We start from the raw sequence: 72,089 nt of genomic DNA on the forward strand, positions 1-72,089 counted from the left end.
CTCATTTCCCGAATATCCCGTCATGATTATATACTATCTCAAATTCAAAACCTTATTCATTCGCTTGTTCCGAACCGACAATCATCCTAGAATAATGGAAGAAGTCAACGAGCTTCACGCTCGAGTAATCAATTTAGAGAATATGGTGCAAAACTTACCAGCTTCATCAACATCATCGGCACTAACAGTACCACCAACATCAATACCAGCAACACCAATAAACCCAGTTTCAACATCATATGCCTTAATAGCACATTCTGTACCTCGAATATAATCTTCGTTCTACGTATCGTTCTACATCAATTATCTTCGTGCTTCATGGCGATTATGTGATCTCTAATGTTATAGAGATTATGTATTCTAGTTTTGACGGTAAACCAAACGAGTTTAATACTATATTAACTCATTAAGTCCATGATTACATCTGAAGAAAATATATGTGTAAGTATATTTTCACTAAGATTGTAATTAAAAATTCTTTCGTACACACTGTTAATGGTGAAAATATTTTAACGGGTAGGTAATACCCGAGGAATATTTAGATTTCACATTAATAAGTTACATTGTACATTCTTCGAATCTGATTCAACAGTCATTTACTATCCTCATTACAATCACCGATATACGTATCCGTTCACTGCAAAATAACTATTTTCATTCAATTTCATATTTGGATTTTGACTTATCAGAATCCAACAAGTGGCATAATGAAGAAAACATTTGACAAAATAAAATTTGTTAGAAACAAACAAATTAACTATGAGAAATTTTGTTAAGAATCCACTCTAACTGTTTCTAACTAATTGTTCCTAGCTAACTGATTACATTTTATTTATCGCAATTTAATTATCGCAATTTACATTCTCGCAATTTTATTTATCGTCATTTAATTTCTGTTATTTACTTTACACACTTTATTTATCGTCATTTAATTTCTGTTATTTATTTTACGCACTTTAAATATCGGGACACGTATACAAAGTTTTGACATATCATATCGATGCATTTATATATATTATTTGGAATAACCATAGACACTCTATATGCAGTAATGATCAAGTTCTCTATACAGGATTGGGGTTGATTCTATAATAATATATATAATTTGAGTTGTGATCGAGTCTGAGACGAATACGGGTCACGATACGTATTAATTAATTCTAATATTATATATATAATTATATATGAATTATTGAATTGCTAACTGTGGACTATCAACTAAGGACTATCAACATTGGACAATTAAAACGAATTAAAATATTAATTATAACATATAAAACTAAACAATTCTTCAAGTTGCCACTTGATTTCATCTTAAACCTCATTTGTATCTTGACGATTACAATCTACGATCAAACCTTTCATGATTCTTGAAAACACCTCAATCGATAGGATGAATCAACCGCACTTCATCTACGGAAGGAAAGATTTATGCATATAGTTATGCACCTGAGAAACTCTCTACAACTGAGTAAAAGTTTAACACGTAGCCGCGTCAGATCCTTTGGCATTTATTAGCAAAAATAACTTTGCGATCCCTTTTCAAAGTAGCCAATTTTGTCACAGCTCCAACAAGTCCGCTTCGACTTTTCATTCGAAGTAACCTTACTATAATCCTGATATATACAATTAGCCTTTTAATACCAGAGAATTCTTTTATATTCCACCATATTACCAGCAGACGTACCAGCAACCTCATTGTTTTTTGGCTTAAATCTCTCTGACATATCATTATATTTATTCATTAAAACCCTATCATATACCCATCCGCATCTTGTAAAGAGAACTGCCATAACAATTACCAGGAATCTGCAATCAGTACTTTGAAAACTCACAGCATATCTACATCAACAGTTATATGTATGACATTTATCTCTTAGAATTATGATCTCTCATTCTGAAATTCTGAAAAGCACTCAGTCACAAATCAACACTCTAAATGTTGAAAAAGTTGAATGAAGCAGCAAAAACCATAAACAATCGTAAACGACCTTAATCATCGAAAATTTGATGATAAACAATAGTATGTTGGAAAAGCTCAGAAAAATTGGAACCGGAAAACAGATTGAGCTAACCACGAAGGAGATCAAGAACAAATACAAGGACCATACCATATATTCAAAGAATCCAGGTAATTCTGGATCCAATGAAACCTTCAACGAATATCTTGCTCCGTACTTATGTTAAAATCTTGCGGAAAATCTTCCTCATCAACCATCGAACTAAGAAATTTCAAAATATCATCATAAATATCTTCTATATTTCTGAAGATATTTTCATAAATATTCTCGTCCGAAATTATTTATCTCTTCGTGCTATCAGTATTACATCATATAGAAACTGTTAGTTTCTATATTCTGTAAACTTTCGAGCTTAAAAAATATATGAATGTTATTGAAGTAATGATTGGGAACTGATGCATGAGTTAGTATAATATAATGACACTTGATCAACGTGATTATATTACAGTAAGTCATGCAGAGTTTCTAATGGAACGTGATGATTCACAGATCATAACTTCATCATGTGCCATGTTACACGACTCGTTCATTCTACTTCACCTCCGAACATATCAAGAAAATATATTCTTGATAGTTCTATTCTCAGTGATTCTGGTAATTTGACAAATTAAATCGCGCTATTACGTTCTTTCCTTTTTAGAACATTAAACTCATTCGAAACTCCACACCTATGAATTCTGGACCGTTACTTGCGAAAAGAAAACAAAAGCATGAAGCTCCGAAATAGAAAGGGGGTATAAATCGCAGCAAATAGGAGAGAGCATTAACTGTAGATGACAATGATTATAGGAGACAGAAGCAAGGATATCGAAATATAAGGGAAAACATAAAACTCAACAACCACCCAGAAGTTTCAAACTGTGGATATTAATACGAATAGCAATATAAAGACACAGTAGAATTAAGAATAGAATCACCCCAAAGTAATAATAAAAGGAAACAAAATTTTCTGGTAGAAGATTGAAAAGAAGGATGATAGAAATGATCATTAGGAAAATATCAAGGATCGAAACGGGATTAAGCATTTTAGCAATCGTTTGGAGGAAAGAATTAAGAAAGAAAGTATAGGAATGATGAGGATAATGGAACAAAAGAGCTTAATTTATAATGAAAATATCAGACAGAGTAATCGAGGCAGATCACGGTATTTAATTATAGAGATCTTAATTTCCTTATTCGCCGCAGAATCAAATCTTTTAGATTTCGAAGATTTTCTTTTAAATCCCTTGAATTCCGGAATTCTACCAAAACAACGTCAAAAGTTAAGACGCATCATATTTTCTAAATTCAACCATGACTAGTCAAAAGTTATGATGAAACATGTCTTTCTCCTTTCACTATTTAGTGATAGCTTCATTCGTACACTTCGAGTAATTGAATTATCTTATCTATATTATTCAACAGTAATAAAACTCTATTTATCAGCTCATATGAGTCATGAAGACATTCTTATTGTTATTCATGACCATCCCACTCAAATTTCGGGACAAAATTTCTTTAACGGGTAGGTACTGTGACGACCCGGGAATTTCCGATCAAATTTAAACTTAATCTTTATATAGTTTTGACATAATAAGCAAAGTCTGTAATGTTGAGTCTCCGAATTTTTAGAACTATGTTCACATAATCAATTACCCTTTGACTAATCCCGACGATTCACGAACAATTGTGTATAACAAATATGTAGAAATATAAATATAAGTATATATATATATACATAATACTGTGAATTGATAAAATACCTCTAGTAAATTACAGTTAATCATATAATATAATAAATGGAATGATTAAGTTATAAATATACATATGATAGTATTATTTATATATATAGGCGATTGCTATCAATAATTATTATATTGTAATTAAATATTCAATAAATGTTATTATATAACATATGATATAATTATTAAATATTACATAATTAATAAAAATGTAATATCAATATATAAAATTATTAAAAGATAAAATATAATTGCTATATTCATAATATCTGTATTTTTGTTAAAATAAAGATTTATATTAATATCAGTATCGATAGTATTATTAATATTATTATATAGATATGAAATTTGATACATTAAAAATTGTTATAGTTGTTACTAACATCAGTGTCACTATTATTAATATAATTATTATTATATATAGTGGTAAATTATGATGTTTTTTTTAAAAAAAAAAACTAATAGTTAATATTAATAATGGTATAATTAATATTATTATTATGTTTCATTATATATTTGAATTACAAGTAAATATATAGTTATACAGATAAAGATATATATATATATATATATACATACACAAATTACAGTTCTAAATATATATAAAAACATATGCAGATATAATTAGAGTTATATATAATCAAGATATAAATATATATATATATATATATATATATATATATATATATATATATATACACACACACACACGAATTAATACATACAGAAATTTTAGGAGATATGCATTCTCATATAGATTACTTTCCAGCTAAGCAATATTGTTTTTGTCTCCAAAATCGAATCAAAACAAGAGAAGACTCCAAAAATCTGTTGAGTGTCTCGATCACTTTTCCATATTTATTTTTATATATATTTTCTATATTATCTGTGATAAATTGTCGATTCTCAGAGACTTTCATATATATCAAATAATCTGATAACACATGGAACCTTTTATTATCAAATATCAGTTACAAATACCAAGTACAGCCTTCATATTACTGAATTAAAACAAGAACTGAAGCAAAACCAGTCGTATCCCCTCTGTTCTTGCTTATTTTTCAAACCAATCGGTTTCTTGACAAATTTCGAATTGTGTAAGTGCAGTTATATTAGAAAACACTCGTTTAAATTATCTGCAAATCCTCAAGGTTCGATTGTATCTATCGAGCCTTAATTCTTGAGTCAAAGACGATTTTTAAAAAAGTCAACCTTTTTGTTCTTCATGAAATTTGAGTTAGTTATTATGTTTCTGTTTCAATTGAGGATGGAGAAAGATTATAGACATGTTTTAAAATGTATTTCATTCAGGAACTTTAGTCTAAAACAATCGAGATTTTGAAATTGATGTTTGAGTTGTTAAAATCATTCGCGAGCTGTTCTTCAAATTTTTTTTAATTAATTCTGTTAATCTCAGTCGTCTGTACAAGTCGTTCCAGTTTCAAATAAGAATTCTAAATCATAGGAAAATATTTACTTTGATTACTAAATGTTCCAGTCGTGTTTTATGAAGAAGATGAATCAGACTTTAAGAAATACGGGTTTAATATAAATGGGAGTCGAAATAAAACAGAAAGTATGCATCAGCGTAATGGTTAAGGGGAATGGCGTGCGAGCGAGGGGTCACGGGTTCGAGCCCGGGTGTGGGCAGCAACCTTTTTTTTTTTAAAGTTTGTGAGGTAGATTTATTATTATTATTATTATTATTATTATTATTATTATTATTATTATTATTATTATTATTATTATTATTATTATTATTATTATTATTAATTATTATTGTTGTTATTATTATTATTATTAATATTATTGTTATTAGAATTATAATGATTACTATTATCATGTTATAAGTAATATAATCATTATTATCATTATTATTATTGTTATATTTATTATGATTATTATTGTTAAGTATTATTAGTTATTGTTATTAATTCAAGTATTATTGTTATTAGCAGTATTATTTAGAAATTATTAGTATTATAACAAATATTATTATTATAAGTATTACTAGTGTTGGTATTATTATTATCATATAGGATTTCTAATGTTGTTGCTAATGTAAATGCTATCATTTAAAAATGTAACTTTATTATTTTAACTACTAGTATAAATATTATTATAATTAGGATTATCATTATTATCATTACTATAAAAATAACGCAAACTTGTTTATTTATCATTAATAGTAGTATTAGTACCCTTTTATAATTATTAGTATTATTATGAATACGGCCACTAATAATTACTATTAAAACCATAATTATTATTAAAATTACTAATATCGTTACAAATATTATTATTTTTTTATCCTTTTACCAACTGTGTTAAAATTATCATTACTAAATGTATTATTAGTATTATTATTTATATTATAAGTATTACTAAAATTATCATGATATTAAAACTACCCTTCTATTAAAAATTATTTTATTATCATTGTTAATTTTATAACAAGTGAATAATATACATGTGAGAATATATTTATATTACATATAAGTATGTATTAATAATATTATCAAATTTTATATAAGTATTCATATATAATAAATTAGGTGTTCTTAACATAATATTAATCAGATAAATATATACATAATATATAATTTAAGGATATAATATATATATTTGTTCGATTACGAATATACATTTTAATATATATACAAATAATATAGGTTCGTGAATCCGAGGCCAACCCTGCATTGTTTAATATTGTCATATGTATTTTTACTACAAAATACATTAGGTGAGTTTCATTTGCTCCCTTTTTACTCTTTATATTTTTGGGCTGAGAATACATGCAAATGCTTTATTAACTGTTTTACAATATTTATATGTGTGAGTTTAATTTGCCTTTTTACCCTTTTATATTTTTGGGCTGAGAATACATGTGCTGTTTTTATAACTGTTTTACGAAATAGACACAAGTAATTGAAACTATATTATATGGTTGAATGATCAAAATCTAATATGCCCCTTTTAGTCTGGTAATCTAAGAATTAGGGAACAGAGACCCTAATTGACGCGAATCCTAAAGATAGATCTATCGGGCCCAACAAGCCCCATCCAAAGTACCGGATGCTTTAGTACTTCGAAATTTATATCATGTCCGAAGGAGGATCGCGGAATGATAGGGATATTCTTATATACAAAATTGTGAATGTCGATTACCAGGTGCTCAATCCATATGAATGATATTTTTGTCTCTATGCATGGGACGTATGTTTATGAGAAATGGAAATATGAAATCTTGTGGTCTATTAAAATTATGAAATGATTATTTATGTTAAACTAATGAACTCACCAACCTTTTGGTTAACACTTTAAAGCATGTTTATTCTCAGGTACGAAAGAAATCTTCCGCTGTGCATTAGCTCATTTTAAAGATATTACTTGGAATCATTCATGGCATATTTCAAAAAACGTTGCATTCAAGTCATTGAGTTCAGTATAGATTATGACTAAGTAAATGTCAGATTAGATCATTTATAGATAGATATTATGAAATGGTATGCATGTCTGTCAATTTACGATGAAATGAAAGTTGTCTTTTAAAAACGAATGCAATGTTTGTAAAATGTATCATATAGAGGTCAAGTACCTCGCGATGTAATCAACTGTTGTGAATCGTTTATAATCGACGTGGACTTCGTCCGGATGGATTAGGACGGGTCTTCACAATTATTACGAAAGTGTATCTTGACACCAAGCATGACATGACAAGTACCGAACGGAGGAAACGTGGCATGGTTGGGGTAGAACGGGACGAATTAGGAATCTTATTGGTTCCTAGAATATAGTGGTCTCGAGTGATGTGCTTGTTGTCACATCGAGTTCTTTACGAGTCAGGAAGTGTACGATGGATTCGATTATTTAAGTGAGCGAGCCAACTCACGAGTTTGGTGCGTGCTTAGTCACCCTAAGTAGTGGGTGCACTGTTGAGATTATTATTGGTTTTAGTTACCCATCGTAACTAGGATGACCGATTTACGTGTGCGTGTGTGCGGTGAAGACTTGAATTCCGTAATGGAATGCAATAAGTCTAATGATTGTAGTTTTGAGTTACACTCGGTAGAGTGTGTGGTTAGAGAATCGTGTTAGGATTCTAGTTGTGAGTCTCTTTGGAATTGGCGAATCGAGGAGTCTCCGGGTCGTTGAACTCATGGGAGTGGTACCCGTATGACGATGATTGTGTTAGTGTGTTGTGGGTTATAGGGTAACATTCCTAATGAAATATCCCTTGTGGTAGGGGTTTATTGAGGTGTGGAAGGATGTAAGACTTCGTGTTGCCAAGCATCTCTTTAGTGTTAGATGAAGGGTTTCGTGAGTCTATATCGTTTGGCCTTGTGGAAATTGCGGGTAGCGTGTGATCGCTAGGAACTTTCGATAAGACGATAAACCGTAAGGTTTGTCGGGTAGGTATGACTTCGGGTCATTATTATAGAGAGATAGGTGACATCGGGTGTATGGAACCTAAAGATCGAGTTTCAAAAAAATTCGGTTGATTGTGGTGGGAGTCAGCATGACACGGCGTCAGGTGCCCTCTTATACCTGCTAGTGTAATGTTCAACTCCGGTGATGGTGTGATCACTTTGTGCTTAGGGTGCCTGTGAGATACCCTTTGGAAGCATCGAAGATTTTAAATAGTGATCGACGGGTGATAGTAATTCGACGGTTGCGAAAGTCGAAGTTTAGGAGCATTGCAGTAAATACTTCTTATGAAGTGGCGGATGAGCGAATCTTGTTGCTCTTATGTGATGGACGAGTAAGGATGACCGGTGTGCCGGTGATGGACTTAATGGTCGATTAGGTCAAAGGTTATGATGAAGCGTTGATATTGCGGTCGATGCAATTATTGTGTCGGATTGGTCACTCTTCCCCATAAGAGTGAGCAATTGTTGATAATGGTTCGTTGCGTAGAAGGTCGGGTGATCTCGACTGTGATGCACGACTGATTAAGCAGAGTGGCATATGCCTAGTCATAGAGGCGTGTTTGGGACTTTGGTGGAGTTCGCTTTGCGAACGATGAAGAGCTGTAAATTATGATTTGTGGTATGACGGTGCGATGTCGTCGCGTGTACGACGTCTCAAGTGATTGTACATGTCGGCTCTAAGAGCCTAAAGTGAATTTGCGGTGATTTGATGTTTATGACCAACGGTGAGAATGGTCAGGTGTGACGTGGAATTACAATTCTGAGGGATGTTATCATCTTGGTGGTGAGAATGGAGAGATAAATCCTAAGTGGGGGAGTTTTTACTGCCGCCCGAGGAATCTCCGGTGGTGTTAGATCAAGTGAATCGTAAGTCTTCTTGTATAAGGTGGTTGTGCAGTACCAAGTGCGGTATGAGACCAAGTGTGAAGTTTGAGATCACGGACGTGAGAGAATGTAATTGTCGTTGCAGGTGCTCTCGTGATGTAAAATGGGGTTGGTGCGAAACCCGGATAGTGCTGTTGAGTAGGTACGAGTTCGATTTCGGTATGGATACTGTATTTTCCCTTTCGGGAAACGTGATTGTGGATATTGTCAGTGGATTATTCCACTTTATGGATGATTGTGAGGCGGAGAGTTCTATTTCCGATTGTCTCACATAGAGACACGCGGGTTTTGTTTGTTTGCGAGGGTGCATTCCCTAGTGATGCGACCCGTTAGCCGCATTGAAATGTCGAAACCATCCTTAACGGACGGTCTAGGTTGGAGGATTCACCTGACATTGGTGAATACTTTTGAAGGTCGCGTGACGAATTGCGAATTGTTGGGATGATAATTCGCTATTGACAGGATTCTAGTACACAATTAGTTTCCATGCTAGTGCTAGGAAGCCGTATTGTATGGATGTGTTGTTGGGTTTAGGGGAGAAACCATGTGTCGAGTGTTGATGTTTTGTCTAACTTGTGGTGTATTATTGTGACGATCGCTCCAAATCCATATGGACAATACGTCATTCATCGATTTTATTGCAAGGTATTTGACCTCTATATGATACGTTTTGTAAACATTGCATTCTTTTGAAAAGGCACACCATTAATGAATATTTAAATCAAAGGTTTTCGACATCTGATGATTTCTACATATAGACAATCATCGTAATATAATAGTTTACAATGATACTTCCGTTGACAATGCAGTCAAAATAAGATACATGGTGATGATTTGGTGAATGCAACGTTTCCTTGAAAAGTATGTCATGTAAGACTCCATGCACATAGCTTGTCTAACATATAAGCAAACAGCGAAAGACTTCTAGGAAACCTGAGAATAAACATGCTAACAAGTGTCAACACAAAGGTTGGTGAGTTCATAGTTTTATTGTTTCGTATAATCTGTATATAAAAGTGGATCACAAGATTTCAGTTGTTTCATCCAGAAACGTTTATCAATAGATTATATAAAAGTGGATCACAAGATTTCAGTTGTTTCATCCAGAAACGTTTATCAATAGATTCTACGTAACAGAGCACCCTGGTAACTAAGCTTTAACGTTATAATGATAAATACCCCATTCGTTTTAATACACGCAAACCAACGTGTCCTAAACTCAAATAACACATGCCCGTTAAAAGGCTAGCGCTCTAGCTCGGACGGGGATGTCAAGCCCTATGGATCCATATACTGTTATTCGCGCCCACCAATCCATATCCTATGTACTGGCAGTTACTAGTTACCAAAGCTAAGGGATTTTCGGTTCAAACTCAGTGTAGAATTAAGTATGTACTTGTATCCATTGCGTTTAAAATAAATTGCATGTATTCTCAGCCCAAAAATATATATTGCAAAAGCAATTAAAAAGGGAGCAATGAAACTCACCTTAGCAGCACATAAAGTTGTTCATCGTAATGCGACCGAAACTCAGAATATCAAATAATCGTAGATCTCAACCTAGAGAACATATGTTGGTGAATGAATGTCTATTAAGCTAGGTCAGGTCATAGTGTATCACAATCCTAATGCTCGAGATCGACATACAAAAGTTATCCAAAGTCGTTTCAAAAAGTCAATTTTGACAATAGTTCAACAAACGGGACGTACCTTATATAAGGATTCATTTACTCGGTTGGTAATAGTTAAAAGTTCACTTTATCAATCTCGTAAACAAGTTGTTTAAATCTTAATTGCAGATTCAAAAGCAATTTTAATTAACGTCAATCATAATTCAGTTGATCATATCTTTTAATCCGTTCATCGAAACTATTCGATATCTAAATGAAAAGTTATTGATTTTTCGCCAGCTTTCCAAAAACATGTATATTATATACCTTTTACCAATAGTATATGTATTTAATTAGTGATTCATTATAAACTGTTTAACGACAAAATTTAGTATACAAGCATGCATAAACATATATACTCGAGCACTAGACATGGATACACTATTAATTTATAAAAGATAAAATATAAATGCTTACGTATCAATATTGTGATTCAATATTTCAGAAAAGTACGTAGACGCAACGAAGATGAAAAACACTAGTTTGACTTACGAGCAATACCCTCGAACAATACCCATAACCTCCTTAGTAGTAACCCATAGTTTCCTTAGCTCTATCCCGCTGGAAAACCCATTTTGAAAGTGACACGCTCATGACCTCGTCGTAGTATTTTAAGTGATATAATTAATAATAATAATAATACTATTAATAATAATAATAATAATAATAATAATAATAATAATAATAATAATAATAATAATAATAATAATAATAATTTAAATAAATAAATAACTTATGGAGTAATATATGTGTAAATAAACTCGAGCAGAAACCTGGTATTTATAGGCATAATTCCTGATTCTGATGCCCATGCGAGTGCATGGGATTTTAGTGCAAATCTCATGCACTTGCATGAGCTCATGCACTCGCATGGGTTTTATGCCTATTTCCCATGCGATCGCATGGCCGTCAGATCCAGCTCACATATTTTTTGTTTTCTTGTTTGTCGACATAATTAAATATAATATATATAATATATTTAATTTAAATAATTAATTATGTATTATATTAAATTCATGTGCATAGTTGACTTGTAATTTTCGTTCTGATGACTCGTACATTGTCACTCGACTTATGTCCCCGTTCTGGTTTCTCGAACGCTTTTTCGTACGCTTAGAAAACTCGCAATTTACGTTTTGTGACTCGTACCTTTGTCAAAATATAGTCTTAAATTATCAATAAACTATATCATTCAAAGTGTATCTTAAACTTTCGAGTGTTTTGGTCATTTACTTCTATAAATCATTGTCTCGCTATTTGTTGATATATAACAAATCGTTTTATGACCAAGTTAATATATATTTTCAACATTCATAAACACGTTTTAAATATTCGTCGCAAGTTATTCATACAATTAATATTCCAACTTATCATATATATTCAAATAAATATTTAAAACAATAAGTTTAATGTAAGGTATCAAACAATTAATAAATTGTTACGTTTTCAAATTATAGTATATATATATATATATATATATATATATATATATATATATATATATATATATATATATATATATATATATATATATATATATATATGTATCTATATACATATAATTGTTCTCGAATCGTCAAGAACAACCGAAAGGTATTTGAATATATGAAAGTAGTTCAAAAATTTTGAGATTCAGTTTTACAGACTTTGCTTATCGTGTCGGAAACGTTAAAGATTAAGTTTAAATTTGGCCCGAAATTTGAGTGAGGTCGTCATGGCTAACAATAAAAATGTTTTCATGACGAATATGTGTTGATAAATAGAATTTTTATCACCGTTGAATAATATGGATAAAACAATCCAATTACTCGAAGTGTATGAGGGAAGTTATCGTAATAGAGTGAAATAGAGAATAGAGATGCGTCTTATCTCTTGACGTAGTAACGATTGATTTCCGGAATTTAAAGAATAGAAAATCTTAATTATCTAAATAAAATTTGATTCTTCGGAATTTGCGGAAATTAGGATTTTCTTTGATTAAATGCGTAATCTGCCTCGATTGCTATGTCTGATATTTCGCTATAAATTGACCTCTTCCGTTTCATTTATTTTCACCACTCCTATAATCTTCTTCCTTATTTAATACTTCTTAATAGATTGTGAAAATGCTTCATCCAGTTCTAATTCTTGATATACTCCTAACTTTCATATCTATCATTCTTCTTTTTCATCTGTCGCCGGAGGAATCTATTCACTTTTACTATACTCTTGGCTTTATAGTGTTTTTAGTTCTCCCGTGTCTTTACGTTGCAGTACTTATTGATATACATGGTTTGTAATTTATGTGTTTTTTTATCGGGCTTTATATTCTCCATTATATTTCGAAGCTTCATGCTTTCGTTCTCTCTTCCCGCCTTTAAGTCAAGCGAATAATGGTCCAGAATTCGTAGGTATGAAGTTTCAGATGAACATAAGTAATGTTCTAAGAAAGAAATGGCAATAGCACAATCTTGATTTGTCAAATTACCAGAACATCCGAAAAAGAACGAATCATCAAGAAATATATTTTCTTAATATATTTAGAGATTATATAGAATGAAAGAGTTATGCAATATGGTTCATGATGATGGTGGGATCTGTGAACCTTTATCACGTTCCATTATAAACTCAGCATGACTTACTGTAATATAATCACGTTGATCAAGTGTCATTATATTATATTTATTCATGCTTCAGTTCCCAACACTACTTCAAAAACATTCATATTTTCGAATTTTTCAGATTTTTGAAACTAAAATAGTTTCTTTTATGATGTAACACAGATAGCGCGAAGAGATGAATGATTTCAGATAAGAATAGTTATGAAAATATCTTCAGAAATATCGAGGGTATTTATAATGAAGGATACGATAATATCTTAGAATTTCTAATATTAACGGATGGTGAAGAAGATTTGTCTGTGAAGGTTTAGAGTCAGGAGCAAGGTATTCGTTAATGACTTCAGCAGACACTGAATCATTTGGATTCTTTGAATATAGAGTTTGGTCCTTGTATTTGTCCTTTGTCTCCTTCACGGTCTGTTAAATCCGTTTTCCAGTTCCAAACCTTCTCTTTTTCTCAGCTTTACCACCATACCATTCTTTATCATCAAACTTTTGACTGTTAACGTCGTTTACAGTTTTTGCTGCTTCATCAGCATTTTTTCAAAATTCGGAGGACTAGTTTCACAGTTTGGGGTGTTTTTCAGAAACTTCACATTCGAAATATGTAAGTCTAGAAGATAGACGTTATCTTTATATAACTGTTGTCATAGAAAATGCTGCAAGATTCAAAATACTGATTGCTAATTCCCGATAGTTGGTATGGCAATTACCGTTACAAGATGTGGATGAGTACATGATAGGGTTTCAATGAGTATAATGATTTTTCGGAAGGTCAAGGATAAATGAAGTTGTTGATAAATTTATTGCTAATGTGGTGCAACATGAAAGGTTCCCCAGTAACAAAAACGTATATATCAAGGTTATAATAAGGCTAATCTGAAAAGTCGAAGTTGACTGGTTGGATGGTTGATAATACTGGATACTTTGAAAAGGAATTGCAAGATTATTTTCGGTAATAACAATGCTAAAGGATCTTGCATAGTTTTGAAGTCAAAATATAACTTTGAAAGATGTAGAGATCTAAGAATGATGTCACTGGTTCAGAGTTATGACTTGGATTCTGATTCGTCAATATCAGAATATGTAATTGAATTTGTATGAAAACGATTGTATATCGTTGTGAGCATTGTTAATAATTTTTGAATCAAAGTTGGAGAATGTACAGTATAACATATTAATTGTGAACTTATATATTTCCTGAGTATTACCTATCCGTTAAAGATTTCACAATTAATATTTTGTACAAAAGAATTTTTATTACCGTCTTTATGAAAATATATGTATGTATATTTTTCTTCAGATGTAATACAGATTTAATGAGTTAATATCATATTAAGCTCATTTGATTTTTGGCTTGAATTAGAAATGAATAATCTCTAAAACATTAAAGATTACATAATCTTTGGGAAGTATTTCGCTAATGTAATCGACACTTCATTATTTATTCTTATTGATATTCCTCGGTGAAGGGTGTGGTGCTCGTGGAAAATTTGTGTGAACCTTACAAGGCACAGATGATGTTTTCTGGAAAGTTTTGAGTACATCGAAAATGAAAATGTAAAATCAATTATGTAATTGAATAATACACTTAGTTTATTATGAAATGGAATTCATCGAGTTGAAACAGAGATTGTAGTTAACGAAGGTTAAGTTGTTATCGAAGGATGTACATCATAGCACATTAATAATATGAATTTAACCGAGTAATATTTACCCTTTTTCAATTCATACATAATAGCTTAGTACGAAAAGATATATTATGATTTCCAAAATCTATATAATATATAAATTCTTTGGAAATAGTGAGTTAATACTTCATAACTCATTATTACAATATACTCATTGGTGATTGTGGTGTCGATATCGTCGGTGGTTATGGAGCTGGTGGTGCTACAGGTGTGGTTGGTGTTGGTGATACTCCTTGGTATCTACGGTGCGTATGACGTTGATGTTCGAGGTACAGATCGTGATGTTGAGGCGTGTGATGGTGGTGTTGATGTTGCTGTTGGTACTGCTTGTGGTACATGTGTAGTAGATGTTAGCCTTGCTTCCAAATCGAACACCGTCACCTCCAGGGTTTCTACTTTACGCTCGAGTCTATGAATTAGTTCTACCCATTCTTCCGTAAGGGTTGTCAATTCTTGATATTTAGTTCGAAGTCTCCTAACTTCTTCCAATAATCCTATCTGATTAGAATTCGGGAGTAGAGGACGAATACTATCTTTAAATACATCGAGTTAACCTTCGAGGCGGAAAATCCTTGCGAAAAGAGTGAAAACGGTGTTGCGAACAGGTTCGCCGGTAAGCGGATCGAGTACTCCGACGTTATGCGGTAAATTCGGCTCGTGGTATGGAGTACCTTCTTCATTTCTCCATAGGGTAAGTATTTCGCGAACCCATCCCCATTTTCTAAAGAAATCACGGTAGTTAATCGGTCGGTGCGCTCCCGTTACGCTGTCTTCGGAGCTGGAGGAACTTGGTCTATTCGAAGAGGCCATCTTACGTGATCACAGAAAGTTATGAAATGATTCTCGATATGAATTGAGGGTTGAATACTGGATGATATCTCCGTCTTCTCGCATACGTATATATAGTAAAAAGATTCTGTAATTTACGGAGGGAAATTCGAAAAGCGCCAAATAAGACCCACTGTAGTAGATATGATAGGATATGATTTGTCTATACACCGTGTATGCAATAAATGCAAAAACACGTGTCAAGACTTAAGTTTGATAAACAGGTAATTTCCAACAAGAAATGATAAGCAAAACTTTTGACATGCAGACACAGTTGAAGTCCAGACTTACTAATGCATCCTAACAACTATCAGTTAGACACACTCATGCAAGACCTGGTTCACTAGGACCAATGCTCTGATACCAACTGTAAATACAGTGGGGACAACCACCGTCCCACCCAGTGCCTTCCCAGCTAACCGCCTGGTGACCACTGAGTGTACCTCAGATACTGATTTTAGGGCCTGCCTCTCGGCTACTGCCAACCCTCGTAAGGGATCGCAAGGAGTAAGAGCCAATGCTTCGTTACAGGTAACACTGTGAGAACCTCCTTTATGACTAACCCGCCACACATGGACGGCGTTATACCAGCTCTGATACCAACTGTGACGATCGCTCCAAATCCATATGGACAATACGTCATTCATCGATTTTATTGCGAGGTATTTGACCTCTATATGATACGTTTTGTAAACATTGCATTCTTTTGAAAAGGCACACCATTAATGAATATTTAAATCAAAGGTTTTCGACATCTGATGATTTCTACATATAGACGATCATCGTAATATAATAGTTTACAATGATACTTCCGTTGACAATGCAGTCAAAATAAGATACATGGTGATGATTTGGTGAATGCAACATTTCCTTGAAAAGTATGTCATGTAAGACTCCATGCACATAGCTTGTCTAACATATAAGCAAACAGCGGAAGACTTCTAGGAAACCTGAGAATAAACATGCTAACAAGTGTCAACACAAAGGTTGGTGAGTTCATAGTTTTATTGTTTCGTATAATCTGTATATAAAAGTGGATCACAAGATTTCAGTTGTTTCATCCAGAAACGTTTATCAATAGATTATATAAAAGTGGATCACAAGATTTCAGTTGTTTCATCCAGAAACGTTTATCAATAGATTCTACGTAACAGAGCACCCTGGTAACTAAGCTTTAACGTTATAATGATAAATACCCCATTCGTTTTAATACACGCAAACCAACGTGTCCTAAACTCAAATAACACATGTTCGTTAAAAGGCTAGCGCTCTAGCTCGGACGGGGATGTCAAGCCCTATGGATCCATATACTGTTATTCGCGCCCACCAGTCCATATCCTATGTACTGGCAGTTACTAGTTACCAAAGCTAAGGGATTTTCGGTTAAAACTCAGTGTAGAATTAAGTATGTACTTGTATCCATTGCGTTTAAAATAAATTGCATGTATTCTCAGCCCAAAAATATATATTGCAAAAGCAATTAAAAAGGGAGCAATGAAACTCACCTTAGCAGCACATAAAGTTGTTCATCGTAATGTGACCGAAACTCGAAATATCAAATAATCGTAGATCTCAACCTAGAGAACATATGTTGGTGAATGAATGTCTATCAAGCTAGGTCAGGTCATAGTGTATCACAATCCTAATGCTCGAGATCGACATACAAAAGTTATCCAAATTCATTTCAAAAAGTCAATTTTGACAATAGTTCAACAAACGAGACGTACCTTATATAAGGATTCATTTACTCGGTTGGTAATAGTTAAAAGTTCACTTTATCAATCTCGTAAACAAGTTGTTTAAATCTTAATTGCAGATTCCAAAGCAATTTCAATTAACGTCAATCATAATTCAGTTGATCATATCTTTTAATCCGTTCATCGAAACTATTCGATATATAAATGAAAAGTTATTGATTTTTCGCCAGCTTTCCAAAAACATGTATAGCATATACCTTTTACCAGTAGTATATGTATTTAATTAGTGATTCATTATAAACTGTTTAACGATGAAATTTAGTATACAAGCATGCATAAACATATATACTCGAGCACTAGACATGGATACACTATTAATTTATAAAAGATAAAATATAAATGCTTACGTATCAATATTGTGATTCAATATTTCAGAAAAGTACGTAGACGCAACGAAGATGAAAAACACTATTTGACTTACGAGCAATACCCTCGAACAATACCCATAACCTCCTTAGTAGTAACCCATAGTTTCCTTAGCTCTATCCCGCTTGAAAACCCATTTTGAAAGTGACACGCTCATGACCTCGTCGTAGTATTTTAAGTGATATAATTAATAATAATAATAATACTATTAATAATAATAATAATAATAATAATAATAATAATAATAATAATAATAATAATAATAATAATAATAATAATAATAATAATAATAATAATAATAATAATAATAATAATAATAATAAATAAATAACTTATGGAGTAATATATGTTTAAATAAACTCGAGCAGAAACCTGGTATTTATAGGCATAATTCGTGATTCTGATGCCCATGCGAGTGCATGGGATTTTAGTGCAAATCTCATGCACTTGCATGAGCTCATGCACTCACATGGGTTTTATGCCTATTTCCCATGCGATCGCATGGCCGTCAGATCCAGCTCACATATTTTTTATTTTCTTGTTTGTCGACATAATTAAATATAATATATGTAATATATTTAATTTAAATAATTAATTATATATTATATTAAATTCATGTGCATAGTTGACTTGTAATTTTCGTTCCGATGACTCGTACGTTGTCACTCGACTTATGTCCCGGTTTCGGTTTCTCGAACGCATTTTCGTACGCTTAGAAAACTCGCAATTTACGTTTTGTGTCTCGTACCTTTGTCAAAATATAGTCTTAAATTATCAATAAACTATATCATTCAAAGTGTATCTTAAACTTTCGAGTGTTTTGGTCATTTACTTCTATAAATCATTGTCTCGCTATTTGTTGATATATAACAAATCGTTTTATGACCAAGTTAATATATATTTTCAACATTCATAAACACGTTTTAAATATTCGTCGCAAGTTATTCATACAATTAATATTCCAACTTATCATATATATTCAAATAAATATTTAAACCAATAAGTTTAATATAAGGTATCAAACAATTAATACATTGTTACGTTTTCAAATTATAGTATATATATATATATATATATATATATATATATATATATATATATATATATATATATATATATATATATGTATCTATATACATATAATTGTTCGCGAATCGTCAAGAACAACCGAAAGGTATTTGAATATATGAAAGTAGTTCAAAAATTTTGAGATTCAGTTTTACAGACTTTGCTTATCGTGTCAGAAACGTTAAAGATTAAGTTTAAATTTGGTCAGAAATTTCCGGGTCATCACAATTATCGTCATCCTGGATTAATCCAGAGACTGGTGGTCGTGTGCGGATCGATTGATGGGAAAGTTTGTGTTTTTAGGGTGATTATTTGGCGTTACCAAAATTTCTTCGTCGAAGGAATGACCCGGTGGTGGAGACAGAGGAAGTTAGTTCTTGATTCAAAGAACATTCTTGATTGGTTGGTTTACGAGTCGTTGAAGTCCAGAGGTTTGGCGTGACATAAATCCTTCTCGATTTGGATGAATGCAAGACTTGGATCACGGCGTAGTGGACCTAGTAGATCGCGTTGGGTGATTTAGTTAAGGATGTAGCTTGTTGCGAGTTATAGTCGAGAGAATTTGAAGAGATGTTAAGTGGTAAGTGTTATCCGTAAGGATTTACTTTTACTCGGTCTTCGTCGTTTTGGATGTTGACCTTATTGTAGGACGTGGTTACTCTTAGCATTGTACTTGTGAAGGGTACACCAAAGGGGTGATATCTCGGTACGAGATTGGTTGAGTTCTTCCCGATGTGAGGGATTGAGCAAGTTTCTAGTGCTCGGATTCGTGGATTTGGTAAATCGCGGATGGAGATTTAAGTTGAAAGGGGGTGATTCATCGGAAGGGTCGCTTAAGTACGGTGTAAGATCTTCGCGTTGCGGGAAATTTCGTAGATTTCGAGTTCGAAAGTACGTCGAAGGACCATAGGATGTAGGTCCGGATGGGTTAAGTGACGAAGATCACGAGGACGTGATCGAGTTTAAGTGGGGGAGAGTTGTAAGACCCAAATATTTATTGTACATAATGTATTTATGGTGTACAATGCGTGTATGAAGTGTACGAAGCATGTACGTGTTGCTTCCTCGAACGTCGAAGGAAACTGGACGTTGTCTGAAGTGACAATGTGTGTACGCATCTTTTCAACCCCAAATAAAGTTTGTGTTGATGTTTCAAAGCCTTACCATTGGAAAGAAAATCTTATTACATTTCCAACGATATTTGATTCATCGAAAACGGAGCTACGGTCAAAACGTTATGGCCAAAACAAGTTGCTGAAAACTGACCTGAAGGTTGGAGCGGCGCTCCACTCTTTGGCGCGGCGCTCCGATCCCGTCTGATGCAATTTTCAGCCTTTTTTAAAGGGTAAATGAAGGGTACTTTGGTCCTTTCACTTATGGACGGATTTGTGGCTTTAATATCAGTTTTAGATCCACTTTTGTATCATTTTGACATCCACACAACACTCCCATCTTATCTTAGAGAGAGAGAGAGAGAGTGAGTTCTAGAGAGAGGAAGCTTGAATGGATGATGAAGATGGTGATTTTCGCCCAAATTGGAAGCGGGTTTTGGTTCTCCTTGGTGTTTCTAGCTACTAGAGCTCGTGTTGGTGCTTGAGGTAAACCCTAATCCGAATTTCATTGTTAAGATTATTGTTTGAGTTAGGGTTTGTGTTAGTTAGTGTTATAAACCCATTTTATTGTGAAATTTGGGGGTTTTGGGTAAGATTCAAGTAAGTAAGCCTAAATGGGTGACTTAGGGTTTCGAGTGATGAAATTATGAGTTTGGGTCTTGCGTGTGTTGGTTAAACGTTAGAACACTTGTGTTGACTTAGTTTTTGGGTGTAAACCCTAATTTAGGTCAAAACGGGTCAAATGGGTATTTCGGGACAAGTAAGCTTGATTCGGTGTCAAATTAAGTTTTAAGTCAAGTTTTGTTAAATCAAGTAGGTAAATACTTGATTTAAGTGTTAGTGGTTGTCTTGGAAATATAATCACAAGTCGTTGGTGATTTTGGGGCGTTTTATGACTTTGGTCAAAATGAACAATTTGAATTGGGTCAAAATTGAGGATGACACTAATTTGGATTAATTGAATGTTAAACGCTTTTGTTAAGTGTTAAATGATGCTTTTGATGTAATTACTCACGAGAAGTGATTTTAGGTTAAAATTTGGTGTTTTAGCAATAAAGTCAAACTTGATCAACCATGGAATGAGTTTTGTGTAAAATACGAGCTAGTATGCGTTTAAAGGTTAAAGTTGACATAATTGGGTATTTCAAGAACGCGGGAACTAGTCTCGTTAGTTTTGGACCTTCGGGTAGCGTTAAAAGTGCAAAAGGGTATATTTTGCACTTGTTGTTCATTCGGGCGGGTCGAGAGTCCAAATGAGGTTGTATGTTGATTATGTGTATACCTATATGCGTATTATAGGTAAAATCTTGCTCGGTCACGTGTGGTGGGGATTTCGCGCATGGTTTGTAATGCTCGAGTTCACGAGGTGAGTGGAATGATTATACATGTGTGTATATAATGTATGTACTTGTACGAGGTTCGATGTGGGTTTAAGTTCGGGCGATCGATACCACATCGGGTCAATATATGATATGGGTTTAAAGTTCGGGCGTTCGATACCATGTCATATAGGTGTGTGTGTGGGCGTGTAGTGTGGGTTAAAGTTCGGGCGTTCGATACCACATTACACGCGACGGGTGGGTTTTAAGTTCGGGCGATCGATACCACCCAGGGGTTAGTGATATATTTCGTTGTACACTAACGGTTGTTGGGAACACCGATGGGAAATTCGAAGTACCATTCCCTTGTACTTGGTTAACCATGGTTATGTGTTGTAGTGTAGCATATTATATTGTTCGAGTTATATATGCTATTGTTTGTGCTAGCTTGTGGTCTTGGAGATTTAGCGTTATACTTTGCGATGGTATGCCATGTAAATTGCTAGCGTGTATGAGGTATTTGTGTAAGTGTTTGCAAGTAGGTATATTATATATGTATATGTATAATTATTGCATTCACTAAGCTTTCATAGCTTACCCTCTCGTTGTTTACATTTTTATAGATTCGCGTGGAGGTGATGGCTCGGGTAAGCGTGAGAACTATTGGATTGTGTAGGTTGCTTTAGAGGACGTGCTTTGGATTGATTAGGATTGGGTAGCGTATCCCCAATCGCCATGCTCGGTCTAAGTTTTGTATTAAACTAAAATGGGTCGAAATGGTCACTTGTTGTAAATTGGGTCGATGCGGGCCCGGTGTTGTAAAACTTGTTTTATTATGAAAACGTGTTAGTTTTACTTACTTTATCGTGTTGTGAAAACCGTTTCGTCTAAAAGTGCCCGGTAGTGGACGATCTTTTTGTCAAAAAAGAAAAGAGTGGACAGACCACTTTGGAGCGCCGCTCCACAGTGGGGCGCGCCGCGCCGAATGCTGAACTGGCCAGATTTGATATAAAAAAAAAAATTTAAGCGTTGTCGGTTGGATAACGGGTTGGGTTGTTACACGGATCACCGAGGTCTGCCGGATTTCAACAAAAAACGCGATCCAACTAAACCCAACCAAATCAAAACTATTATCACCAAAACCAAAGCCCTACCTAGTGTATTGTATAGAGTTCCATGTGGAACTCGTCGCCTACAACCCAATCAAAGCAGAGAAACAGTAAAGGAGACATAGACAAGAAATGGAAAGGCAAACCTACCTCCGCCGGATTCGACACCAAAGAAACACCCCAAACCCTATCGGTTTCCAGAATCTGAGTAAGAAACACCTAGATTCGTCGCCTGAAAACCAAAGAAGAAAACGGAGTAGCAGATCGGAGCAAAACCACCGGAGAAGGAGAGACGAGGGACCATTATTCAGACGGAAAGCAAGTAAAACCGAACCACCGGCGAGATGCCGGTGGTCGGAGAGGACGTCAACGCCGCACTTTCAAAACGACGGCAGGTGGAGAAGGAAGAAAGTGTTGTAGTTGAACCGAGAAGAGTTGTCGGAGAAGAAGGAAAAAAACTAGATCTGCACAATTACCGATGTAGGGAGCGTTTGTGTGTGTTCAATTGTTTAACTGAATTTGATTAACAGAAGGTGTTATGTCGCGCTTTCAATGGTCCCTTGCTTTTTAAGCAAATTAATGAACGTAGTTGATTACAACTCTCCTCATATAATCACATCTTTGGGTCTTTGGGTCTCTGTCTTTGTTTCTTTCCAGTCAGTTTGAGCGTGGATCAAACAAACTTTCCTAACATTACTACTATTCACACTCTGCTATCTTCATCTTCTTTATTTATACTCACCGATCATCAACTCATATTCATGTTTATTCATACGTGATATAGATACATAGATAGATAAATTATACGGAGTATTTAATAATTAATTCAATCAATCAATCATTCTGTAATAAGAATAATTCTTGATTTGATTTGATTTGATTATATTATTATGGCTGATGGTTCGTCATCATCATCCCCAATTCAATCAACCATCACCAACGCAAACACACCACTCGATCAATTACAACACTCCTCAAATGTTTTATCATCACAAACCCTAGCTTCTTCTATTGACACAAACATTGCTCAAATCACTTCACCATCATTACCTCAATCTCAATCTAATGTTTTATCACCTCAACAACAACAACAATTACTTCAACAACAAAATAATTTAATCGGAACACCTAATTTTCAAATTCAGCAACCCTCGAATAATTTACAGCGGTCTCCATCAATTCCACGTTTAAATCAAATTCAACAGCAACAGTATAATTTGACTGCCGGCAATGCTGCCAGGCTTTACGGCCAGATGAATTTCGCTAACGGCCAACAACAACAACAACAACAACAACAACAGATTCCACAACAGCAGCAGCAACAGAATCAACAGATTGGAAATGCTAATTTGAACCGCTCCGGTTTAATGGGTCAAACCGGCCATCTCTCTATGTTACCCGGTCAAGCTGCTGCTGCTGCTCAGCTCAATCTACAATCTCAATTATTAGCATCATCGGTAAAAACAGTTACTTCACAATTCTAATTCAGTTTTAGCATTTTTTTTTTTTTTTTTTTTTTTTTTGTTTATTTAGGGTTTTCATGTATGTTACATATTGCTAATTGGTGTACCATTAATTGTGTAATTTGTAGCCGAGGCAAAAAGTAGGGTTAGTACAGGGGACGCAATTTCATCCAGGCAACACACCAGGGCAATCATTGCAAGGAATGCAAATGGGGATGAATATGATGGGAAATTACAATATGAACTCTCAAATTAGGGCAAATGGGTCACTTGCTTTCAATCAGCAAAGGATGAATCAAGGGCAGATGAGACCACAATTGTCACAACAACTGTCTCAGCAAAATGCACTAGCTTCTAATCAGGTATACATGTTATCTAGAAATCTTGATTCTTCAGCTTGATATATATATATATATATATATATATATATATATATATATATATATATAGTGTAATCTGTAGAAAGACTCTTTTTATATATGGCTTTTAGTGCTTGTTACTTTATAAGCTGTGTGTCCTAATATGCACGGGAATAATTTTATTTTCAAACATCTTAATGGCGCGTTAGGTATATTGGGATGACGAATGATGTTCTGATAGAAACATGTATGGCTTTGATACCCATTAGTTTCTTTTTGTAAGATTTGTATCATAGCACCCTCCTCATTACGTTATAAATGGAACACTTAAGGCAACATTTGAAGAATTCTACAGATTTGGTTAACCACATGGCAAGAAAGTTATCGGTTTTGGCTCCTGGCAGTTTCTTAGTAATGAACTAGTAATAACAAGGTGATAGATTGATTCTGTCATTTATCGAGATGCAAGTATCATGTAATGTTGCTCAGGCTTATGTTGAATAATATAAGCAGATGAATGTAGGTGTTTTATCTTTAGGGTTTGCTTCCAATTATGGATAATAAGGTAGATCTTATTGTAAAAAACTTCCCAAAATTTTCCATTGAAAGAAAGTAAATGTTTTTCCTTCTTTTTTTTTTTTTGACTGCCCTTTAGACGTCAGGTAATTAATAACTTATATTTTTTTTTTTTTTTTATATCTGAGCAAAAGAAAAAAAAAAAACAGAACGCTCCTTTCCTTTTTCTTGTGGACTCTTGCTAATTCTCGAATTTGATTCTAGAAACTGCAGGCACAGGGCCTATCGAGGGCGTCATTTATGAACTCACAGTTGTCAGCTTTAGGTCCAAATGGTCAATTAGCCATGATGCAAAACAATATGACGCAACAACAATGGTCGAAGCAAATGCCCAACATGTCAGCACCTAATTCTCCTTCATTTCGCCTTCAACAACAAAGGCAACAACAGGCACTTTTGGGTCAACAACTTCCTTCTTCACAATTGCAAAATTCTATGTCTTTGAACCAACAACAACTACAACAAATGGTTCAGCAACAACAGCAGCAGCAAAATCAGCAACAACCTATTGGGCATCAACAGCAACAATTGCCAACTCAGCAACACCTTTTGCAGCAGCAGTCACCAAGGATTGGAGGATCTGCGGGTCAAAAATCTGTAAGTTTAACCGGATCACAACCTGATGCAACTGCTTCGGGGACAACCACACCTGGTGGAAGCTCAAGCCAAGGAACAGATGCTAGCAATCATCTGCTTGGTAAACGGAAAATTCAAGATTTGGTTGCACAGGTCAGTTGCTATGAGATTCAGCATTGGATTAGGTTTGAGATTCTGTGTTTGATATGAATTTGAGATTTCAATATCTAGTTTTAGGGGTGACTTGCAGGCTTCTAGTGATTCATTTTGATCTAGTGATGTTGGCACAAACCTATTTACATTTATTGTATGTTTCTGTATTCAGGTTGATCCAAATGCAGTTTTAGATCCCGACGTTGAGGATCTTCTTTTGATGCTTGCTGATGAATTTATTGATTCGGTGAGACTCTCGTGACTGCTTAATCTTAAGTTTGTTATTTGTGTGTGAATTATATAATGGTGGAAAATTGGGCGGGGTAGGCGGGTTGGCTTGTGGTCAAAATGTGTACAGATTGTTTTTTAGTGCAGGCAGGGCTGCTTTGGGTTGACCCACATTCCACAAGCAGTTTCTTGTTCATATTAATAATTAATGTGTTGACTATGATAACAAAACTATGTTGTTAGAATGATAATCTAAGTTTTCAAAATGATGATTCAGGAGGTTGTAAGCGTTAAAGTTACACCTTGGGCAACCTGCAAATCATATAACCTTTTTCCCTTCTAGCTAAATAATATATTTGACCCTATGGGAATATATAACAACAATACCCAATGGGTCGAAATTTCCATCTTTAGGATCACGTGTCTGTAGTTTGTATACATCTATCATGTTAGTCACAATACAATTGTATTCCCATGTGTTTGAAAAGGTTGAATATGAAATGTGTATATGTTATTCAGTTATCTTATTTGCTGGATCTTACCGTTTTTCCATTTTCTTTTCGGTGATTTGGGTATGGGATCTATACAAATATGAATATTTTCACAAAATATGAACAATCGGGATTTTAGTTTCATGTATGAACTTCGGAAATCATGATGGATATCTGGTTTATAAAAGTCGTAACGCGTTTAGCTCACCATGTTATTATGAATGCTCATGAATCACCAATTTGGCTGGAAACACGTCCACCATAATTAGCTCTAAATTATAATACTATTTTATTGGAAGTCACTCTGAAGTGTTGGTTGTTGTTATGCTGTTAAGTCACTTTTGTTTAATGATGAAAAGGCAGGTTATGATGACTCCTAATTGGTCAAATTTAAAACTTCTGGAACTTTCTTCGTTTTATTAATAATCAATTTATTACCATACAAAATCCTATATGTAATGTAATGCAATACTGCACATGTGTTTTATATGCCTTATTGTGTTATTTGTAGGTTACATCATTTGGAGCTACCTTGGCCAAGCATCGCAAATCTTCAGTTGTAGAATCAAAAGATGTGTTGCTACACCTAGGTAAGGGCATAATCAACTACTTAAAATTATATCACAACGGTCGGAATGGATAAATTTTGGTATGGGCAAAAGCGGGTCGACCTGAAACTCTCATCTTTTTATAAATAGTAGGGGTGTCAATTATGATAATAAAATGTATTTTGTATGACTTATAACTCATACAACTCATATGATTTGTTTCCTTAAAACTATTCTTTTCATCACCTGTTTGAGATTTGAACTGTTAAGAGAGTAAGAGACAAAACATAACAATATAACATAACTCTATTCGTTCATAAGTGTGTCGAAGTAATCACCCCTGACATTAAGTTTTAATTAAAAATGCCCCCCAACATGATGTAAATTCGGTACTGTATCTCTACTTCATCTGTACGTATCTTTAAGGAATGCTGCAATCTGAGTTGTGTATATATTTTCTCGTGTTATAGCTTTTACATGTATATTAAATTGAACCGAAATGGGCCTTGTAGTTTCATTTCAACCCACAGTTTGGTGATGGCATGTATTCTATATGTGTTGTATTCTACAGAAAGGAATTACAAATTGAAAATTCCCGGGTTCTCAAGTGAAGAAAAGAAACAAGAACAAAATAATGTAAGTTCTTTTCTTTTGCATTGTTTATTAGACAATTAAACCACACTGTTTTTGTTTGGACCTCATCTATAATATTTCACTAAAAGAACTTAATCATTCGTATTGACTGAATTTATATATTGTTAATCAAATGGGTTGGGTTGAACAACCAACACTTTTATGAACAAAGAACTTTAGGAGGATGTAAACACGTGATTTCATGGGTGACTTGCACCCCATTAATATATTTGGCCTTGTTTACCTACAAGTTTTAACTCAAATTGACATCAATAGGGTGAAATGTCTCCACAAACTGTATTCCCAAATGATATATATGTATGCATTCACACATGAGTTCTAATAATATGGAGTGGCAGTTTTAAACTGTTTACTTTTAAATGGGTTCGAGTCGTGCCTATTTGATTGCTGATGGATCAAAAAGGCAATCTCAAGAAAATTGGCAAAGAGGCAAAGGGTCGATATGTGTTGAAGATTACCTTATGTGTAGTTCTAATGCATAGAACTTCCTACTCATTGAAGTCAAAAATATTGTTTTATTATTTGAAAACATGTACTTCTTGTCATTATATTTGACATGCCAATTATCAAATGTTCAAAGATAAAAATAGTAATAATAATTTTTTTAAATAAGTGTTTTGGGTCAACCCAACTTTTACTTAGTTGCCCAACCTGCCTAACCCAACCAATTTATTTCACAGTTTGCATTGAAAATCTGACTGCCTGAAATATCATATTGGTTTCCAGCAGTACATATCTACCTAATTATTCCACATGAAACTAAAATCTAATTAAATTTTTTCTTTTTTTGTAACTAATATGCAGCCAGAAAGTGACTTGCACAAGAAGCGTCTCAATATGGTGAGCACCATGTATTTCTCAATTCTGAATTTGTTAATGTAAATATGTAATTGACAACCATCATTGATTTCAGATACAAGGACTGATGGAGAACTCATTATCTGAAACAAACATGGGTAATAATAAGCAATTTGGACCCAATTCACTGATCAGGCCTTCACCAAGTTCAGACCAGCTAAACGCTCATTCAATCCCTTCTCAAAATCAGCAACATAAACAAGCGTTTGATGGTTACTAGGTAAGTCTTGAAGTCAAATAGTCGGTGGGCCAAAGTTTTTAATTTAAGTATTTATTTACATGTCCTTTAGAGGTGGCAATATAACCCTTTTATTTCCAAATTGATACATCAAGGATCTCTAATGGCTCAAATGGGTGAATCAAAGTAAAATTTGGCTTCAAAAGCAAACATGTCGGTTGTAATTTGATTTTGACACTATTCATTTATAAAAACAAATAAGTATTTTGGATAGGCTTAACTGGCACCAAGATTACTCAGATTGCTTTTCACCATTGTTTTGTTATCGGCAAAGTCAAACATTAGCGCTCACTTTACTGATTAGTGGGTTTTGTATTGCAGGTTGAAAGGTGTGAAGCACATGAAGTGTATGATATAGGAAATAGGGGGGAAAGTTTAAGTTAACAGGCAGACAATATAGTTATTATGCAGCTTAATTGATGGATGGTAATATATCAAAAACACACGTTTAACCTTTTTTTTTTTTTTTTTTTTTTTTTTTACAGATTGTGGTTATAGAGATGGATGTTCTTACTTTGTTTGCAACTGGTTTTAGGATGTTATGTTAATCAATTCTAGATTTTGAATATCCAGATGCTGTGTGATGCTCCATGATTTTGTTATTGCCTCAATTGTTCATAAACTCGTATGATTGAAGGTCTTAATACATTAAACGTAATTCTTAATCAAAACTGGCAAGTTTGCTTTAGTTGCATATCTCGATGACAACATTAACGATTCGACTGAAACTCCAAGAATGGTGTGCTGCTTGCTACTTCCTACAGAAGACTACAATCACTATGATTACCAAATTAAGTTTCCACTCGCACCATCTGTTCCGTTTCCGTCACCGATTTTCTTATAGTCATTTTCACTATTATATTCACTTTGAAGGTCCTGATTTTCAGCCGATACCATGTAATTGGGAAGATGATGACATGATTCTCCATTTGTTATAGCGAGTAGAGGCTCACCGCAATCCTCAATCATCGTGGGCCCGCTTTCACCAGGGAACCGCTTGGCCAGCTCCCCCTGTATCAAGGTTGAACTCGTGCATATTCTTGTAACAGCGTATCTGCTTATGTCAAAGTTGGTTACAGCACTTGTCCCCCTGAATTTTATGGCTGCGATGTCATAAGCTTCGGCTGCTTCCTCTTGTGTACCTTGTATCATAAGATATCACAATTTCTATAATTAGGAAAAAATGACTAAAACAACAACATACAAATATAACGTGTCAAATTTTGACCCAAATGTGCCCAAAGTTTCATGTGTGACATGAAATTTGCCACATATCACATGGGAGTGACTTGACTAGTAACTTATGCAATGAAAGTTGCAACTTTTTCATAGATTGGTTTTGTATCTCTTATCTTATTAGGATCAAACAACCATCAAATATTTGATAAGTGCATAAACCACAAACATGTGAAAGGAGTATATAATATATAATTGTAGTGTACTTACTGAAAGTACCAAGGTACAAGTCCTTATTGCCTGCAACCCTTCCAATTCTAGCTTGCCACCTTCCATGTTAGTAGTAGTAAACCAAACCCAAGTTACAAATCACTGCAACAACATTTGACTGATTGTTTGCTTTATTTTAGGCAACATGTTACAAGCTAGGGGATAACACTTTTACATGAGTAGTCAAATGGTTGAGGAATGCATGTGACAAATGATAATGCTCCTTTTTCCATCAAGAAAAAAGTTGCCTTTTTTTTTTATGTCATATATGTGCCATGGCTGCCTTAAAAAAAGCTGGAAAGCAAAGGCCAGACAACTTGTACATATTTCATATACACTTGCAACGGCTATCCGAAAAATGGTCTCCTATTACCTTGTCACTCCTCTATACATTGATGCTCCTCTTGAAAACCCACTGCTTTTCCTGTATCCATTGCAACATTTGTATACATGTCAATTAATACAAATTCATATGCAGTTTTATGATGAAATTAGATGTTACAGTGAACATGTTCGATAAAATCATCATATGCATATGTATCACCTTCTTAAGTTGGCAACAAATTCTTGCCTGCTCATATCCTTCATCTCCTCGAGTTCTTTCTCGTAATTGACTACCTATATAAAAAAAATCGTCTCATCAGTAAATTAATCGTGGATTATATAAAATACTAGCTGGCCAATATCTGTATAAAAAGGAAGCTCACTGGGAAATTGATATGAGTCGTAGGACCCCAATACTTAAGAGCAGCCAAATCGTAAGCTCGTGCTGCTTTCTCTTCTTTATCATATCCCCCTGAAGAAGATCATACATATATACTCAATCAGCAACAACATGCAGTGGCGGACCCAGGAATTTTTTCAACGGGGCCGAATTTTTTTTTAAAACGTAGTGATTTTTTTTGGCAAAATATAGAGGTTTTGGGGCAAAATATAGAGTTTTTTGTGCAAAATTTGGAGGTTTTTTAGGCAAAATACGAAGGATTTGGGGCAAAATATGGAGGTTTTGGGGCAAAATATGAAGGGTTTGGGGCAAAAAAAAATTCCACCGGGGGCAAAATCGAAAAATCGAAAAAATTTGTACTAAAAATTGCAAATCCACTGGAGGCGGGCGCCCCACCCTGCCCCTTCTTTGGTCCGCCCCTAGCAACATGCATGTTCCAAATAAACCAAAAAAGTGACAGACAATGAGTATATATTGGCACAACAAACCAAAATTACAGTAATGTGCGTTTTATACTAACTAATCAGGAAAAAAGGATCATTTATGGTCTGTGTCATTTGTAAATGTTGGCTAATTCAAGTGGTAATCTAACCAAAGGGCTTATAGCTTATCGGGTATATACTATGTGTGGTAGGGTATATGTAGGATTGACTATCTAAAACGGAAGTTGCATAGCACCCATAACTTACAATCACTCTGAATCGAATGAATTGATTCACTTTATTTAAGATATATAGACTGATATCAACTTACCGAGATAGACTGATGTAATGATAATGATCACCAATAAATGCATCCATTGAAAATGTGAAACCGATCGAATGACATCAAAACATGATTCGTTAGTATATATATTTCAAAGTAGAATTCAACATACGCAGTTAATTTAATTACCTTGGCGACCTTTTCTAGTTTGACCTTCTTTTCGACAACTATTATCCCATAAATGAGCTTCATATCTTCCTGTCCACCTATGTCTTGTGACACCACGATACCTAGAAGTCCTTTGTCCAAAACTATCAATTGATTTACTACCATGACTAACTCCTTGATCACCTTTGTTATCGCCATCATTGCTACTACTATTTAATGATTTTGCACCAACAAGTGACAACCACCCCTCATTGTCATTGTTACTAACATTTTGATCAATAGGTGGTGGTGGTGGAATTGAAGGTTGACGTGATGAAGATTTGTTCTCTGATATATGTGTGATTGTAGTTGCACCATCATGTGGAACGGCACCATGTGTTGTTGTTGCTGGGATGACATAACTGTTTTGTTGTTGGTTTTGGTTTGTTGTGGTGTAATTACAAGGGTAACCATAGTATAACAAACATGGTGGTGAGACATAGCAATCTGTTGTGTGTCTAGATTCTATATCATGAACATCGTTATCGTCTGTTCGATTGGTATACTGATGAGACTGATCATAGTGAGATGAGCTATAAGGAGGAGATAAGTTCATGTTGGTACCACCACCACCACTACCACTACCTCCGCTGCAGCTGCCATTTTCAAGCATCCATCCTAAAAAAAGATCACATACATATAAGAAGGCGTTTAATTTTGATTAACTACTTCGTTAGAAAGTGATTGGAATATCACAAAGGGATTAGCAATTTTTAAAAACACTTTTCTGCTTATTCAAACTTAGAGCGATAAGTAAGCTTCATTGCTTCAACATACCTTGTTATAAGTGAATCATATTATTATGTACTTTATATACTTGATAATAAGAAGAGAAGGTTGTTGATGTTGAAAAAAACAATGATCAATCTAACTAATCCTAACTTATAAATATGATGAGTCAAAAATTTAGTTTGAATAGTATAAATAGCAGATTTTATTAGTAGTCGTCCCTGTTATTTAGCTATCGACTGTAACTGTGTGTTCAAAGTTTATAATACATTGTTATACAATTTTGTGAAACTTCAATAGATTCTTATTTGGCACTTATATAATAGTTCAAAAATCGAGATTAAATATAAATTCTAATTCACCATGTTATCCGGTCCATTACTAGTACCAACAATTTTGATAATTACTTTACTTATCTGCAATTAAATAAGCAATAACTACAAACACCTCCAAGATACAATTATAGATTGGCATTATATTGCTATAAGTTCAACTGTCTTTTAAACTTGTGATTTTGAAGTTTAAACAAGAGATAAGCTGAAGTTTACAAGCTTATAAACATTAAAGCTAAGGTTTTTTATGTTTCAAATTTTAATAGAACAATAAACCAACAAAATAACCTTAATTAGAAATATACTAATAAGCCAACCTAGCTTATAACATTTGATTATATATTGTATATATGTACTAATACTATGTTATATGAAATCCCAAGTAAAGAAATACTAGTATATATATACCATCTTGAGTAGTAGTAGTAGTAAAAGTAGGAGTAGAAGAAAGATGGAAAGAATGCATGACCGCCGTGTTAGAAGAATCACCGTCACCGTCACCGCCACCGTCACTGCCACGGACATGTTGATGGTGAGGGTGGTCATAATCGTTGTTGTGGGTAATGAGGGAAAACCCCAACCAATTATTATTATTGTTACTGTTATTATTGTTATCGGTCATTGTGTGCTGGTGTAGATGGAAACAAACCAAAAGCAACAAAATAGGGAGTGAATAAATTTTAATTGAATTCGGTTGTGGTTGCTAAACATGATAATACTACTTCGTATGTGAATAGAATCTAAAACAATCACAACTGAATCATTTCTCTTACATCTTTATTTTTTATTATTATTTTATTTTCTAGATTCCTTGATTGTCGTTCCATATTTTTATTATTTTCCTTTTTTTTTTCTCTAAATATCCCACTACATTATACGTATATCCACATTCGTTTTTAAAAATAAAAAATAAAAAAAAACACAATTTTAAAAATATCATCGTTACATTATACGGAGTACTCCATTTAATTTACAATTTAGCCTTTACTTTTTACCTACTTTTTTTTATTCTATGTACATAAAGCCGGAGTATAAAATAACTTTATCAACTTATTCTTATCCATTCATAGAAGTAAGAATTAATTCGGAATATCCAAAAAGTAAATATTTGACAATTAATTAGGGACGAAGAGAGTATTATCTTTACTTCGACACGAAAAATCAAATCAAACGAAAAAGGAGATTATACTAGGTGGAACATTACAACCTAAACAAAAAGACTGTTTCCAACCACAACATTTGGGATGTAGTAGACGAATTACAATGGGCAAAAAGCAAGTTACTTATGGATGTAACCATAATCAACATTACTACGGTCTGGTCTCCTCTAGAGCTGGAATAAGAGATTGTTCACTTTACTGCCCCGAAGAGCATTTGCTATGTTGTTTTACACACCTACGGAGGTGTGAAATGTGATGTTGTACCTGGTCGTTTAAATCAAATCTCTATATCAGTACAAGTTTCTTGGGCATCCTCCGAAGTATCATCTTAATCTCGTGCTTTCTAAAGAAGGGTGTTGTTTTTCCAATCGTAGGCATGAGCCTTTTTTCTTCTTTATTTTATTTTGTTACAACGAGAAGGATTTACTATGGTACTTTAAAGATTTTAATATCTTTTTTATATTATATAAAGGTCTCAAGGTAAAACTTAGAATACGTATCCGAAGATTCCAAACGAGGAAATACCAAAACCAACGCTACATGTTGCTATCTTGATATGGACGAGTACAATAGCCACATCTCGTCATTAAACGTAACAAATATACCTTGAGATCAAAGTGGACGAAACTTGGCATTGTCTGTCTAAAGTTGAGAGACATTTTGAAGCAGCTTGAAGCATAGTGAAGAAGTAACGAAAATGAGAACGCTTTTCTGTTCCATTGTGTCGCCCAATGCAAGCTTGAAAACTAAAATAGTTCAAAATCATTAAGTGTGGATTGAAGCAAAAACAAAAATTTTAAAATTCCAATTCGATTGTAGTCTGATGACAGAATGATCTAACAAGTTGAGAAACTATGCACTTAGATGACTTGGATTAGATAATATATGATTCGGTTCTTGGTCCGAATCTCTTCTACAATATGAGATTTGGTACAGAACCGGTAATTTAGACCGGTTTTGTACCATTCACACCTTCAGTAGAAGGGAATTGATCCGTATACAATCAATTTATATTAGGCTTATAATGTTGTACAGTAATAACGGTTTAAAATATGTTTAGTTCTGTATAACTAAAACTTAGTTGTAAACGAATCACTCCTAGTACAATATGAATTCAATAGCTTCTCTAACAACAAAATAAAATAAACTAATGAACAAGATTAGATAACGACCCTACCAATACAAATAGAATAGAAATAAAAATCCTTATCATATATATCTACCTCTACCATCCTTGCTGTCCCCTTCCCCCACCCACCCATTCTCCATTGCCAATTGCCAATTGCCATCTCATCTCTCTTTCTCTTTGATTCTCCAGGTGATTGATTAACTCGACAACACTAGATTCATTTCTCAATCAACAACCCCTTAACCAAATCTTTACATACCACAGTCAACAATATACATCCAGTTATCATATTTCTAGATTTGATCTGAATACCCACAACAACCCAGATGTTAAATTTTGAATTCATTTGATGTTTTTCTTGATTTAATACATGTAGCTATGAAATCCCCATTCTTGATCTTGGTGGCCGTCTATTTTGGGCTATTATTTACCCCCTGTGTTAATTCCCAACAACAATCTCCGTCTGCGCCGCCGCCTCCTCCTCCTCCAACCCCATATCCGCCGCCTCCGCCGCCATCTCCGCCGTTGTCGCCGCCACCTCCATCTCCACCGTTGTCGCCGCCACCTCCACCGTCAAGATCTCCACCACCGCCAAATAAGCCACCACCACACCCTCCAGCTTCAAAACCAACACGAAGAAAAAACCATCACCCGCCTCCGCCGCCAGCGGTGAAAAATGTGAAGTTTGGAAAGAAACTTGGATTTATATTCGTGGGTATTGCGGCGATCTTACAGATTTGTGTTGTGAGTTTTTTGATGTTCAAAAGGAAGCATCTGATTAAGAACCATAGATGACTGATTTACGGAATTAGTTGGATTAATTACAAATTCGAAGGATGCAATGATTGATTTGTTGAGGTGTTGTAAATGGGTGTTTCATTGTTTGTTCACAAATACATTTGATAGTATATGATTTGATTGATTTAGTTACTATTATTAATATTCTTATTCGTGATGTAGTCACGCCTCGATTAATAAGTAAGAAATGAGAAATCGTTTGTTGATTTATTCATATGTGAAATCTGTTTATAGACTTGCATGATGAATAATTAGTGTGTTTTAGGAAAAGGAAAACCTTTCTAATTTAACTGTCCGCTACATATCACCTACAAAGTAGAAACTATACTTGACAAGCACTACTTTCGATCTAATTTAACTGTCCGCTACATATATACACCCAGTTTACAGCCTCTTGCATGCTAAATTAATTTTGGTTTGCTAAGGAAGAAAATAAAACCGCGCTTCGCTACAGGTGGTATGTTGGGAAAAACCGGCCTCAACTAGTTTTCACCCTAGTCTGATGACAAACAGTAGAGAAATTAACAACACAATAAATTAACAGACTCTCAAAGAGAGAATTTCCACTATATCACAGATTGTTACAATGACATAGACCGACCACTTTCTTCAAATCGACTACACTCTCCAAAGATTCAACTCTAGAAGATTCACATGAGAGAAGAAAACAAGACTCAAAACTTTAAAGTGTATTGATTTTTGGGTGTGTGTTGAAATGAAGGCTTTACCTCCTTTATATAGTCAACTTCAAACTTGGTCTCCAAGTTTTACTCGGTAACCAAGTTAACTTGGTCTCCAAGTTTTGCTTGCTCTCCAAATCTACCTTGCTCTCCAAGTTTACATTGCTCTCCAAATTCACAAATTAGAACTTTCCACAATTTAGGGAAATTGAATTAATATCTAATAAATCACCCCTTAATTCAAATTCTCTAAATCTTAGTATCACCGATCCAGATGCTTCCTCGACGACAACTTGAAGATCCTTAACTTCATGCCGCTGACATTATCTATAACCCAAAAGATAAACTTTGCATCTATAGCGAACATTGTTTAAACCGACAACCATAATTCTTAACGAATTATCATATTCCAGCATAAAGAGTATTTAACACTTCGAATAACATATACTAAGAATTTCACCTCGACACATGTTGTATAACCAGCTGAAACCTTATGGTGCAACTTTCATGTTTAGCTTTCCTGGAAGTTCTATCAGCTACAAGTCTACAACATCAGTTTCCACCACACAACTTGCATAAACGCCAAACCAATGCACATGTGCAATTGTGGAACTGCTAACAAACATCCCATTCCATGGTGGCGCGAACATACCATAAGAATGACATTACTTTTAGAGGAATTCGTCATTCTCCGTAACAACAGAAAAATTGTGTAACGACCCGTCAAAATCGCTATTGACGCGGCACGTTAATCATTGATTCCACAGTGAGGTTTTGACCTCTATATGATACGTTTTGATAAAATATTGCATTCATTAAAATAAGTGACTTTCTAAACATAGAAAGTTATAAACATGTGGGCGAGTGCTTAGGTATAAGCAAAACCCCGAAATACATAAGTCTTTAATTTACAGGTTGACATCACAGTCCAGTTATTTATTACACAACGCAGTTTTATTTTGAATGCAATAAACTTTGTACAAAGCATGAGAGACTCCATGCAGGCAACAAGCACATCACAGCGGAAGCATTCTAAGGACCTGAGAATAAAACATGCTAAAAAGTCAACACGAATGTTGGTGAGTTATAGGTTTAATTGCTCGAGTCATAAACATATATAAAGATAGACCACAAGATTTCATCAAAAGTTTATCAATAGATTCTACGTAACAGAGCACCCTGGTAACTAAACTTAACGCTATAGTGATAATTACCCCATTCGTTTTAATACACGCAAACCAACGTGTCTTAAACTCAAATAACATACGTCCGTTAAAAGGCTAGCGCTCTAGCTCGGACGGGGATGTCAAGCCCTATGGATCCATATACAATTATTCGCGCCCACCAGTCCATATCCTATGTACTGGCAGCTACTAGTTACCAAAGCTAAGGGATTTTTGGTTTAACTCAGTGTAGAATTTAGTATGTACTTGTGTCTTATTGCGTTTAAAATAAATTGCATGTATTCTCAGCCCAAAAATATTTAAAGTATTTAAAAAAAAAGGAGACTATAAACTCACAGTTCAATATTGAGACTCAATATTGTAGGCAAATTTCGTAGACGTAATGATGGTAGACGATCGTATGATTGGCCTTGGATTCAAGAACAATACCCCGAACAATACTCAATATTTCCTTAGCTTAAAGCGGTTTGAAACCCGAATTAAAAACACCCTCGTATATATCTTATTATTATTAAACTTAAATTTAAAATTATAATTATAATATAAATATTAATATTGAGAGATAATTATGTGTGAAATTCATCGTCGAACAAACTGCGTATTTATAGTACTTTACGATTTACTGTAGCTCATGCGATCGCATGAGTTTTCAGTGTTTTTGCCATGCGATCGCATGGCCGCCTTTCCCGTTTTGTTTGCTAGTTCGTCGACATCAAATAGTATTTACTGTAGCAAATAGTGTTTACTGTAGCAAATAGTGTTTTACTGTAGCAAATAGTGTTACTGTAGCAAATAGTGTTTTACTGTAGTACTGTAGCAAAATACGGTTTCACTGTAGCACTGTAGCAAAATACGGTTTCACTGTAGCAAATAGTGTTTTACTGTAGGAAAGTCGTTTTTACTTGTACATATATATATATATACATACATATAATTGTTCATGAATCGTCGAGAGTAGTCAACGGTAATTGTATATATGAAACAGTTCTAAAATTTTTGAGACTCAATCTAACAGACTTTGTTTAACGTGTCAAAATAATAAATCGTATAGAGAATTGGTTTAAATAAGTCGAAATTTTCCGGGTCATCACATAACCTCCCCGTTAAAGAAAATTTCGTCCCGAAATTTTGAGTAGTACCTGTTTTATGAGCGATATCAGTGAACAAATGTGGATACTTTTGCTTCATTTGATCCTCACGTTCCCAAGTAAACTCGGGTCCTCGTCTAGCGTTCCAACGAACTCTAACTATCGGTATTTTGCTTTGTTTTAATTGTTTGACCTCACGGTCCATGATTTCAACAGGTTCTTCGACAAAATGGAGTTTATCATTGATTCGTATTTCATCAAGAGGAATTACGACATCCTCTTCAGCTAAACATTTCTTCAAATTTGACACGTGAAATGTGTCGTGAACACTACTAAGTTCTTGTGGTAGCTTTAATCGATAAGCAACTGCTCCAATTCTTTCGGTGATTTCAAAGGGTCCTACGTACCTAGGACTTAGCTTTCCTCGTTTACCGAATCGTACAACGCCTTTCCAGGGTGACACCTTCAACATGACTTTGTCGCCCACTTGAAATTCTAGCGGTTTTCTTCTTACATCGGCATAACTCTTTTGGCGACTCATGGCCGTTTTCAATCGCTGTTGTATTTGAATGATCTTTTCGGTGGTTTCATGAATAATTTCTGGTCCAGTAAGTTGTCTTTCTCCTACTTCACTCCAACAGATAGGAGATCTGCACTTTCTACCGTAAAGTGCTTCAAATGGCGCTGCGTTGATGCTCGTATGATAGCTGTTATTGTATGAAAATTCTGCCAACGGTAAGTGTAGATCCCAACTGGTTCCAAAGTCAATCACGCATGCCCGTAACATGTCTTCCAATGTTTGTATTGTTCTTTCACTTTGACCATCTGTCTGTGGGTGATAAGCGGTGCTCATATCTAATCGAGTTCCCAATGCTTTTTGTAATGACTGCCAGAAACGTGATGTGAATCGGGTGTCGCGATCAGATATGATAGAGATGGGTACACCATGCCTGGAAACTACTTCCTTCAAATATAGGCGTGCTAATTTCTCCATACTATCTGTCTCCTTTATTGGTAGAAAGTGAGCTGATTTAGTTAGACGATCAACTATCACCCAAATAGTATCATGACTACTTGTAGTCCTTGGCAATTTCGTAATGAAATCCATGGTTATTCTTTCCCATTTCCACTGCGGAATTTCCGGTTGTTGCAGTAATCCTGACGGCTTTTGGTGCTCAGCTTTGACCTTTGCACACGTCAAACATTTGCTTACATAAGTAGCAATTTCTGTCTTCATATTAGGCCACCAATAAAACTTCTTGAGATCGTGGTACATTTTCCCGTTTCCTGGGTGAATTGAGTACCTCGTTTTGTGTGCTTCATCCAGTACTAGTTGCCTTAGGTTACCATGTTTTGGTACCCATATCCTACCAGCAAAATACAGGGTTCCATCGGCTTTTACTTCAAGTTGTTTTTCTAACCCTTTGCTCATTTCACCTTTTTCGTTTTCTTCTTTTAAAGCTTCTAACTGTGCTGCTTGAATTTGCTTTGTGAGATCAGTACGAATTGTAATATTCAAAGCTCGAACCCTAAGAGGTTTTACTCTTTCTTTTCGACTTAAGGCATCAGCTACAACATTAGCCTTTCCGGGGTGGTAACGGATTTCACAATCGTAATCGTTTAACAACTCTACCCAGCGACGTTGCCTCATATTGAGTTGTTTTTGATCAAAAATATGCTGAAGACTCTTATGGTCAGTGTACACTGTACACTTGGTGCCATATAGATAGTGTCTCCATATTTTGAGTGCAAAAACTACTGCTCCAAGTTCTAAATCATGCGTCGTATAGTTCTTTTCATGAATTTTTAGTTGTCGTGAGGCATATGCGATGACTTTTGTGCGTTGCATTAATACACATCCTAAACCTTGGCGTGAAGCATCACAATAGATCACGAAATCATCATTTCCTTCCGGTAATGACAAAATGGGTGCAGACGTTAACTTCTTCTTTAATAACTGGAATGAGGATTCCTGTTCTGTGGACCAATCATACTTCTTTCCCTTTTGAGTCAATGCAGTTAAGGGTTTGGCGATTCTAGAGAAATCTTGAATGAATCTTCGGTAGTAACCAGCAAGACCTAAGAATTGGCGAATTTGTGTTGGAGTCTTCTCGATTTCCCATTTACTAATGGCTTCGATCTTGGCGGGGTCAACTTTAATTCCATGTTTACTGACAACATGGCCCAAAAATTGTACTTCTTGTAACCAGAAATCACACTTCGAAAATTTTGCGTACAATTCTTCTTTCTTGAGTATCTCCAGTACCAGTCTTAAGTGTTGCTCATGTTCTTCCTTGTTCTTCGAGTAAATCAATATGTCATCGATAAAAACAATGACAAATTTGTCTAAATACGGTCTACAGATGCGATTCATTAGATCCATGAATACTGCTGGAGCATTAGTTAATCCAAAAGGCATGACTAGGAACTCATAGTGACCGTAACGGGTTCTGAACGCGGTTTTAGGAACATCTTCTTCCTTCACTCTCAGTTGATGATATCCGGAGCGTAGATCAATCTTAGAATAAACACTTGATCCTTGCAATTGATCAAACAAATCATCAATCCTCGGTAATGGGTACCGATTCTTGATCGTTAATTTGTTTAATTCTCGGTAATCTATGCACATTCTCATAGATCCATCCTTCTTCTTGACGAACAGAATAGGAGCACCCCAAGGTGAAAAACTAGGACGAATAAATCCACGGTCCGATAATTCTTGCAATTGGTCTTGTAATTCTTGCATTTCTGAAGGTGCAAGTCTATATGGAGATCGGGCTACAGGTGCAGCTCCTGGTATGAGATCAATCTGGAATTCTACACATCTATGTGGAGGTAGCCCCGGTAATTCTTCTGGAAATACTCCGGGATATTCTCTTACAACCGGCATGTCATTAATGCTTCTTTCTTCAGTATCGATCTTCTTTATGTGTGCCAGAATAGCATAACAACCTTTTCTTATAAGTTTCTGGGCCTTCATACAGCTGATAAAGTTCAGCTTTGAGTTGCTCTTCTCCCCATAAATCATTAATGATATTTCATCCTTACGAGGGATGCGTATTGCTTTCTCAGTGCAAACAACTTCCGCTCTTGTTTTGGACATCCAGTCCATGCCAACGATTACGTCAAAACTTCCTAATTCTACGGGTATCAAATCGATTTTGAAGGTTTCACCAGCGAGATTCATTTCGCAACCATGGAAAATTTTATCGGCTTTTATCAGTTTACCATTAGCTAATTCAATAGTATATTTATCGTCTAGAGGTAATGATGCACATTTTAGTTTAGAACTAAAGTCTTTACACATATAACTTCTATCAGCACCCGTATCAAACATAATAGAAGCTAGTTGATTATTAACGGTAAACGTACCCGTGACAAGATTAGGATCCTCACGTGCTTCTCTGGTACTAACATTAAATGCCCTTCCACGTGCGGGTTCTTTGTTCTTCTCCTTATCAGGGCATTGATTTATAAAGTGACCAGACTTCCCGCATCCAAAACATTTCTTGACATCGGTCAGTTTTGTCTTTACTTCAGAAACGGTGTCATAACAATCTTTCGCCACATGTCCTTTCTTGTTGCACTTATCACAGACCACTTGGCAATAACCTGCATGATGTGTGTAACATCTTTTGCAGAACGGATGGGGTCCCTTATAGTTTGGACTTGCAGTTGCCCCATCTTGTTTACCTTTAAAAGTTTCTTGTTTCTTCAGGTGAGTACTTTTGCCCTTATAGTCTTCCCATTTCCTCTTTCCTTCAGTTGTCTTGACTTCGGTAATTGGTGCCTTAATCGAACTCTCTGTGATCTGGTCCATGAGTTGGTGTGCCATTGTCATGGCTTCCTGCATTGTATTCGGTTTGGACGATGTAACATTTCCTTTGATATTGATCGATAAACCGTCAATATACATTTCTATCTTTCGTTTCTCATTTGGCACCAATTCGGGACACAACAAGGCTAGTTCCATGAAACGCTTTTCATAGTTATTGAGATTCGCGCCGATAACCTTCAGATTACGTAACTCAGATTCCATTTTTCTGATCTCGTTTCGAGGACAGTACTCCTCGATTAGCATCTTTTTCAGTTCTTCCCAAGAGATATCATATGCCGTATCTATTCCTTCTGCTTTAGCATAATTGTTCCACCAAGTAAGTGCACCATCTTGCAATGTGCACGAAGCATACTTTGACTTGTCTCCGTTCGCACAATTACTGATTTTGAAAACGGACTCCATCTTTTCAAACCATCGGGTTAGACCGACTGGTCCCTCGGTTCCACTAAACGTCTGTGGTTTGCATCTTTGAAAAGTTTTGTATGAGCATCCGTTTCGTGAGTTTGTGTTTACGGCTGCTGCTTTGGCTGCTGCTTCGGCTGCAGCAATTCTTTCATTCACACGTTTCTCGACTAGTTGCTCAAACTCAGCATTCGACATTTGAGACATGTTTCTTCAATAAACACAACAGATATAATTTAATCATATAGAATATTATAGGTAAAATGAGTTGTCAATAGTTAATCGTAGCATATTAATAATATGAACCGATTATTATAAAAGCCTTTTCTTCTTATTAGCATTTTATAATTATTTCTAGGGTATTACCTACCCGTTAAGTTCATACATAATAGCTAGTACAAGGAATTAACTACTAAAATCCTAATAATATTCCACTATGAAAAATTATAGCGAGTTATTACATTATTATGTAATAATAATAATAAGAAATAGTAATAATACAAATAATCATTCCATGCATTTATTATTAATAAACCAAAATAATACAATACCATACAATACCGATATTTTACATAGGCATATTTTACATAACAAGATAGAGTAGCACACATAAGCAATAAAATAGCGCATGGAAGATTTATGGTTGCGAGGTCGTTTATTCAGAACTATCAGAAACTTCTTCCCATTTGGTTCTCTCTGCCAATTGTTTGTGTGCACATGGTCCGACAGACATTCTGGCAGTGTATTTTATTTTTAGTTGGGGTTTTGAGGTACCCGTTGCCTCAGTGGGTTTAACACAATAAGGGTGGTTACGGATCGAATGGTCCTGTTCTTTTTTAATAATTAAGGACATTTTATTATTGTGGTTGTTTTTATTATCTATAGCAAGTTGGAATTTCTCCTTAGTGATCTCTTTTATTTCATTAGCGAAATCCTCCTCCTTACTGATCTCGTCTGATGACGAACTGTCTGAGTCATGTGTAGGAGAATATGATGACGAACTGCAAGAATATGTACCGGTGGTCATGAACCGAAATCTGCCAGGCGTAATCGGCACAACCCGCCCGTCGGCGGTATATCTGGACCAATGTCCATATTTGTTTAGAAATGGACGATCCTCGTTTACTCCAGGGATCATGGGTCCATGCCAACGATACTGTGGCTCCGGAAAACTAAAGCTGGGTGGAACTGGAACCTCCTCTGGGTTTACCGGGAGTTGAGATTCCCCGGCTAACACAATTTCTTCTTTAATAGGTATTGGAACGCCCTTTTCAGTTGTGGATAGAATAGATTCAGTGTCCGATTCCGAGTCGTACAAAATGATAGGATTAGAGGAAGTCATCTATCACATAATTGAAACAACAATTACGTTAGCATATAAATATATCACATATAATGTTTTTGACCAAATAATAAGCAAAAATCAGTAAAAACAGATATGGTCATAGTCCAGACTCGCTAATGCATCCTAACAATTACCAGTTAAATACACTAATGTAATTTCTGGTTCCCTATGACCTCAAGCTCGGATACCAACTGTAACGACCCGTCAAAATCGCTATTGACGCGGCACGTTAATCATTGATTCCACAGTGAGGTTTTGACCCCTATATGATACGTTTTGATAAAATATTGCATTCATTAAAATAAGTGACTTTCTAAACATAGAAAGTTATAAACATGTGGGCGAGTGCTTAGGTATAAGCAAAACCCCGAAATACATAAGTCTTTAATTTACAGGTTGACATCACAGTCCAGTTATTTATTACACAACGCAGTTTTATTTTGAATGCAATAAACTTTGTACAAAGTATGAGAGACTCCATGCAGGCAACAAGCACATCACAGCGGAAGCATTCTAAGGACCTGAGAATAAAACATGCTAAAAAGTCAACACGAATGTTGGTGAGTTATAGGTTTAATTGCTCGAGTCATAAACATATATAAAGATAGACCACAAGATTTCATCAAAAGTTTATCAATAGATTCTACGTAACAGAGCACCCTGGTAACTAAACTTAACGCTATAGTGATAATTACCCCATTCGTTTTAATACACGCAAACCAACGTGTCTTAAACTCAAATAACATACGTCCGTTAAAAGGCTAGCGCTCTAGCTCGGACGGGGATGTCAAGCCCTATGGATCCATATACAATTATTCGCGTCCACCAGTCCATATCCTATGTACTGGCAGCTACTAGTTACCAAAGCTAAGGGATTTTTGGTTTAACTCAGTGTAGAATTTAGTATGTACTTGTGTCTTATTGCGTTTAAAATAAATTGCATGTATTCTCAGCCCAAAAATATTTAAAGTATTTAAAAAAAAAGGAGACTATAAACTCACAGTTCAATATTGAGACTCAATATTGTAGGCAAATTTCGTAGACGTAATGATGGTAGACGATCGTATGATTGGCCTTGGATTCAAGAACAATACCCCGAACAATACCCAATATTTCCTTAGCTTAAAGCGGTTTGAAACCCGAATTAAAAACACCCTCGTATATATCTTATTATTATTAAACTTAAATTTAAAATTATAATTATAATATAAATATTAATATTGAGAGATAATTATGTGTGAAATTCATCGTTGAACAAACTGCGTATTTATAGTACTTTACGATTTACTGTAGCTCATGCGATCGCATGAGTTTTCAGTGTTTTTGCCATGCGATCGCATGGCCGCCTTTCCCGTTTTGTTTGCTAGTTCGTCGACATCAAATAGTATTACTGTAGCAAATAGTGTTTACTGTAGCAAATAGTGTTTTTAGCAAATAGTGTTTACTGTAGCAAATAGTGTTTTACTGTAGCAAATCACTGTAGCAAAGTCGTTTTCACTGTAGCACTGTAGCAAAATACGGTTTCACTGTAGCAAATAGTGTTTTACTGTAGGAAAGTCGTTTTTACTTGTACATATATATATATACATACATATAATTGTTCATGAATCGTCGAGAGTAGTCAACGGTAATTGTATATATGAAACAGTTCTAAAATTTTTGAGACTCAATCTAACAGACTTTGTTTAACGTGTCATAATAATAAATCGTATAGAGAATTGGTTTAAATAAGTCGAAATTTTCCGGGTCATCACAAATTGTTAGCGCTTTTAGAACCATTTGCCAAATTAGCTCCACCTGGACAGTTACCCCTTACATGCCCAGTCTTCCCGCACCTCCAGCATATCAGATTCTTTACGAAGTATTTCTTCCTCATATATGTACACACTAGTTTTTTTATAACGACCAACGACATGTATATTATAGAATGCTCTCTAGCAAAGCGCTAAGAGAGTAAAGAATTACAAAGGCTTCAAAAGCCATGAGTTCCAATTCGTAACTACTTGACCTCCATTTTTTAGACAACGAAAAGAATACAATTTAACAAAATCGAATAAATTACAATTACGAATACAAGAATCGTTAAAAACAACACCGACCTTGAGTCGCCATAGAATCCATAAAAGAGTTACTATAATCGAAAGAAGAAGTTGCAATTGCGATGCTTCGATCCAACCATTAACATCGGACCAAGGCAAAAAACAAGGGATACCACAATCGAGCCAAACACGAGCCAATCTCCATAAATCTTTAGCCACATGGCACTCAAAGAAAAGGTGATTTTGCAATTCAACACCATTATTGCAAATCGGGCAAACTATCGAAGGGATATCTATACCTTTTGTGGAGAGATTCCAACGTAAAGGAAGAGAGTCAAGCTTAAAATGTCACCAAAAACATTAACCTTTCTTGGTAGTTGTTTAAGCCACGACGTAGGAACATGTAACGGTGGAAGAAGTTGTTTATCAATGTACTCTCTAGCATCTTTAACAATGAACAAACCATCAAGTTGAGAGAACATGACCATCTATCCTCACGATATGTGATAAGCACGGAGTCGAGGTCTTGTTGAAGGTTCGATAATAGGGGAAACATTGCGGCTGCCAGTATCTTCTCTAGACCAGGTCCAACACCATTCGCCATTAATCTTTTTCTGCGTGTCGAGTTGATTAACATCAAGATGAAATAACAAATTAAAACGGGTAGCTAGCGAAAGAGAACTACACCAATAATCGTGCCAGAAGCTAACGTTTCTGCCATTACCTATAACCAAATGAAATAGATTCTGCGGTATCAAGTTGTCTGCAACAAGCTTCGCATGTAAGTCAACGATCGAGGACCAGCGAGGGGCTGTTTCCTTGTACACATTCTAACCTCACCATGAATTGATTTAACAAGTCTTACCCAAAAATCATCCGGACAAAAGACATATCGCCATAGCCATTTGAGAATCAAAGCTAAATTAAATGCATTTAAACTCCCTATATTTAAACCACGTAACAAAAAGGAGCAAGAACTGAGTCCCATTTTATCCACGTCAACTTCTTGTTAGTTAAGTTGTCGCCCCAAAAGAATCTAGAACGAGTGGCCTCAAGATTTTTTAATACCGTTTCCAGGCATCTAACGAGGGACATAATATAAATGCTAAGGCTACCCGTGATAGATTTCAAAAGAGTAAGTCGACCCCCTGACGAAATGAGAGTCGTCTTCCAAGATGCAAGTCGAGTATTAAACTTGTTGACTAAGTTTGCCAAACTCAAAACCCGTCTCATATTCATGCCAATAGGAATGCCAAGATATTTAGTAGGGAAGGAGCCCGACCTACACCCGAAAATATAGAGGCTACTGTATCAACCGCGTTAAACTCAATGCCAACACCAAAAACATGTGACTTAGAAACATTTATTTTTAGCACCGAAACAAGGTAAAACACTTCAAGTATGCGTAGAATATGGGCCAATTCACAATTGTGCCATTCTGACATAATTATGACATCATCTGCGTAAATGAAGTGAGAAAGGCGGAGATTATAAGACCCGACTTTGATACCATTAATGTAATTAGACTCCCTAGCTTTTTCGAAAGCTAAATGAAGACCTTCCATGACAATAATAACTGAGGGGTCCCCCGTCTTAAATCCCTTTTAAGTGGGAATTCTCGAGTCGAACTGCCATTATCTAATACAGAAGTTCTCACAAATTTTAAGCAACCCAAAATCCAACTACACCACACGGGACCACATAAAATGTTGACTTGAGAATGTCATTAAAACTCATCAATTAACATCAATTATTATTTTTATTTATTTATTTATTAAATAAATTCAGTTAAAACATACCTTGAATATAATAACAAAACTTGCATTTATCAGATCCATCTTGAATACGGTCAAAATTTGTAAGAGATGATGATATCAAAATCTTCTAGATAGATATAGATATAGCCATATAGTGGATCAAATCTTTACCAACCCGTTCATAGTGGACAATGCAATTGAAAAGGCCGCAGCAGGTGGAAATAAACAGTTTGTCGATAAACATGACCGGAAAAGGGTTAAATAGGGCGTATAACGAAAGAAATCATCAATCCTCTAAGAAAGAAGTGGTAAACCATGGCAGAACATACGTACATACATTGCCTTTAACAACAAAAAATATATATTTACAAGAAATAATTCAATCCTTATCAACCTACTACACCTAAATACATATACATATATACATATATTCTTACATAATACAATTTCAACTTACCATAATAAATCAAAGAGCAGCATCATTTTGAACCTATCTATCTTCCCCACCCAACACCAGCAGTCTGCTTCCTGCTGGAATTTGTTACCGACACACCTCTGTCATACATGCGCTGAATCTCTTCCCTGTATTCCGTTAAGGACTTGTCTGGTATCCTTGGTGTTAGCTCCACCACATCCCCCATTTTGAGCTTGTAATTAACATCCCTCACCGCCTCATGGTTCACCCGTGGCCTCAGCTCTTCCTTCACTGAATACCCATACGGAGAGTACCTAGAGTTCCCCTCACCTCCTGCTTTGTTTACAACATCCTTCACTGTTGAATTTGCCGGGAACTCTTGAACCGACATCTGATGATAAATAAAACACACACATTTTTTAATGATTTTTAAGGGCCTGAAAAAGAACAGGACTCAGTAGACTACCAACCTTGTCGTTCTCAATCATGATGACAAAAACAGGCCCGTCAGATCCACAACAGGGTTTATACGAATGTGGGCAATCTTCAGAATGAAAAGGAAAAGTGCAAGGAGGCTTAAAGGCTTCGTTGAAGCCAATGCATGACTTGTTTAGGCCCATATTCTCACATTGCCAAGTGACGACCCAACGAGCCCATTCAACCATCTGGAGCACAAAAGAAGGGTGCTTACAGTCTCCTTCTTTGTATCTCCAATGAGCAGCAAATCCAAACTCAGCCTGCGAGTGCATTGATAATGTTCTGATCTGGACTTCAAGTGGCACCGATCCCTCTCCCATTACTACTGTGTGCAAAGACTGATACCTGCAATTAAAAGTTCAAATTTCATATTAACTACGATGCACAAAATGGTATTTTTGGTCCACATGTGTTCCTTAAAATCTTGTATGTACTGAAATAGAATATGACACTCCATCCACACACACACACATACCCATTACACTTTGGGCGTTTTATGTAATCTTTGAACTTTCCAGGTACTTCAGCCCATAATCGGTGAACAAGTTGTAACGCTTTGTAGCAGTCCTCTTCATTTTCAACAATGAGACGTAGACCATGAATATCATGAATTTCATCCATGGCCAGCTTTTTTCTAAAATTAAAGTTTACAATGTCAAACTCATATACAAAGTTATTATCCAAAATGAATTTACTATAACACTCACAATTTTGTAAATGAAGTAACAAACTAGTTCCCTGAACATTTGTTGCCATAAAGTTATAATTGCATTTGTGAAGAATAGTTTCATATAACTTAACTATAACAATCAATAATAAAGGGAAGTCCATATATATCATTGCTGGTCAAATATATTAGAGTGACTATGCCAAAAACGGAACCAATTTATTCATTAGTTCTGTTCAAATATTTTAACAAAAAAGGCCCTTCTACACTTCTTTACTTCAGAGAAAAAGGATCCCGTATTTCATAGATTTAGAAGTAATCATATCACTCAATCAATTTGTTCTTAGGGGCCACGCCAGGACTAATCAGCATTGAAAATTCTTTCTAATTCTAGATTTCAAGGATCCATTCCTTTTGGACAAGAAAGAATACTAGTTTAAAGATATCTTCAAGTATAACAGGTGATTGAACACAAGTTCATAAGACAAGCAAAAGTAAGATAAACATACTTTAGCATTTTGCAGTGGATGCTATACAAGCTTTTGTCCCGTCCATACAAAACATGGTAAGAAATTGCTTCTTCTTGGAGAGATTGCTCCAATTTTTCAGCAGCACATGTAATCATTGCCTCATCAAATAATTTCAGAAGTTGAGAAGATAGATCATTATGCTGCTCGGGATATAGGTACTTGAAGCAGAGATTTTCCAATTGCTCCTTCCAACTTGTGATTCCTAAACGGTTTGCAAGTGGAGCAAATACCTCCATCGTCTCCTTTGCAAACCTCTGTTTCTTACTCAAAGGCAGCGCTTCCAAAGTCATCATGTTGTGCAGCCTATCAGCCAACTTAATGAGCACTGCCCTGGCATCTGTCATCGCAAGAAACATTGTATGCAAACGATCTGCTTCCATTGTTCTATTTGCTGTATTGCTTTCACGGGCTAGCTTGCTCAAATAGCTTAACTTAGACACCTGTATATATCCGATCAAGTGTGAGCGTCTTTTCAAATTAGAGATCAATGAGAAAGATAACTGCCATAACCAATTCAGTATAAACATAAAATACAAGTTACATTCTAATAAAAAAATGTTTCTTACACTTTTCTTTTGTTGGAAATGACTCATAACTTTTTGTTCTCGACACGTTACATGTATAGACGCTAACTAGATTTATTTATTGCATACTGAAATAGAAAATTATTAGATAGTGAAAAATAAAACAAAATGTGAAAACAGAAAACCAAACAGAAGAATGCATCATGATTAAAACTACAAAAAGAAATTTAGGTTTAAAACAGCCAATTAGCCAAAAGAAAAAGCCCAATGTAGGGATCGAACCCAAGAGACCACTAGGTTAGAAACCTTGTACTCTACTAACTGAGCTAGAAGGGCCATATATTTTATTTTATTATTAATATAATATAGCATGTACTATTCAACACTATCAAGCCAAATTGACCGGTGGCATGTGCCACCGGTGTTCACCATGTGGCTCCGCCATGGAATACAACATCATGAACTAAGAAGCACCTTGTTCAATTCATTTTTTGTAAGTACATAGCCTGACGGATAAAAGCATAACATCCAAACAGATAAATTAAACAAATCCAGCAAATAACAAAGGGTAAAGCGCGCAGAATAGTACCCTGACTATGAATATCTTGTCCCGGGTAATTTTTTTGATCAATTTAACTGATTCAATTATCTAGGTATTTTTACCAACAATATAAGGAAATGTAAATCAACAGATTCATAGTATTTAAGTTTTTAACGTTAACAAAAGAGAAGAAAAGAATTGGTGCGCTAATGATTCAATACTTCTTGATGGTAAAAATAAAATTAAAAAATGTAGTCCCACAACCGCCTGAAGTCATATTTTTTATGTCTAAAGCTTTAAGAGGTTAACGAATCCCATTTAGACGGTAAAAACACTAAATTGCCTCGAGTTGATGAATACAATTTGGTAGCCAAGTTAAAAACTTTTGAAAGAACATTATCCGTTTTGGGTCATTTACCCAATACCAAATGCTATAACTAAGCCAGGTCTAAAAAGCAAGTAAAAGACAAGTACCCCTTCAACAAGATCAGCAACTCCAGCTCCAAAAGTTTGGAGAATATAGTCATAGCTTATAAAAGAATCATCAATTGTGTCATGTAATAGCCCTGCAGCAACTACCGTTGCGTTAGCACCTATTGAAGCCAGCAAAATTGCAGTTTCCACACAATGTTGTAAATATGGATCACCACTTGCTCGCATCTACATCAGTTGTAATTTATTATACCCCTAATTATTAAAATCAATCTAACAAAATTATTGTATTAATTAAATAGTAACTAAAAATCTTCATACCTGCCCTCTGTGAGCCTTTTCAGCTTCATAAAAAGCTTTAATTACCAAACTATCGTTAAAAACCTTGTGGTTCTGCTGTGCTTTTAATAATAACTCTTTAACATAAGGTTCGGGATCTGAATCATTCAAGCAGGTATCATCCATCATAAATGTAAGTTCCTCCTCACTAAAATTATTATTATTATTATTATTATTATTATTTGGCACGTGCGAGCTCCGTGATTCATATTCCACACACGAGCTTAACACGTGCGTAACAAAACCTCCTTTCCGGCGAAATCCATCTCGTTCCGGCGAAAACCTCACCGGAGACGACGAAACCGGACCCTGAAACACCGAAACCGGACTCTGATGAACATGATCTCTTTTCATATACGATCCGAACGGCGAATACGAAAGAGAACTGCTTAGATTCAGATCTTCACCGGTTCGTATCGACGGCAATTCTTCAGATCCGTTACCGGGATAGCTCGAAGACGATGAAAATAGCGATGAAAGACCTCCGACAGTCTGTTTTGATGACGAAACGGTGGCGGGAGACGACGAACGGCCGCTCAAATCGAAATCGTATACCCCTCCGGGATGACTTGCGTAGAGTGCAATCGTCGGAACCGCCATAATTAATTAAGAACGAAGAATTTGTGAAATTTGAGAAAATTATGAAACCCTAGGTTTTGATTCTTGAAGTAGACAATTATGGCTTGAGTAGAATTGAAGAAAAGAAAGTGATTAAAGATTAGAGAGAATCAAAATTCAAAAGTAGGGGTATGTGTGTATATACATAAAGAAAGATACATATGAGATTGAATTTGGAAGGAAGAGAAAGTTGTGGTTTCTTCTTTCCTATGCTTTTTTTGTCGTAAGATGGAATGATACGCGGAGGAGTATGATATTTTGTTGCTTCAACAATGAAATAAACGAATGAAGACGTTTTCGTTACAAATTTAAATTTAAATAAATTAAAGGAAAAACATATATCTCAATTTACGAGATTTTCCTTCTGATGTAACTGAAATAACGGTAGTTCTGAAAAAAAAAAAAAAAAAAAAAGTAAATCTCCTAGTTAAGGGAAAAAGTCAAAACTAAAAATACAGTTCTTCCCTCACAAATACATTGTCAAAACTTTGCATGTTTTATGGGTTACATAATACTATAATTGATTTTTATATCGTTAAAATTATATTCAAAAGTTAATTTATTAATATAAATTTCATCGAATAACATATAGTACAAACAAAAATATTTAAATTCAAAGTTAAAAGAAAAAAAATCTTCAAAGTCAAAAATAACAATAGATTTGAAACAAAGTGGGTACATTTTAATTCATATGCGAAACTTTCATAACGCCAGTGGTCAAATTATAGCATGCACGTGCACATCTGAGTAATTTCATAGTAGACACTTTGTGTGGTTTCATACTCTCCACTTCTCATTCTCTTTCTTGTTTTTTTATTTCTTCTTTCTTTTTCCTCCACTTTCTTACATCTCTTTTCCTTCTTCAACATGCATTTTTTTACAAGGGACATTCACTTTTCCGACCACATTGCTCAGGCAACGAGCACATTAGTGATATCCGTGCTCGGGGTTAATATTGGGCTCGACTGTTTGGGTGGCTTCTCCCTCATTCGTTGGTCTCTTTTGTTTTTGTTTTCAGCTATGGCCGTTTGTCTCATTTTTCCGGTGAACTCATCGGAGCTCACCTCTCATGCGATGTCGCTTATTTCTTGTGAGGTTACAATGCTTGTTTGTGAGGTGGTTCCACTGGACTCTTTTGAATGTTCGTTTCAAGGTTTTCTTCTAGTGACCTTTTAGTCACAAAGTTTGGTCCTGTTTTACGGTGCTTTTAGTATGTCGCCAGTTGCTTTCGATTTTTCTTTTTCTTTTTTCTAGCCAAATTAGCAAGTTTGTTCTTCACACCTTCCCACCTCATCCTTTTCTTCCTTTTAGCAACTATCTTTGTTGGCCATGGTTTTCCAATTACGATCGATGTTCCCATATGTGGGGTCTTTAGTTGGTGGATGTACGTTGCCGTGTTAGTTTTGGGGTTTCTTTAGCCGCTAAACTGTTGTACATGTTACATCAGGCATATTGCTTTTGGTCGATGGTTTTTAGATTGGTTTTCTTCATACCATCATTGGGTGTGACTTCTGGTAGCTTGAAAGTTTGTGTTTTAGGTCTTCATGTTTTCCCTGTGATGGATTTATGTTTTTACAGTTTTCAACTTCCAACAGTTAGGGTATAACTGGCACCTTTTGGGTGATTCCTCGGGGGTTTCTTAATTGCGGTTCTTGGAGTTTCGGTGGTTAGGTTATGTTTGTTTAAGCAATTTTAGGGTTTCGAAGGTTATTGGTGGGTTTGGTGCTCCACATTGTCTTGGATTGGAATTTTAGGTCCGTTTGTCCAAGGTTTTTTCTTCGACGATCATACTCAAGATTCACGAAGAAGTAAGTGCTAAAAGTTTTTAATGGATGCATTTGTTTTGTTTAGTTTTTTATATTTAGCAATGTTTCAATGTTGTTAGGGTTATTTTAATAGTAGTTTCCGAGTAGATAATAAGATCTATTTATTTAAGCATACTTGTTGAGGTCTGTATTGATTGTAATATATATATTTTGATCGTAGGTTAGGTTAAATATAAATTTTTGTTTGTGGGAAAAAACAAAAACTATCAAGTCAAAAAATACCTAGAATTTCATACACCATAATATAAAATCATTAGATAAGGACCAAAAACACTTTTGGGCGTGGTTAGAGAAATTTTACTTTGATCGAGATGTAATCAAGACTTAGAAGATTTTACAGTTTATATTTTACGCTTTACGTTTTACGATAAGCTTTACGTTTTATGATTTATGTTTACGTATTCATTTACGTTTATATTTATACTTACGTTTTATGTTTACGTGTATCAGTGTATGTATTTACTTAACGTTAAATTTTACGTTTACGATTTACTTTTCATGTTTTACGTTATACAATTTACACAATTTACGTTTTATGTTTACGTATTACATTTACGTTCACGTTTTACTTTTTTACATTTATGTTTTATATTTTTACTTTTACCTTTTACGTCTATGTTTTACGTATATGTGTTTCGTTTACGTTTTCGTATTACACTTATCGTTATCTTTTGATAAACATTTATGTTTTACGTTTACATTTATCATTACGTTTAACGTTTATTTATTGTTTATTTTACGTGTAACTTATGTTTTACGTATAACATTTACATTTTACGTTAGGTTTACATTTTACGAGTTTAGTTTACGTTTTACAAATTTTGAGATTTTAGATCCCCGAGTCAAAACGCATGATATGATTTTAAATTTCATGAGATTTCAAATCATCAGACCAAACGACAACTTAGACTACGTGATCCTTGCATATGTTTCGGGTTTAAAAGAATCTTAGTGCCCGTACTCTGTATTTGAAAATGATAATTCAGTTAAGTCAAAGTCACTGATATCAAACATAAATACCGATTGTAACCTTATCACTTTATGTTATGATAACAGTAATAGCAATAGTCATTAGTGGTAGTAATTAGTAATATTAATAATAATAATAATATTAATAATAAAACTAATAATTATGTTGTTGGATAATTGGCTTTATTTTCGTGTCAACAACAAACGTCGATTTATTGGCGTTTAGAGCCTAAAGTGAATCAAAGCTGGTTTAAAACTTATGAAAATTTGATTCTATCGTTTTATGGTCTCTCAATTTTATTTTAATTTTTATTATACTTTAAAAAATATTACCTATTGGTCGGAGGTCCACCCGAAATCATCTCTTTATCCGTCGAATAGAGAGCGATTACTTTCTCTACTATTAGAGTGTTTTCACTTTAAGTGGAGAAATAAATTATTTTTATCTCGAATAAGAAAATGATTGTCTACATATCACCTTTACCTTGACACTTATTGTGGTATTAGCAGTAGTTGTTGTTGTAAGTTGTTGGGATAAATATTGTGGACAGGAAAATACTAGTGGTTTACGGAAAGGAAAAGTAGTGGTGTGCAGAACAGGAAAATGGTTAAGCTGACAAGTGGGTCAATCATCATAGCCATAGCCATCCGATTAAAGAGGTGGCCAGAAAAACATGAGCATAGAGCCATTGATTCAAGTAGGTAATAGCACGTGGCCAGTGGTGGGTAGCTAGACAGCGACACGTGCAAGACAAAATAGGAATCAATTAAGAGTGCTGTTTGACGAAGGTTGCATGACGGTTAGACACGAGGTTAAAGTTGACACCTGGTCATGCTGACTTTCTATTGCACATTCACTGTATGTGAAAGATTGAGGTTTCAAATTTCAAACAGCCGACGCTATACGTGTTCAGATTTACTATTGGGCCAATATTAGTGTGTTGGGCTAACTTGAGGGGATAATCTTATAGGTTTCAAGGATTGGACTACCACTTCATCTCTCCTCGTCTTTTTTATTTTGTTATCGAGCCTTTCAGATTTGGTTGTCAAAAAGATTTTATATTTGTAAGAAGTTGAAATTTGAAAAATCTGCGTGTTATTTTATCTAATTTAAAATCAAGAACATAGACATAGACATTTATTTGATTTACCTTTGTCATATTTTATTTGTTATTTGAACTTTCTAGTTTTATGGATCTTTAGAATTTGTTTTATGAAACAATTTAAATTTAAAGTTGAGGATTTAAACTCGGGAATAAAACTATAACTGTATATGTTGGAAAAATAATCTGATGAGTCAAAAGCATTTTGCAGGTTTTTAGAGTCTGAAGTTTTAGAATCTGAAGTTGCAGATTCTGATTATCACTGAAGTCAACGTTTTGAGTTTACTTGATGGTTAAGCTAAGGAAGATTCTGGAGATATGTTTAAGTATTAAGAAGATTTGATTTGATCCTGCGTTATCTCCAGAAGATAAACTCTATATTTTTTTTGAATATTTGTTAGGTTGAAGTTTATCTTTTCCTAAGTTTTAGTCAAGTTATTTAGGAAACTAGATCTCTAGTTTTGAAGTTAAAAACGGTATAAATAGGGGCTACGGTTTAGCCTTGTGATGTATCTTTGCACGATTAATATTATCTTTTATATATCTTCATATCGTGTTCTCTCAATTATTGTTCTTATAATTCATATTTATTATTCAATTGATAGTCTGGTGTTCATAGATCAAATACTGTGAACTAATAACTGGTATCAGAGCAGGAAAGGTGTAAATCCATTCTTGGTAATCTTTTAAAACGATCCATATTGTCATCAAGATGTCTACCAGTACCATTCCAACCCCGGTTATGGCTGGAAAAGGTGTGCCAATATTTGATGGCACAGACTTTGCAGCATGGAAACTGAAAGTTCTATGGTTTTTGGGTTCCATTCATGAAGATGCTGAGCAAGTTATCACAACAGGACCTATTATTCCTGGTGCAATGGTTGATGCTGTTCCTGCCACAGATACTGTTGCTGCACAACCTGCTTACTTTCGTGAAACTCCAAGAGATAGATGGATAGAAGCACAAGCCATTAAATTTAAGCTTGATAGTAAGATAAGAAGTATTATAGGTAACACTGTTACTGTTCTAATTCTAAGAAATATCAGCCATGCCAAGACTGCTAAAGCTATGTGGGATCTTTTGCTTAATGACTATGAAGGAGTCACAGTTGTTAAGACTCAGAAGAAGAAGAATCTGATAAGATGTAATGAAAACTTTGCTGCTCAGCCTAAAGAATCTTTGAGTGATCTCCATTCAAGATTTCAGGTTCTAATTAATGATCTTGGAAGTGTTGGCGTAGAGAAAACACAACAGGTATTGTGTCAAAAGTTCATTGAATTGTTACCTTTAAATTTTGAGTCTGTGATTACATCCATGGTAATCAGTGAGAAGATAGACAACTATGAATTAAGTGAACTGTTTGGCATACTATCAAATTTTGAAGAAACACATTTAAAGAACAAGATTAATGCTAAGAAGGTTGTTAAAGATCCAGAAGCTGCATTAGTGGCTACCACAAAGAAGAATAATCAATTATTCTCCAGTTATTCTAGCAAGGTTGAATCTGAAAGTGATGAAACTTCTGATGATGATAGTGATTCTGATGAAGATGAGGGGATTCAAGATCTGGAAGGGCAGGTGGCTCTTTTGACTCAAAGGATTGAGCAGAAAAAGTTTGGTTATAAGAAGGGTAAAGGTAAGAGTACTTTTGATCCAAAGAAAGCTAAATGTTTTAAGTGTGGCAAGATAGGTCACATAGCTGCAGATTACTGGTCTAAGAGTGAAGGAGGTTCAAATACCAACAAGTCTGTTGACAAGGCAAGAAAGTATAAGCTCAAGTACATGAAGCTGAAGAGTGAAGCAGAAAAGTCAAAGAACAAAGATCAGGAGAAGGCTTTGTACACAGAAGCATGGGAGGATGAAGATTCATCATCTGATGAGGAAGAGGATAAGTGTCTTATGGCTATAATTGAAAGGGATAGTGGTTCTAGCAAGTTTGAGGAAGATTTGAAAGCTGTTGAAAAGATGGATAAAGACTCTACTTGTAATAAAGTTTCTGCCTATAAGGTACAAAACTTTGTAAACTATCTTGATAATGAAAAAGTGAGAATGTTTCAGTATTTGTTACTTGACTTTAAGTGGTGCTTAGAAGATATTGATAGGTTAAGAACACAAATTTTTTATCTTAAAAACACCATCAAAAACAAAGATGCTGAAATTAAAGAATTAAAAGAATGTGAGGCAGAACTTGACATCTATAAAATGGCATACACAGAAGAAACTAAAAGGTTGAATACTGAATTAGGAAGATCAATTAAAAGGTCAAAACATTATGAAACAATTTGTAAATCTTGATGTGTATCTTCCAAAAAGAATTCTGATGCTACTGCCAAACAAATTTCAAATGATGTCAAGGCTATACTAGGTGAAAACTACATATTAAACAATAATGTGGAAGTTGATCCTAGTGTATTCAAACCTGACATTTTACCTGACACTTTTGTAAAATTTGATGGTGACAAAAAGATTTTAACTAATGCTTTTGTAAGATCATTAGATCCTGTTGAACCCTCAGAGACTATAATACTAGAATGCAAAAATCCACTAGAGTCTGAACTCTTGAAATCTTCAGACTCTAACAGTTTAGTCTCTAAAAGTGAAAGTGTATGTTCTGACCTAGAGTCTGACACCCAAGAGTCAAGTAGCAAAAGTGATTCTGAATCATCCTCTGATAGTGACACTTGTCCAGATCCAATAAGGTCAACTAAGAGAAGGTCAAAACAAGCTAAGACTATTCAAAAACTCAAAAAGAGAATTTCAAAACTCAATGAAAAATTAAAAAGTCAAAAAAAATTCTCTAAAACATCTTGCTTTCCTGAGAAACTTAAGAAGGTATGGAAACCCAAAGTTTGTGAAAATAAAAGGTGTTCTAAAAATAGTTAAGGATAAGTTGATCTGGATTGGAAATAAAGCTTTTGTCTGGAGGGTGAAATGCACTCCAACTGAACCCACTGAAAAGTAGGTTCCCCTTAAAAACTAACCATTCTCTTTTACTTGTGTCTTGTGTAGCAGGGTAATTTGTGGTATTTGGACAGTGGTTGCTCAAGACACATGACTAGATGCAAAGAGCATCTTGTAGGGTTTGTAGAAGAAAAAGGTCCTTCTGTGAGATATGATGATAATTCAGTTGCAAAGACTATTGGTTTTGGTACTGTTATAGTTGGAAGTGTTTCATTCAAGAAAGTTGCTTTAGTTGAAGGGTTGAAGCATAATCTGCTAAGTGTGAGTCAGATTGCTGATGAAGATTGTGAGATCAGAATAAGAAAGAAAGCTGGTATTATTTATGATCCAAAAGGAAGGCCAACACTTGTAGCCTGGAGAGTTCAAAATGTGTATATGCTGGATCTAGATTCTGTTGATGCTGGAATTGAAACATGTATGTATTCTCAGACTATTCCTGAACTTAATTGGCTCTGGCACAAAAGGTTATCTCATCTCAATTTCAAAAACATTAACGAGCTTTCCAAAAAGAAGCTTGTAAGAGGTTTGCCTCAACAACTTTTCAAGAAAGATAAACCTTGTTCTGCTTGTATTATGGGTAAACAGACCAAAACAAAGTTTCCCTCAAAAGCCCTAGCTACTATTAGTGATCCACTTCATATGCTACACATGGATCTGTTTGGTCTAATGAACACTAGTAGTCTGGGTGGGAAAAGATATACTCTGGTAATTGTTGATGAGTATTCTAGGTTTACTTGGGTTATTTTCTTAGCTGCAAAAAGTGATGCTCCTGAAGAAATCATCAATTTAATCAAGAGAGAGCAGGTTCAAAAAGGTGTTCTTGTTAAACAATTGAGAAGTGATCATGGTACTGAGTTCAAAAATGTTACACTAATTGACTTTTGTGAAGAGTCCGGAATTGGTCAAAATTTCTCTGCTGTTAGAACTCCACAACAAAATGGAGTTGCTGAAAGAAGAAATAGAACACTTATTGAAGCAGCCAGAACCATGTTATGTCAATCAAATGTTGCACTAAGGTTCTGGACAGAAGCAGTTAATACAGCATGTTATACTCAAAACAGATCCTTGATTGTGAAGAAACATGGCAAAACTCCTTATGAGTTATACCATAAAAAGGTGCCTACTATTCATTACTTCCCTGTATTTGGATGTAAATGTTATATTTTAAATCAAAGGGATCAGCTTGAAAAGATGAGGCCAAAATCTGATGAAGGTGTGTTCATGGGATATTCTTCTGTGTCTAAAGCTTATAGAGTATATAATAAGAGGAGAATGAAGATTGTAGAATCTATTAATGTTTCCTTTAATGAAGTTCTATTGAAATGGATCAGTCATCTAGTACAGAGCAATCTGCACTTGGTGAATTGTCAAATTTAATTTCTGGAAACAGTGTTCAGACTCTGGATTCAGAGTCTAAGTCAGATGAACCAAATTTGTCTGGGTTAAAAAATGATTCTGCAGATGATTCTCATACAGAAGAAGTTCAACAAGAAGATGACCGTATTGTTATCCAAGAAGGTAATCAGTCATCAAATACTACCTTGGATCTTGTTATTCCTACTAGAAAATCATCTAGAAATATAGTCCCTCCAAAGCATCTTGAGGATTATGTTGTAGATCCTACTGGTTTACCTAAACCTAGCTCTACTCCTCAGACACCTGTGTCTGACTTTGCTATTGCAAACTACTGCTTCTTTTCTTGTTTTCTTTCACTAATTGAGCCCAAAGAAGTATATGAAGCATTGACTGACAATGATTGGGTTGAGGCTATGACTGAAGAGTTGACAGAATTTGAAAGGAATGATGTATGGGAGTTGGTTCCAAAACCTGATGGTAAAACTGCAATTGGCACTAAATGGGTTTACAGAAATAAGGTTGATAAAGATGGTATTGTGATTAGAAATAAAGCAAGGTTAGTGGTACAAGGGTATAGACAAGAAGAAGGAATAGATTATGATGAGACTTTTGCTCCTGTTGCTAGAATTGAAGCTATTAGACTATTTCTGGCATATGCTGTACACAAAGATTTCAAGGTGTTTCAAATGGATGTGAAGAGTGCTTTCCTGAATGGTAAATTGCAAGAAGAGGTGTATGTGAAACAACCTCCTGGTTTTGTAAGTAAGAAATTTCCTAAGCATGTTTACAGATTGAAGAAAGCATTGTATGGTCTGAAGCAAGCTCCCAGAGCCTGGTATGATACCTTGTCAACATTTCTTCTAGAAAAGAATTTTTTCAGAGGAGCCATTGACAAGACTTTATTTATCAAAAAGGACAAAGGTGATGTGTTACTTGTTCAAATTTATGTTGATGACATTATTTTTGGGTCTACTAATCCACACTTAAGAAAATGATTTTCTGACATTATGTCCGAAGAGTATAGAATGAGCAATTTGTGTACTTTAAATTATTTTCTTGGGTTGCAAATTAAACAGAGTTCTGAAGGCATTTTTATTGACCAAAGTAACTACATTTCTGACATGTTAATTAAATTTGGTTTTAAAAATTGTTCTACTTTAAGAACTCCAATGAGTGTTTTTGAAAAGCTTGATAAAGATGAATCTGGAAAACTCACTTGTCAATCAACCTATAGAGGTATGATTGGATCTTTGCTATACTTAACTGCTAGTAGACCTGATATAATGTTTGCTACATGTCTTTGTGCACGTTACCAATCAGATCCTAGGGAGTCTCATTATAAAGTTGTGAAAAGAATTTTTAGGTACTTAAAAGGTACCCCTAACCTGGGTCTTAGGTACTCCAAAGACTCAGGGTTTGATCTAATTGGTTACACAGATGCAGACTATGCAGGTTGCAAATTAGACAGAAAAAGCACTTCTGGTGGATGTCAATTGCTAGGTGGAAAATTGGTCAGCTGGACTAGCAAAAAGCCGAATTCTGTGGCCACTTCCACAGCAGAAGCTGAATATGTTGCTGTAGGAAGTTGTTGTGCTCAATTACTGTGGATGCAACATCAACTTTTGGATTTTGGGTTAACATTGACCAAAACTCCAATAATGTGTGATAATGAGAGTGCTATTGCTATTACTGTGAATCCAGTGTTTCACTCCAGAACCAAACATATAGAGATCAGACATTATTTTATAAGAGATTGTGTTGAGAAGGGCAAAGTGGTCTTGAAGCATATTGGTACTAAAGATCAACTAGGAGATATTTTTACTAAAGCACTTCCTGAAGAAAGGCATGTTTATCTTCTTGAACAACTTGGGATGTTAAATCCATCTGTTGAAATGTTGTCAAGTGAAGATACTCTCTAAATTGTTGTTGTAAAAAAAAAAATTATAAAAAAAAAAATTGAAAAATAGAAAGAAAAAAAATTGAAAAAAATTGAAAAATTGAAAGAAAAAAAAATGTGTATAGAGTCTGGATTACGTCATTTTCAGAGTCTGGGTGACATCAAATTATTCAGAGTCTGGAAAGATTTACTCTATTGTTGTATTTTTGTTTCCTTATCTGATCCTTAAAACTTTTCTTACTTCCGTTTGTCTAATGTAAAAGGGTTATTTGTAAAGGGGGTAATTGGTAACTTTGTTTGAGGGTTAAAAGTAACTTTTTAAATTTTGTCAGGAGTATTTAACCCTCCTCTTCTTCAAATCGATTTCAGATCAGCAAACCCTAATCCCTCTTTTCGATCATCATCTTCAAAATTTCCTCTAATCTTCAAAATTCTCTCCTTTTCATAAAGCTAAATGGCTCGATCAAAGTTCATTCCATTCGTTCTTGTCCCCACTGCAAACATGTTTCGAGCTACTGAGATCAAAGGGAACAAGGATGTTATGGTGTCGGCTAACAACAGGGTTGCATGTGATACTATTCCAGAGAATTTTGCTAACGAAGGTTATGAAGAGTTGGTTCAGTTTATGCACAATCATCCTCTAAAGGATGCCTTCTTTAAAACGACAACTATGTTTCCAGAGTTACTTGCAGAATTCTGGTATACTTGTGTAGGAAACAGGGAAGCACGAACAATCACTGGCACTTATCGCAATGGTAACAATACTTTAGTTCTTACTGAGAATCATTTACGATTAGCTTTGAATCTGCCTATGCGTGATGATTTTGTTAGAACAGTTTCCAAGTCTGCTGCAAGATTGTGTTTTGCTTTAGTTGGTCAACCTTTGACTGACTCATCTGTTGAGACTAGTATGTTTACACCTAGGTGGATGTTTGTGTTATCCAATGTTATTAGAAGCTTGAGTTTTAAGTGTGGGAGCTTGACAGAGATCAATGATTTTGAAGCTTATTTGTTTCATGCCATAGTGACAGGAAGAAACATTGATTTTGCTCATTTGTACTTTAATGAGTTGTTGGTTCTTACTGAGAAAACACCTAGGGATCATAATGTTCCTTTTATAAGGATTTTGAGTCTAATGATTGAACAGGCTATGCATCCAGATTTGTATGATGGTCTAAAGGTGTTAAGAGTGTATGAGTATACAGCTTTTCCTGAATGCAGTTCAAGAATGTTTCATAGCCACATTCACAATGATAATGAAGTTGCTCTCACTCCAGCAATGATGCAATGGGTCAACATTGGTCAAGCTGATCAACCTATAGCTCCTGAGCAATTAGGATCTGCAGGGGCATCTCCTTCAGGGTCTGAGCAATCAGGATCTGTAGGAGATCACAACAATGATCAACCAATCATAGAGTCTGAGCAATCAGATTCTACCCCCCAGAAACTCCACCCCATTTTGTTCCAGAAATAGAGCAGGCTGAAGGTATGAATGAGGACAACCAACTTAATTCAAACCCACATTCTCCCACTGCCAATGAACAACATCTCCAAACAACCAACCTTGTGAGCTCACCAGCTCATATTGAGAATGTCTCCATACTTGAAAACCTGGTTGATTCAGCACTCATGGATTCACATCAAAAATCCATTAGGCAAGGTGCTACTAGTGCTTCTCCATCACCTCTGCTAAAGGTTGGTGAGGGTGGTACTTTGACCCAACCTAAACCTGTTAGGTTAGTGAGCTTGGATTCCCATATTACAGTTGCTGAGAAAACTCACTCAGTTAACTTAAATCAAGAAGTCCCAATCCTGAACTCAAGCAACCAAATCCAAAATCCATCTTCAATGGCCAAGCCTACAATTACCCCAGACACTAGTCTGTCACTTCTCCCTCCAGATGTTCCATCCTTACACTTACTTGCACAGGTTGCCAATGTTTCATCCATGTCACAGGATGAAATACAGGTCTCAAACCCTTCTATGTCCAGGGATCGCCCTACTTATCAACAGGAAGGTTGTGAGGACATGCAAACCTTACCCCTAACCATTGGTAACTCTTCACAGACTGAGGCACCAGTCAATGTGGTTGGTCTGAACCAGGCTTTGACTACTTTGACTAAGAAGTTTGATGACAAGCTTTTGGGTGTGCAGTCTCAATTTGATAAAATTAATCTCCACTTGAATAATAATTTTGTTTCTAAGCATGAGTTGATGGAGGTCAGGAGGATGGTAGGGGATATGCAGGGTTTGGGTGGTTCTAGTGATGCAATGGGTGTGATGTGCAAAATCAGGTATATAAATTATTGTATGGAAAAATACCAGTTAAAAAGACTGTTACACACTAACGGGCAGTGTACCCGATCGTGTAGTAGTATAAATAATGGTTTAGTTCCGTGTATCGTTCCAAGGACAGTTATATTAGCCAAACTAAAATTAGAAACTATATTATGATTAACTAAGTAAATGAAACTTAAAAGTACAAGATATTATGTTTTTGTGGCTATTTAACAATTTAGCCAAATCAAAGAAGGTTAAAAAGTAAAAACAATATTTTTGGTCTTTTAAGTTTATAATGAAAACAAATGCAAAGAAAGCAAGTAAGATAGTTTGATTTGGATCAAAGAACTGAAATGTTCGTCTAGATATTTTACCCTCGGTATTGGATGTAAGTTTTGCTATTAAGGCCTGATTGAATGATTATGTGTGTAAGTTATCTAATAGGTTCACTAAGAGTTCTCTTAAATAAACACGCAAACACAATTACAAGATCAAGGGTTCCCTTTTCTCTATAGTTCTCGTGTTTGTAATCAAATAACTATGAAATATGCTAATCACCTAAATTGACCCGCCAAGAGTTCTCTTTAGCGGGTACTCAAACTAGAAGTACTAAGTGAGGGTTCCCTATTACCTAGACCTTTTCGTTTGTGACTAGTTGATTAGCAAGATCAAAGACTTAAATAATAATTGTCTTTGCGTTCACTCTACACAATTCATTCCTATATCGTTTAATCGTATTGATCTAATTTACCCCCTTGGTCCAGTTTAGTAAACAATCAATCTAAGACAAGTTGATTGTAAATCAATATGATACATCAACAAGAGTTCTCTTTATCAACAACATATCAATTAACTAGATACAAATGATTAAACATCAATAAGCATAGTTCTTTAATTCAAGCTTCAATCTTTCACACATAGTACATACAATCAATAGGATTACATCCAATACCTCGGTTATTAATCTAGACAAACATTATAGAAACTAGTCAACAATCATGGTAACAGACAACATAACAATCAGATTATCAATGAAAATCATTGCTTTAGAACAAGAAATAACCTACAAGAACAATGAGTTCTTGGATGAAGAAGGTTTTGATCTTTGATGCCTTGATGTTGAGCCTTTTCCAAGAGCTTGGAGTTCTCCAATATTGCTCCCAAAATTCATCTCTGTATTCTCTGGTTCGTACTCTCTAAAACTGGCCTTCAATCATGAGTTATAAAGTGGAGAAAGTAGGTCAGAAAGTCAAAAGTTCGCTGAAACCTACTTCTGGACGGCGTCCTGGCTTTTGGACGGCGTCCCATTGTTAAGGCTTGGACGGCGTCCCATAGATCCGGACGGCGTCCCAGTTTAAAAGGCTGGACGGCATCCCAAAGCTCAGGACGGCGTCCCGATGTACTGAAAGTTACTGTCTCGTTTTCTTTGTGATTTCCTTTCATTTGGACGAAGCCTAACACATTTGAAGCTTTGTTTTACCATTTTAGAGCACTAATTAGACCTTAACTTGTATCGGGATCAACCATGGTCATAAATCATCAAAACTCTTTATAAATCACTATCCGATACAAATTTGCATATCTTGGCGTATCACTTGTAGAAATGCTTTCATTAACCTTGATTCGAGAGTATTTTATACGATATTGCGATAGATATATATATTGTTATTGAGCAATATCAAAACACCCCACACTTAAACCTTGCTTGTCCTCAAGCAATTCTTTCTTTATAAAGTAGAACAATATCACACACATACTTATACAAAATAGATTACAAACTTTACACAAATTACTCGAAGCACATGAAACACACACGTTCTTTTGAAACGCAACTCACGCTATATTAACACACGCTTTAAGTATAACACACGCATATATTGTAATCACACTCACGCTATATGCACAATGAAAACACACACACACATTTTTGAGAGATTAGAGTCAAGTATCCGAAAAATTTGATCCTAGGGAAATCAGGACCTTGATGAAAACGTTTTATGGTTTTGAAAATATCATGCTAGTTTTAATATTAGGCACGTTTTCCGATTTTGTCAGATTTTCTGAATTTTGAAAAATGAGTGCGGGTTTCCCGCTACTGGTCAAGCCAATCCCTCCCACGGTACCTAACATCATGAGATGTCGGTAAGAAAATAATGTACTTAGGAGGATACACATTACGTCCGGATATCATTGACAATTATGAGGTAATCATCTAATCCGTTAAATCAATCATGAAGATTGAGGTTCATCAGTCTTAAAAGCTGATATCTTACCTTTCCGGAGGTTATCCACTGAGAATCTGATCAATTCACTGACATTTTGTGTATCATGGTACGCTTCCCATTTGGCCAACAATTCTCCCTCACTGAGAAAAGCTTCGACTACCAGTTTCCCTGTTTGATGTTGAGGCCTGGTAGATTTCTAGTTGATTTTAGCAATGACTTTACAAGATTTTTCGTCACTCTACAACTGGTCTGGACTACATCTTCTGAATTGAATCAGTAAGCGTGTCATTCGGAAGACTTTACTTCCTTGAGGATGGAATAGATACGTCCTATTGGTCATAAGAAGTGGTCGGACGCAACATTGTCCTTGTTAGGAGAAACAATGAGGATCGTCCTTTGGGTTTTCGATCTGGCGCGAGATCCGGTTTCCGACCACGCTATACAATCACCGCTCTCTCACGGTTTACACTCGTTTTGGTACAAGTGACCTACAAGTTAGCTCTACTAAACTAGTAGGATTTTCATCCAAATAATTGAATGATAGTGCAACTTCAAAGACTATTAATAATTTAAAACATAACTCAACATTTCTTTTCTAGTTTTAGAACACAATGTATGTAAAAATGGTTTTGGACAATTTTCGTCTCTAAGGCTACCTGAAAAATTTAATTTTTTTTTTATCATAAACGCCTTAATTTTTTTAAAACGAATTCCTGATAAATTTCTATCTCCCACCCCACACTTAAGATCATGCAAGGCCCTCATTGCATGAAATCAGAAAAATGATTAAATTTAGAGGGCAAAGTGATAGGGTGTTTTTAGAAATTTTCAAATTTTTGACCTGTAAATCGTGGAACATGTAGACGAATGCCGCTGAACTTACTGTCAGTATAAGAGCATCGTCCATTCCTCGATTATCAACATACATACATCATAATATCAAATGTTGCTAAACTTAATGCCAGTCTTTGAAGTTCAATCACGCTGCACAAATTAACAAACCACACATAATAATAAAAATAATGGTGTCTAAAAACACACCCATTATCAATCCACACAATTAGTCAATTATTACAAACCAAATATTGTCTAAAAACACACCACACGAATTAAATAGTCTGAAAACAGTGTACAAAATAATCAAAGGCACGCAGGCCTTAACTGGATTAGTTACCATATGGCCAAAAGTAGTTTCCCGAACCATCTCTGTACGGGCGTCCTTGCGGGTATTCCTGATCAAATCGGTTCCTAGCATCCTGCATTACAGCGTTAGTATCATAAATCGGGTGAGGAGGAGGTGGGTGTTGAGGATCCGTGTAATATTGGGGTGTCAGACGTGTCGTCCCATAGTACTGCTCGGGGTTGGAATAAAACAACTCTGAGTTATGGTTATTCCAATCAATACCATAACTCATCCATCCCTGATCGTGCACTTGAGCAATCTGTCGTTGCTCTATTCGCTGATGACTATCCCACATTCGGTCGTTGTGTGTCCTTTGCTCACTCGGACTCAACCTCATATTATTAACACTACTAACCAAATTATCCCAACTAGATTGGGGCGGATGCCAAGGACCCTGATCACCATCGTTCGTTTGTGCCTCCATTTCTGCTTCCTCCTCTACCTGCTGTTCTTGCTGCACGCCACTACCACTCGCGCCACCTGCGCCATCTGCCACAAAAGGCACCAAATGCCCATTTCCATCCTTCATAAGAATTTCAGCGTTGATATAAGAAATTTTCTTTAATGGTTTCATGACGTTAGTACACTTCATCAATCGGCTGAAATCTATGTCGAAGCGACGAGCAATCCTCGTGATATAGTGGCCTCCAAGAAGTGGCTTTTCTCTCCGTGTCTCGGTAGCAATGGCCAGAAAATAGTTTCCTATCAATCCAGGAATATCAGTATAGCAACCTCGTTTTATTTGATCCATTATCCATAGATCCAACGTTTTAACCTTTTCGTTGCCTTCGACTCTTGCATTGAAAGTGCATGCAATAAGTCGATGAAGAAGTCTATCATCCCGGGATGCAATCTCATTATACCTGTGTCTGCTCGATCTGAATGGTGTAGATGCATTCGGCTCACAAATTCTTCCCCAATAAGCAATCTCATTAAAGGGATCTCGACCAACGTAATCGGAACCTCGCAAGTAATCAACCAATTGGTTGTCGGTAAGTTCCTCAAAAATCCCCAACACTCTGCACAACTCAAATTTGCTTATCCCTCTATTTTCGCCCCCTAATCGAAACCGAAGAAAATCATTCGACAAATAATCCCAAACATTATTAAACCGTACAGTTGAGTAAAATTCTTTTAACAACACCGAAAAAATTGGTTCGCGGATGCTAAAAACGTGCTCCCATGCGTAGGTAACGATCCTATCGTAGGGAATGGCTAGCAAACGGGAAACATGTTGGTGCATATTTACCTCATCCAATGGGCCCCAAATAAAGTACCACGTTGCATTTATGGGCCTATTGTTTATCCTCTCAAATGTTTCTGTGTAATAGTTGTCGTTTTGAACCTGTGTCAACCAAACTCGAGGATCATTTAGATCCTCCTCTTCATCTTCTCCAGATGATGATGATGAATGTTGTTGCGATGGTGGTGGTGGTGGTGGAACCAAATCTGAGGTCCTCCCTCTCTTTGGTTGTCCTCTTCTGCTAGATTGTCCCTGCAAAACATAATAACACCAAACCAAAAGAACATAGAAACCGTTGTGTTAATGTTAGCTAAAAATATAACCGAGTAGCAAGAGAGCCTAATCATTCCATTCAAAGTTCATAAGTATTATGGTTCATTTAAACAAAAGCGTATGTTCACCATTTTTAACCAAAGTTAACATAAACCCGCTAATATACTTTCAAAAATGAAAATCACAACTTCACAATTTAGCATCAACTTAGGACTTAAGCATGTTGCGTTCATTCATAACATTTAAATTTGCATTCTAATGATATTCATTACAAATCATAACACAAATTTTCACAATTTTAGCTCAAAAGGACCATTATAACGCCATACATTATGGCATCCCATACCATCAATCTACTTCAACAGGCTCACACAAATGAAAATCAAGCATACATGTTTTATAAGTTCATTTCAATTCAAAAATATGCTAAAAATTCAAGAACATTCAAATTATGACCCGGCCAAATTGACATCTATATCACCAATACAATTAAACACTTCACAAGCTTTATTAACATCATACACAAACTCAATATCATGAATTAATCACCCTAAATTCAGATTCAATTACCACAAACCCTAGAATCATGAGCATACCCTTAAAAACATGTAATCTTTGCAAAATCAACACAATATGGGTAATTAAACAACTAAGGCATGTTAATCTAAACATGAATCATGAAAATCAAACACCCCACACTTATCCTTCACCAATTTATACATATAAACATACAATTCAAGTAATTGAGAAAGAAAAATGTGAAAATGAAGTAACCATACCCTAGAAAACATGATTGGAGCTTGGATTTGAGAGAAGAAACCACGAATTTGAAGTGAGAAATTAGGGTTTTTGGGAGTGGGTTCGTGTTTGGCAGAGAAAATTTGATAGAAGTGTGTTTTGTAGTTGAAAAATAGGGTGGATAGGGTATAAAACGCGTAATTTTTTTTTTCTGAGTCAGACATGTTGGACGGCGTCCAGATTCCTGGACGGCGTCCAACTTTAAATAGTGGGACGGCGTCCAGAGTTTTGGGACGGCATCCAAGCTTGAAATATGGGACGGCGTCCAGTGAGTTGGGATGGCGTCCAAGTCTTCTGCAACTTACTGACCTAATTTTTCGACACTCGCTAGTTTATAATCCGAACGTAAATCATTTTGCACAAAACTAAAAACAATCGTACACACAATTCAGAATATTTACATTTGTGAACCATTTTTAACGAGTCGTTCACCCAACTCGTCCCCATATCAATTTATGCTTTGTTGTCGAAGTTGAGGCTAACCTCATCTTCGATTTCCAGGGGACCATCAACATAGTGCTTGACCCGGTGGCCATTCACTTTAAAAGTATCGCCCTTCCAGTTCACCATTTCAATTGTACCATAAGGGTACACCCTTCTAACAACAAATGGTCCCGACCATCGGGACTTAAGCTTTCCTGGTGATAACTTGAAACGAGAATTGTAAACAAGGACACGATCTCCTTTCATGAAATCCTTTGGATTTTTCAATCTCTTGTCGTGCCATTGTTTGGTTTTTTCTTTGTAAATTAGAGAGTTGTCATAGGCTTCAAGCCTTAACTCGTCTAATTCATTTAACTGGGTCAAACGTAACCGACCCGCCTCTTGGTAATCCAAATTACATGCCCTTAACGCCCAATGTGCTTTGTGTTCAATCTCCAGAGGGAGATGGCATGCTTTTCCGTATACCATACGGAAAGGAGTGGTTCCAATTGGTGTTTTGTAGGCCGTGCGAAAGGCCCACAATGCATCGTTTAACTTAACAGACCACTCTTTTGGATTCGCACCAACGGTCTTTTCAAGTATGCGTTTTAAAGATCGATTAGTATTCTCCACCTGCCCACTTGTTTGGGGATGATAAGATATTGAAATTTTATGGGTCACCCCATATCTTTTCAACACTTTCTCTAACTGCTTATTACAAAAG

General features: G+C 35.2%; 2 protein-coding genes across 3 annotated transcripts; one reads left to right on the forward strand and one right to left on the reverse strand.

The window, feature by feature from the left end:
• The first annotated feature begins 23,266 nt into the window (after nucleotides 1-23,266).
• Nucleotides 23,267-29,346, forward strand: LOC139904595 (transcription initiation factor TFIID subunit 12b). Of its 2 annotated transcripts, none has more exons than XM_071886529.1 (9): nucleotides 23,267-24,034; nucleotides 24,169-24,402; nucleotides 25,180-25,704; nucleotides 25,877-25,951; nucleotides 26,935-27,013; nucleotides 27,543-27,607; nucleotides 28,430-28,465; nucleotides 28,539-28,703; nucleotides 29,043-29,346. In XM_071886529.1, the coding sequence occupies exons 1-8, from the start codon at nucleotides 23,468-23,470 to the stop codon at nucleotides 28,701-28,703; spliced, it is 1,746 nt and encodes a 581-aa protein (XP_071742630.1). In that variant the 5' UTR covers nucleotides 23,267-23,467; the 3' UTR covers nucleotides 29,043-29,346. The 2 variants fall into 2 exon arrangements, with proteins under 2 accessions (XP_071742630.1, XP_071742631.1); XM_071886530.1 differs by having other exon boundaries at nucleotides 25,189-25,704.
• Nucleotides 29,347-48,600: 19,254 nt separating this feature from the next.
• LOC139839842 (probable GTP diphosphokinase RSH2, chloroplastic) lies at nucleotides 48,601-53,085 on the reverse strand. Its single transcript, XM_071830014.1, has 6 exons — nucleotides 52,192-53,085; nucleotides 51,913-52,098; nucleotides 50,353-50,813; nucleotides 49,652-49,810; nucleotides 49,170-49,521; nucleotides 48,601-49,090 (listed from the first exon to the last, which is right to left on the reverse strand). The coding sequence occupies exons 1-6, from the start codon at nucleotides 52,807-52,809 to the stop codon at nucleotides 48,779-48,781; spliced, it is 2,088 nt and encodes a 695-aa protein (XP_071686115.1). The 5' UTR covers nucleotides 52,810-53,085; the 3' UTR covers nucleotides 48,601-48,778.
• Nucleotides 53,086-72,089: the final 19,004 nt, after the last annotated feature.

Source organism: Rutidosis leptorrhynchoides, chromosome 4, assembly GCF_046630445.1.
Source record: "Rutidosis leptorrhynchoides isolate AG116_Rl617_1_P2 chromosome 4, CSIRO_AGI_Rlap_v1, whole genome shotgun sequence".
Lineage (NCBI taxonomy): Eukaryota > Viridiplantae > Streptophyta > Magnoliopsida > Asterales > Asteraceae > Rutidosis > Rutidosis leptorrhynchoides.

Bases quoted from the DNA above. Each gene is read 5' to 3' on its own strand.
- LOC139904595 (XM_071886529.1), top strand. From the start codon at position 23,468: ATGGCTGATGGTTCGTCATCATCATCCCCAATTCAATCAACCATCACC. The intron at 24,035-24,168 runs GTAAAAACAGTT...TGTAATTTGTAG, and splicing joins CTCAATTATTAGCATCATCG to CCGAGGCAAAAAGTAGGGTT. The intron at 28,466-28,538 runs GTGAGCACCATG...CATTGATTTCAG, and splicing joins ACAAGAAGCGTCTCAATATG to ATACAAGGACTGATGGAGAA.
- LOC139839842 (XM_071830014.1), bottom strand. From the start codon at position 52,809: ATGGCGGTTCCGACGATTGCACTCTACGCAAGTCATCCCGGAGGGGTA. The intron at 50,814-51,912 runs GTACTTGTCTTT...GGATATATACAG, and splicing joins TTGCTGATCTTGTTGAAGGG to GTGTCTAAGTTAAGCTATTT. The intron at 49,522-49,651 runs GTATGTGTGTGT...TTTTAATTGCAG, and splicing joins AAACGCCCAAAGTGTAATGG to GTATCAGTCTTTGCACACAG.